We start from the raw sequence: 72,089 nt of genomic DNA on the forward strand, positions 1-72,089 counted from the left end.
TCGAGGTCTTTCCACTAGGACATACATTATTACATTGTAGTGTCTCAACATCCTTATAGGGGTATAATGATTGCCGATTTGGGCTGTGAGGAATTTTGGCTCTTGTCATTTACTTGCCTTGCCTGTAGTCTAATGAGGTGTGCAGTACAAATAACCTTATTGACACTGGTGATGGAGCTTGAGATGAGAGAAAACGCTACCTGTTATACTTACTTTTATGTTAACAGTTCAGTACTCTGCCAGCCATTCATATACCTTTAGTTATGCCATGCATGCACTGTCACATACATTTACAGTACTGTACCCCAAGTTTATGCAGTCACACTCCCATTTATTAAATGTGTCACGTGTTAACTCTTTGTTATAATTATTAATTGATAAATAGCAAATCCCCTGCACAACTATACATAGACCATTCCACAATGTTACAATTTTTAAATATTTACATAATATGGAGGCACAGTAGAAATGAGAAACTTCATCAAAAGTGATAACCATGCATTAACTTTACAACACATCCATCATATCATGTCTATTAGTACTCTTTTGATGAGGGGTTCACTACAACGCAATTGCCAGAAACTGAACACAGAGATTTGTGTTTTTATATATACACGGATGATGTGTGTTATGTCTGAATAATCTGTAAAATCATTGTTGACTTTATAATGGTTGAGTGTTTGTGATGTAAACATGATTAGTATACCATGTGGCTGCAGTGTAAATATGATCTCTAGAGTAAACCTTCTGTAAAGCCTTTATCAAGGGTTCAACTGTAGCCATAGCAGCCCAGAAATGAATTTGGTTTCAGTTAATAGTTGCATTCACGGGTAATCACTCAGTCAAGGTTAGCTCAGGCCTAGCAAGGCACGGAGTCTAACAGCCCCTGGTCTTCGCCAAGGACCTCCGCAAGGCGGGATTCAGGCGAGTTTAGCTGCTAGGAGACTGCAGGTCGCGGCCCCTGGTTCAACCCCTTGACGTGAGAGACAGATAGGAGAAGCGGTGCCAGAGACCAATTTAACAAAAGGCTGTACCTGAGAAAAGTCCTGGAGAAGAGATGAGACTGGACTGGCTAGGCAGGTACACAAATTAGAAGATTCCAAGAGCCTAGTTAACTGGAAGCTGGAGTCTGGTACACAGGTTCAAATGACAAACTTGCACAGAAAAAAATCCAAAGGAGTAGTCAGGAGGCAAGCCGAGTCTGGTACACATAAAGTTTAACAGCAAGGCAGAGAGGGACTAAAAGGCTAATGCAACAAGAAGGCACAGGAGTCAGGCAGCTAGATAACTTGTTGCTCTGACAGTGATCAAGCGTCAGAGCGTTCCTTATATACAGGGGGAAGAGGAGGTTTCAAATTTCCCGCCGCGCACCAGAAAGTGTCACAAGGCTGACAGGATGTAACACCAGAGCGTGAAGCAGGTAAGTTTACATACAGTACGCCCTCCTTTAGGAGTGAACTCTGGCCACCCTAAAAGGTTTGTCAGGAAATTTCTTATGTAAACGTTTAAGGAGGTTAGGTGCATGAATATCTCGGGCCGGAATCCAAGAGCATTCTTCTGGACCGTAGCCCTTCCAATCAACTAAGAACTGAAGGGTTCCTCTAGAGATACGAGAATTGAGGATCTCATTAACACCAAATTCCTGGTTCTGTACAGAAACAGCAGGAGTATCTTTCCTAAAGGAAGAGAACTTTTTAATATCCATAGGTTTTTAAGGTGGGAGGAAGGTCCAATCTAAAGGCTACAGGATTAATGAAATCCAAGATTTTGAATGGGCCAATAAACATGGTTGAAAATTTCCTAGAAGGAACTTGAAGTCGGAGGTTCCGGGTGGAGAGCCAAACTTTATCTCCCGGGTTAAGTAGAGGTGTAGGTTGTCTTCTCTTGTCAAAGGACTTCTTACTGGAAAGAGGCTTGAGTTAAATTTTATTTGATGTGAAACCATTGGGAGGAGAAATTTTGAAACAGAGAATCAACTGCTGGAACGCCAGAAGAAAGAAGGTTCCAGAATGGTGGACGTTTCGGACGAGTGCATAAAAAGGCGAGACAGAAGTGGATTCTTGAGATAAATTGATATGTGCGAATTCAGCCCAAGGTAATAAGTTGACCCAATTATCATGGGATAGTGAAATGTAACATCTTAGAAATTTCTCCAATTCCAGTTTGGTTCTTTCTGTAAGACCGTTGGTCTGAGGGTGGTAGGTGGAGGACAACTTTAACTTGATTCCACAGATATGGAAAATTGAACGTCCATAATTTAACCACAAACTGAGTACCGTGGTCAGAGATGACTTCATCTAGGCATCCATGTAATCGAAAGATCTCTTTTATGAAGAGTCAAGCCAGGGAAGGGGCAGATGGTAAGCCGTTTAAGGGTACGAAGTTGTCACGCGCCGTCCCTGTGTCTCTTTCTCCGCACAGGGACGGGCGCTCTCTTCCGCCAATAGACGGCCTAGGGTCACTTCCGGGTCCCGGCAGCCTCAGTATCTGGCGGTGGTATTCAGCGTCACCACCGCCGTAGGTAGTCCTGCCCCCTGGGTCCCCCTATATAAAGCAGACTCTGGCACATGATGAGTGCCAGAGTATTAGGTCATATCCTTGCTCCAGCGTTCCTGTTGCTACATATCTGTGACTCCAGTGTATTACCCGGCTTGTTCCTGACCATTCCTATTCTGTGCTCCCTGTGAATTAACCTCGGCTAGTGTGACCATTCTTCTGCGTTTTTAATACCTGACCCGGCTAGCTCCTGACTACAGACATTGGATTTCCCCTGTGGCATCTACTGATCTCTCGGTTCTGACCCGGCCTGCCTGACACCGCTTCCATCCTTGCTTCGCTGGTTGCTCCCTCTGAGGACCGCGACCTGCGTGTTCCCGCAGCTAAGACCATAGCGGGGGTTCCTGGTGAAGACCTGGAACACGTTAGACTCCGCGCCTCTTTGGTGAGTAGTGCCAAAACCAGTAAGAAATACTCCTGAATCGTGAAAGAAGTGAGCTGCATGAGAGAAGCGATCTATGATTACCCAGACCACTGAGTAGCCTTTGGATAGCGGAAGGTCTGTGATAAAATCCAGACCGTCCATGGAGCCACTTACCAATGGAACAGGAAGAGACTGTAGGAACCCATACGGGTTTCGTCTAGGGACTTTATTCTGAGCACAGACTTCAAAAAGGCACCAGCATGGCCTGCAAAATGAGAAGCGTGAGCCCATTTAAGAAGTTAACAACGAAGATGAGGAGATATGAAAGTTTTCCCTTTAGGTATCACTATAGCCGTGGGTGTAGTTGCCACAATACATTCGGGATCTAGAATAGGTTTTTCCATCTAGATCCGCAGAATCGAATGAACGAGAGAGTATCAGCTTATTTATTCTTAGATCCTGATCTGAAGGTGATACAGATATTAAAAATAAGAGAAGAACAGGGACCATCTCACTTGTCGAAGGTTCAAACAAGTAGCGGATTGTAAACATAAACGGTTTTTATGGTAAGTATAAATGGTTACTGGAAAAGAACGCCCTCACGCATCTCACCAGTTTAGTTCCGTGCTGTTCATTGGTTTCCCTTGGTTACCGCTATCTGCTGGTCAGTCTGGCATTCCTTTATCATCGGAAGCCATCTTGTCAAGTGGTCTGCGCATGCGCTACCCCGGTAACCTTTAAAACCTCTGATCCGCAGTGATTGGTTCATCTTCAGCCAGTTCCATTTATAAGGGCCCTCCTCCGTTTAATGGGTGTCAGATCATCAGGTCTCTACCTGATAGGAAGCATCTCCTCTGACTCATGTACTATTTTTTAAGTTGTACGAAAGCCTTAACTGCCTTGGGCGACCAAACTTTGGAATTAGCAGACCGTTAAGTGGTTATTGGCGCCACAAGAGAAGAATATCCTTGAATAAATTGTCGGTAAAAGTTTGCGAATCCTAAAAACAGCTGAGGTTGCTTTAAGACTGACTGCTTGAGGCCAAGCCACTATAGCCTTGAGTTTCTCTGTATCCATTGGAAACCTGGAACCTGAAACTATATAACCTAGAAATGGTAGGTGTTCACATTCAAAGACATATTTTTCTATATTGCAAAATAATTGGTTTTGCAGGAGTCGCTTTAGAACGGTAGATACATGTTCACGATGAGACTTTAAATCAGAGAAGATGAGGATATCGTCCATATATATTACCACAAAGCACTAAAGAATGTTCCGAATATTAAAGTAATTCTATCGTTTTCAAAATAAGCATTGCCCAAGCGATTGTAGTGTGTTTCCAACGCACAAAGTAATTTATTTTAGCAGATGCAAAGTTTAACAGTTCAATACATGATTATAATATAATACAGTACAGCCAATACCAAAAGATACATACATACCACGCTCGTATTGCGCTCGCTGTGCTCCCACGGGTACCAGTAGTTCACTCTAGAATACTGTGGTCAGAGAATGACTGAAAACCAGTAGGAGCACAGCTATATTATATACACTCAGTGTTACAGTGAGAACAATGGAGATGACGTGGCTTGCTTCTATAGGTCCAGACTTCAGGTGGGTCCAATGTAAACAGGTCATAGGCTAGTTCAAACAACCCCCTCTAAGGCTGAGGGTCAACATTCCAGATGATTCTCCCGCCCAGAAACCAGTTTAAGCTAGTCTATGTACACATTACAGTCAGTATAACTTTAAAGTATTTATACCCTGACATCACTAACTAGAGTATGCAATGTGCGATCTCTTCGGCGAATGAACCGGATAACTGCTGATGAATAGGGGATTAATATGATACCAGACATGACACCTTTCCTATAACCTGAACCTTAAATAACACTAAGGTATATTCATAATATATAAACTAATAATAAACTAGATACTATCTGCTCATAAATCACTGTATAACGGAACCAATATGAATATCAATTATATAAATAACTAAAAGTTGTAATGCGTGTGCGTGTATATTTTACCGTGCGATCGCAGTATGCCACTGAGTGCAATCCCACAACAAAACAATGTTAACCAATATACTTTCGTTCATCCAATTATACGACTTTGACACGAAAGATCTCATTCATAAAATGTTGGAACACTGCAGGTGCATTGCACAGACCAAAAGGCATCACAAGATATTTGAAGTGGTCGTCGTGAGTGTTGACTGCTGTCTTCCACTTATCCCCCTTTTTGATCCGAATTAAATTGTAAGCACCCTGAATGTCCAATTTAGTGAAGACAGATGCTCCCTTAATTTCGATTAAAAAGTTCAGATATTAGAGGCAAAGGGTATCTATTTTTGACGTTGATGGAATTAAGACCCCTATAATCAATGCAAGGACGGAGCCCTCCATCTTTTTTGTTAACTAAAAAGAATGCTTCCCCTGCAGGAAAAGTGCATTTCCTTATGAATCCTCGCTTTAAGTTGTCCTCAATATAGATAGACATGGCCTGTGATTTGGGTAAGGAGAGGGGATAGACGCGTCCACGAGGAGAAGACTTGTCAGATAGTAATTCTATTGCACAATCCTTAGGCCGATGTGGAGGTAACTTGGAGGCCTCTTGTTCACAAAAGACATCTGAGAAAGAGGCGTAGTGCACCGGAATATCCAGGGAAGGAGAGATGGGAGATAAGGAGTCTTTATTAGGAATTACCACCCTTTGTAGGAAGAACCCCAGGATAACACTTGAGTCTTTTACCAATCCAATACCGGAGAGTGAATTTTTAGCCCGGTAAAACCTAATATTAGTGGATTAATGGCCTGAGGGATAACCAAAAAGGAGATAGTCTCTGTGTGTAGAATTCCAATCCGAAGAGATGAGGGCACCTGTCACGGGCACTAGGAGTCTTTACCCAGGTATCACCGGATGATGGACTTACCAGAGCAGTATAGGTGGTAATATGGTACTCTGGTAGCAGGGTGATCACGGAACAGGAGACAGCAGATGGTAAGAGAATGCTCGTGGAAAGTCTATGACTAGCAGCACTGGTAATATATAGATAACTGTACACGAGGAACTGGATGGACAAGGAAACGTGAGGGTAGTCAGTGGTCTGCGGGTAGCAAGTTGTACCACTGCTATAGTGAGGAGGAATGTCCAGAAGTAACGAGGAGGTGATGAGAGTCAGCGGTCTGCATATAGCAAGTTGTACCGCTGTCTAGGTGAGGGAATGGAATCCAGGTGAAGGTATCCGGGAAGTCAGTGGTCTGCCTCTAGCAAGTTGTACCACTGAGATATATATGTGAGGAGGAGCACGGGGAGATAAATGCAATGCAGAATATACACGGGCACACTGAACTTGATCCCACGATGATATGCACATAAAAGTAATAACTGAGCAGCACTGCACAAATATACAAAGTCACAAGAACTATCCAGGCTAAAAGATAACACAGTCAAATGATGGCAATAGTCTCAGTGGATAGGAAACTCCAGAGGTGAACAACTCAGTCCAGCTAGATATGCAATACACCAGCACAGTCAATGAGAAGTATGCATACCGTGGTTCAGGAGAGCAGGCTGTCAGAAAGGAGTGCAGGGATACCTGAACGGCTGGAGGCCGGCAGGATACGAAGTCCCAGGAGGGTGGAAGCGGTAACCAAGTAGGTGCAGCGCACAGTAGGTAGACCAGCAAGGATATAAACAATACTCAGGAAGCAGTAGTATATAGAACTGGACACCCGGAGAGCACAGGAGAGTAGAGGCGGTCTAGCCGAGATGAAAGCAGCGAAGCGTTGATCCGATGCAGACAGGCGAGTTGACACAAGCGGGAACACTGTAGAAGCACGGAACAGCGGATCGGCTGGCTGCAGATACGAGGAGTACTGGAGGGTTGCGATGAGCAGGACACTGCAGATACACGGAGGCAGCGGATAGGAATCAGCTGGTGCAGTCACGATGAAACACGGGAGAGTGGAGGTGAGCAGGATATTGTAGATACACGGAGGCAGCGGATAGGAATCAGCTGGTGCAGTCACGATGAAACACGCGAGAGTTGAGATAAGCAGGATACTGTAGATACACGGAGGCAGCGGATAGGAATCAGCTGGTGTAGTCACGATGAAACACGGGAGAGTTGAGATAAGCAGGATACTGTAGATACACGGAGGCAGCGGATAGGAATCAGCTGGTGTAGTCACGATGAAACACAGGAGAGTTGAAGTGGACTGGAAACCGTAGAAGCCCAGAGGCAGCGGATAGGAATCAGCTGGTGCAGTACGGATGAAACACAGGAAAGTTGAAGTGGTCTGGAAACCACAAACGAACAACAGGAATCAGCAGGAGCTGAATACACGAGGAAACACAGGAACACCTTCAGATGCTCATGGGGAATGAGACTCCAAGATCAGGCCACGAGGTATAGAACACAGGTGCTTTAAATAGGGAGTGTTGCCTGATCAGCCAATTAACTAAAAGGAACATGTACTGAAGGATTGAAAGGGCTGCACATGCGCAGACCCTCAGGATGGTGGACGGCCACGGTTCCTAAATACACGAGAAGTAGCACTCACAGTCCGGTGAGTGACAGCACCGTACGATACTTAACCGAACTCCCCACAATCCTGCTACCGTCTATGGCTGTGATAGCAATGGGTTGAAGGAGGAGAACTGTGGATACTCATAGCTTAGCTGTCGTAATGGCAGAGATAAAATTCCCAGCTGCACCAGAATCAACAAGCACTGACAGAGAGACCTGGTGATCAGAATAAGGAAGATGAACTTCAATACAAAAACTTGAATCACATGGAGAAGTCCCAGTTATATCTAACCTAGCCTCTCCGGAGCCAGTTAGGCTTTCCCATTTCACAGGCACTTAGGACAATTGCTCAGGAGATGTCCGGACTCACCACAATAAAGGCATCGATTATTTTAGAAACATCTCTCTCCTCGGGTGAGAGTCGTGCACGTCCCAATTGCATAGGCTCTTCTACAGGGGTCACAGGAATTTGGAACCTAGGTGCCAAGCGTGGAATAGAGCGCCGGGAGATTTCCCTCTCTTGATTCCTCTACCTGAAACGCATGTCAATTTGGTTGTAAAGGGTGACCAGGACATCAAGTGTGGCAGGTAGTTCTTGACCAGCTTGTTATTCTTGTATTCGATCGGATAACCCCTACCAGAAGGAGGCAATAAGAGCTTCATTGTTCCATCGCAGCTCAGAGGTCAAGGTATGAAACTGGATGGAGTATTGACCCAGAGACAAAGGAGACCAGGGAATAAATGTATCAAGCTGCGGGTTTGAAAAGTGGAGATGTTGCCTATAGCAACCAATCAGATTCTAGCTATCATTTTGTAGAATGTACTAAATAAATTATAGCTAGAATCTGATTGGTTTTTCAAACCCGCCGGAAAACTCTCAGCTTGATACATTTACACCCAAAAGTTGCACTGGATATTCTGCCAGGTTCATCAAAAATTTTCTTGAATGTCTACAGGAATATGCTGTAATTTTCCAACAGGATCATTGAGCTCCCAGAGCAGGGAAGTCCATGCCAGAGCTTGTCCAGACAAAATAGAAATGATAAAGGCTACTTTTGTCTTCTCAGTAGGAAAATTTGCATACTGTAGTTCAAATTGTATAGCCTCGGGCAGGACTTGGGATCACCGTCAAACTTTGACGGATTGGGAATCCAGAAATGGGAAGTGATAGAAGGAGTAACCACAACACTTTTTGCTGAGGCAAGAGGTGGAGGGTTAACCTGAGCAGCAAGAGTGTTTTGTAAGGTATCCAAGCGTGTTGAGAGGCTCCTCAGAAATTGCCTTATTTTTGCCAAGAACCACCGCAAGGCGGGATGGGTTTAGCTGCCGGGAGACTGCAGGTTGCGGCCCCTGGTTCGGTCTTTTAACGTGAGAGACAGATAGGTAAAGCGGTACCGGAGACCAATATAACAAAAGTACCTGAGAAAAGTCCTGGAGAAAAGATGAGACTGGACTGGCTAGGCAGGTACACGAATCAGGAGATTCCAAGTGCGTAGTTAACTGGAAGCTGAGGTCTGGTACACAGGTTCAGATGACAAACTTGCACAGGGAAAAAATCCAAAGGAGTAGTCAGGAGGCGAGCCGAGTCTGGTACACAAAAGGTTATACAGCAAGGCAGTGAGGGACTACAAGGATAATGCAACAAGAAGGCACAGGAGTCAGGTAGGTAGATTACCTGTTGCTCTGACACTGAGCTAGCGTCAGAGCGTTTCTTATATGCAGGAGGAAGAGGAGGTTTCAAATTCCCTGCCGTGCACCAGGAAGTGCCGCGCGGGCGACACGACGGAACACCGGAGTGTGGAACAGGTGAGTTTCCTTACATTAAAATGGTTTATTACTGTTTATATAGTCAAGAAATCATTGTAAATGCTTAAAATTGACGTGAATCCCTGCTATTTAGGCCATCCAACAACCCCACCAATTACCTGATTCATCTCATCTCTGTGCTTAACAGTATGCAGAGGAGAGCGCTGGCAGAGACAACGGACTAAACTGGAACAGGGGTGCGTATTGTATGTGACAGCTAATTGGATTGGCCGCAGCCCCTGTCCAATCAGCTGACTTACACAGCATATACCCACAGAGGCATAAGTTTAAATCTCCCGACGAGACACAGTGCTCTGCTCTGCATGCTGACAGTGCTCCTGGTATAGGACCCAAGTGAAGGTAACAGTGGAGATATCGGTTTTAAGCTTTTTAAACAAACTGTGTGTATTATGAGTGTTTGCAGGTCCAACAATATTCTCACACACTATACTCTCTATGTGGCCTGTTGCAGTGATGATTAATGTATTGCATATCAGTTTTCAGATGGAACTTGATGAATCCCATCATCCGAAAGGAATATTTGAATGTCAGCTATGCAAATTATCTGTCCCGTATACTTACTTTGGCCAGAAGCCACCAAATATGAAATCTGTTATGTAAGTAAGATTGGCTAAACGGGGAGGAAGGGGTGAAACTCAATGCTCGAACATTGGACAGAGGAGGTGGTAATCATAGAATGACCTGAGGGAATTTTTTATATTAAGCTCTTGAGCACCTTTTATCTACATGATGTAGCTCATCTTTTCATATTACATTGAAAGGGAAATAAACTTAATTATTCATATGGTAAAAGGGTTTTCTGTCTTCTGCCGCAAGTTTTTAAAGATACTTCGATCTTTAAGGTGTGTGAGGTCAGGGCTGCATGTGACAGGGGCAGAGTCATGATGTTAGAAGGGGAATGGAGAGAAGTAGGAAGCCACAGACTAAGAGCTTACTAATAGAAGGAGCTGGCACCTCAACAGCACAGAGGTTTCTGTCAAACTGGTGCAGCTGAAATAATGTTAATATGCACAGCTTCTTCTTTCTAGCGCTCACCTGTGCTTTTTATCTATATATATTTATATCATTCGACAAATACACACCTACAGTATCCCAATGAAACTGCTTGAAAAAATGTTTGTTTTTAAACCACCAACGGAAGCTACAAAGAAAAAGCAATGTATTTATTAAAAGTTGAAGAACAAACAAATTACTCATTTGAAGGTGGAAAAACCTTTCATGGCTCACCCTTGCCAATTAAACTACTTGTGGTTTTTTTTTGTACTATTTTAAAATTGCTTGGACAGTTAAAAAAAAAAAAAGGTAGGAGAAGTGTCGGTATGGTATACCGCCGTATACACCCCCACTCCCATCATTGCTTCAGTGGCCACTTATGCGGTCCTCCAACCATAAAAAAGGCTGTACATTATGCTTAGTTGAAAAGTAGCCCCCAAAACGACCTTGGCATCCCAACTTCATTCATCCCAAAATGTCCCCAGATACCCCTCAAAAGTTTCACCACATGCCACTCTCACACACCAGATCCTCAGACCCCCTCTTACCATAAATTGTCCCAACATGCCCTCAGCTCCCACAAGTAGTCCGAAACGCCCCCATGTGACACTCTGATCTCCCCATATGTCTTACCTTTGCTGCCGAAGCTTGAAGAGGAAGGTGGGAGACCAGCGGGTTGTGCTATGACTTCCCTGCATTGTGCAGAGGAGGTTACGTGACACAGAAGCCAGCTGCTCCCGTTTAGTAGTATTCTCAGCTTTATAACAACGGTTAAGTGGCACCTAAAACACGAAGGGCCGATTGATATTTGAACGCAACTTGGGTTTAAAACAATACGGTTTGTATTTGTAAAAAGGCTTGTATGCACATACGCCCTTTTTCAAATACCAGCAGAACTCGAGACATATCAGTTTGAATGTGGGTATTAATGTCTTTTGTATGCTTGTTCATAGTCTCTTGGAGGAATGCTATATAATGATGGATCCCTTCACTCCCGACAAAGAAAAATTCCTGATTCTCGGCTCCCAGTGCAGTGTATGTAAGAAGGTGGTCTGTGTTGACACGGTAAAGAATCCATTTTATTTACACTTTTAGCTTTTCTTCCATATATTGTGTTATAGGGCACTGTAGATATAAAGCAAGAGAACATAAGCTTTTCTAAAGTTTACAAATGATCCACAGTCGTATATCTCTGTAATGTTTATACATTGTCAATATGTCATTATCATGTAGCAAGGAGTTAGGACATTAAGGACTATATGTCCTTTATATATAATTTGATGATACATTGTTAACATTAACATCGTACATAGTTATTCTCTACGGAAAGACCAACAAAAGGGTCAACAAGGTGTTGAAGGATCAGTCGTCCTTGTTCTTCATGTTTAAAGTTTAGTACCAACTTATGTATCCAAAACAAAAAGACAGTTGTCAGCGTTTATCCTTTACAGGTTTTGTTTCAAAATATATTGCCTTATTGTCATAGCAGCTGTCCATCAACCCTATTTAAGGCACATTTGGGTGTGGCTCACAAGCCAGTCCTTGGTAGATGTAAACCCCTATACCTAGGAGGTGAGTGCATCTAATTTTAACTGCATTTTAATGGTGTTTAAAGCATATAGGTCAGTGTAGGACCTGCTACCCTTGACGTGGGATGCAGGCTTAAATGTTTTGATCAAAATATGAACTAATACCTCATGTTTTCATTTTGCTAGACACACACATATATGCAGTGTAAAGGATAAGCGCTGACAACTATCTTTTTTTTGTTTTGTATACCTATACCGGCATTTATATTGCCAAACAGCTGGTACTATATATAATATGGGATATACCGGGCGCGGGCTTGTTTTCTTTCTGGTTTTAGCACCAACTTATTATGGTCCATAAACTAAAGGAAACTGTACAAGCCATTCACAGACAGATGTTTCTTTTGGTACACTCAGGGATCCCAGGAAACCTTTCCTCAAAGCTTCCTCTGTCCCGTTCCTTTTTAGGAATGCAGCCTCTTCTACTCCAAGCGATTTTGCCTGCCCTGTGTCACAAAAAACAAAGACGCATTTCCCGAGGAGATCCAACAAGACTTGGATAAGAGGAAGGCCAAGTCAACGTGAGACGGGTAAATGAAGGACTGGAAAAGGAGTGGTTGACACGGACACCCTAAGAGTAACACCGTGGTGTACATTTAAGAATTAATTTCTTGGCTGTAAGCTACCCAGTCACTAGTTCAAGACCTAAACCGTGATGGACATCTCTACATCCTGGAATATTCTACCCCGGCCAAGGAGTAGAATGTCGAGGTTACCGACGCGGTGTATGGACAATTTCACTTCCACATCTCAATGCTAAATTATTGGCTGCAGGCTTAGATGTTTGACATTTTTTTCATGCAATATGTGATATACGTTAATGATTCAGTAAGTTGTATACATTCTTATCTTATAGTTTCAAATCATTTTACAAATTTCTGCTATCAATCTACTTGGATTCCTGGGCAATGTCTCCGTTGACAGAGCGATGTAACCACCCTTACTACATGGTCTATGGTGTCTAGGCCTTGTTATCTCATGGATATATTTGTACTTTTTTTTTTTAAAGTAATTTGGCAATTAATACAATGTCCATCAAATACGTAACATATATACGTTGCATTTTCATTTTAAATTAGATTGCGCATTGGTTTTAAAAGTTACAGTTTATTATGAGTGCTTAAAACACATTGGGGCGTATTCAATTGTTCCTCCGGCCGCCGGAAAAACGAGCGCTCTAAAACCATTACCGTTTATACGGTAATTACTCGCTGAATTTCATCTCGCAGCTCAAATTCAGCGAGTAAACTACCGTATTAACGTTTTTTGCGCGCAATATTACCGTATAAACGGTAATAGTTTTAGAGCGCTCGTTTTTCCGGCGGCCGGGGGAACAATTGAATACGCCCCATTGTGTGACTTGGTGTGCTGAAATATATTGTATTTCAGTCGGAGAGAATATTTATTAATTGCCGTGGACACTTGTCCAAAATGCTGCTTGAGCAGCTATCGCGTCCTCTTCGTTTTAGGCACAGAAATTAATCGTTTCAATTTGGAGATTATACGCTGCATTTTAGACATGGAGTAAAAAAAACACCCGTGTGACATCATACTAAGGTTTATCCATTTAGCAGCAGGTAACAACATTGTTGTAACAAAGTGAAAAAAATAAAATAATTGTAGCCAAATTGTCACAGTGAGTATGGAAGAGTGAGGGGGGAAAAAAAACATTACTTAGTGAAGTCTTATTAAATAGATAACTGTTATGAATCCCAGTGTATTCAAGAAGAGCAACAGAAGTGTAAAGCAAAGTGTCTTTATTCAGGTAAATACACAAAGATTACTCAGATCCACTGATAAGAACAGGTTCCTAAGGTGACTGTATAGTAAAAATGGCAGGAACAGGCATTATAAGTTTTACCCCAGTCCAGAAGGCACACGGCTGTCCAGGAAAGCAGACAGAGTCCAGGGATAAAGCAGTGATCAGACAAACAAACCCAAATAGCCAGTCAGAGCTTAAGCAAATTAACGAGGTCCAGAAGTCTGTCCAAAAGGTCAGGGCAACAGGCAAAACAGCGTGGTCCAAGGTACAGGCAAATGATTCGGGGTCTCAGGCAAGCAGGCAAGGTCCAAGGTACAGGCAGGGGTCATACACATAAGTTCAGTCCAGCAGGTATATACCAGATAGCACAGGAGCAGGTTAGCAGCAGCCAGGAACAAACGGATGAACTGCACAGAGCACAGCTAGAGGCAGGTACTAAAAGCAGTGCGACAGGTGCAGTTCTAATCAGGCATAATGCAAGGAGATTAACTCCTTCAGGCAATTAGAAGAGTTCGGGAACAGAACAGCAGCACCTCTGGTGGTATGAGGCACTGCTGCTAGGTACAAACAACAGACAGAGTTGTAACAATAACAAAAAAAAAATGGGAAGCTATTTTCCCAGGCCTTGATCCTATTATTTATAGAAAAACTGGGTACATTTATCTTTTAAGTCTCTAATTCTTAAATGTGTTGTACGTTAAGATTACTCAGTGACAATGAATGAACAAGAATTAGTTACGTCTTGCGCTGGTTTGGACTCACAAGTAAAGAAGGGTTTGGTCTGGGCAGCATGTAATTTGTTATAGATACAGCCTCACTTATGGACATGTATTTGCCCAGAAGTCTATTCTCCATCTTGAAATTATATTGTACCCCTTAACTGTTTAGCAGAGGATAGCACATTGTTCAAGTGTAAAAGAATAGAGACCGATTCTGATGAATGTAACATTCTATTCTTTCAAAACAATAATGTGGTTAAGTATTTTCTCTATGCATGCTCTAAAAATAAATAATTCACTTTATATAAAAAAAAAAAAAAAAAAAGCCTTAATGGTTTTCATAATCCTATTAAAAGTAAAATAATATACCATAAAATAACTTGGCAGAGCAGACACAGGTTGCCAAAATAAATTTATTTTAAAATGTTAAGGCAAAACAGTACCTCGTAGTTACATGAAAATCATACAGAACAGATTGATCTAGCACCTAGAAAGCAAATCAAGAATTGACATCATTCACTCTTTAACCTTTAAGAGACATCGGTTCGGGGTTGTGAAATATTTTATATACAGGAACACAGGATTCTATATTGAATTCTTAGGGGCATATTCAATTCCGATCCCGATTCGCGGGATCGCGCCGGAACGGCCGCGAACGTAATCCGTGGTACCGCAATAACGTGGATTTTCGTTCGCAGCCCATAGGGCTGCGTACGAAAATCCACATTATTGCGATACCGTATTACCGGCAGTAGTGCGCATTTTCCGCGGGATCGGATCGGAATTGAATATGCCCCACAGTGCAAAACTTCCATGGCTAATATTCATTATTACAATATGTAAGTGTACCTATTGCCTACGATACAGTGGAGACACTCATTTTTGTGGGCTGAACCACCATTCATCGAATGCAGTGGAGGCCATTTATACAGGTAGTCTGCCCGGCGCACATCTAGGTGTATGCCTACCCTCCGCTCTCCGGAGACACCAGCCATACTAGAGGTGCCTCTAGGTGTGCGGAGAGGGAGAAGAATGTAAAGATGGGGACTGTGCAACAGTGTAACCGTCACATCAAAATTCCAACAAGTACTCAACCCCCTTTATTAAAATTAACTTTTTTTGTTCTTCTGCTAAAATACTGCTCAGCTTAGCCTCACAAGATTGGATAGAAGTGGAATCCCTCTAAATAAACCCCCTTTATCCCCAGTTTAATAATCTCACTCCACAAATGTATGTTTTTTTTGCACTTCTATAAAGTGCCCACTCTGTACTTCTTTAAAGAACTCCCCCTAACTCTTCCCACCAGCCGATAAAGACGCCTGTCCCTCTGCAAGCGATGTCCCCTTGCTCTATACACCTAGCAGCTTGGAGGAAATCTAGGCACATTACTAAATAGGATTTTGTGTTGCTCTTCGACCGTTATGCGCTTCTTAAATGACCACCCAAGTTCCCAAGTGAATGTCACTGGTTCGTAGTTATTTGATAACGTGAATGCTCATGAGTGTTGGCTTATAACACAAAGTGCCCACCACCACAGTGTCTAAGCTTCAGGTGCTCTCTGTGGAGTCGGCCATTTGTATACCTGCAAAACAGGTCCGCTGCCCATTATATAGTCACTTAAACATGCTCCAAACAAGATATCCCCAAGTAAATCACAGGTATACATCACCAGTCCATAGCAGAAATAAAAAAACATAAAAGGGTATCGTATCTATACAGTGAAACAACAACTGGCTAAAAGGTCAAGTTTGGGCAATTTGGTTTGTTAATGTTTCCTACCCCACAATATTTCTACCTTGTGAAAGTTTGCACAGTTGTTCTAAGGGGGCGACAAACTTCTGGGAAGGTATTGTGTCTTGGATGGATTAAGGTCTAGGACACTACATCTAGTTTTTGTAACTAACAAAAGTTGATAATAATGAGCATTGAAAAATCTTAATCTACTAAACGGACTTCGCTTCCAAAATGCATCCAGTGTCAGAGCACACAGTCTCAAAACATTATTACATATTGTTATCAGAGTCCATAAACAACACGAGAGGAAACCACAGTCCTTTTCAAGCCCGGTATTTGCAAAACTAAAGCGTTCTAATTAATGCCCTGACCCTCTTCCACCTGCAGGAAAGACACACACGTAACACACAATCACATACATATACCGTAATCTATTCTATAAAACTGGCATTAGGTAAATAGACACAATTCATGTGCAAGTAAAGAATTGTCATCAACCCTATTAAAAAAACAAAAACATCTTAGACCTATTTATGCTACTAAAGAAATTTTTAGTTGACAAATAGCAGATTCAGAATTAAAAATGATTTAGAACATTCTATCTTAAAAAAAAGGGGAAATGAAGACTATTCTTCTGATACTTTCTAAAAAGAAGCTTGTAATTAGTGTTAGTACATTTTGGATTATATATATATATATATATATATATATATATATATATATATATATATATATATATATATATATATATATATATAATAATTTTTAAAACAGAATTAACAGACTACTCCCGAGGTGGTTGAGTGCAATTATTTCTCTTATATGGGATATTTATCCAGAAATCACTTACGCAGAGAGTATCGAAAACTGGAGAAAACAAAGTACAAATGTCGTACACGTAGCAATGGCCACCAGCAACCCCTCTGAAAGTCACTGATGGACATTTACGAAGCTCACTCAATGCTCGTTTCAGGCTCATTGAGGGTTTACAATTGATCATGAGAGTGAAGAGACATCAGAAGATCCACCCGATAGGATAAGCACTCTGCACCCCTTTGTCTCATCTTCATAATCATGCTCCACAGAATGAAATCTCTTTCAGCTCTGCAAAACTAGGTGCCCGAGTGCCCCAACTGAATACTTTGTAGGGAAGACGCTCACTCCGCTAAACTCCTCTCCTCTGCCAAGCTTTACTCCTCCACAAATGTCTTGTTCCATGAGATCATGCGTCCTCAATGGACGTTTGGGCACACCACTGCAAACAGAGGTGCACGGCAGATCCAAAGATAGTTTTTCGCTTCCTAAATGAAGAGGGAAGCAACAGGGGCAAAAGGGGGTCCTTTTTTAATGACATTTATAATACTTTAGGCATGATATTTCAAAGTACAGAAAAGCTGAAAACAAAAAACCCCAACAAAACCAAGAATATCTACATAATAGATTAGATCTATGTAATTTACCGCAAAGCAAACAGGTGGCGACATAATCTTTGTACCTGTTCTTAACTTGGCCATATATGTGTAATGCGGATGTTGCCCAAACGGCTGGGACTAGAAGTAATTTGGACAAACTTAGATGGTGATGTTGCCTAAATTCAGGCTTTCATGGACCCAGCCACCAGATTAGACTGTACATCTAGCCACTGCCCATTCCCCTCAATTTTTGGGTCAGCCAAGGACCTAACAGACATTTAAGGTGATAAACTGACTAGAGAGCAATTACAATCCAACTGGATCAAATTTTGATTAGTCAGGATGGAGCCACAGAATGGTTGGCGGTTTGGGGACAAATGACCAAATTGGCATGTCTATTTAGGTAGCAAACGCCACTGGCTCCATTATGGCAATATAGAAGTTTGTATTTGGAATAGGAGATATTAATAGTGAACTTGTGTTCATGCACCCAAACTATCACACCATTTGCTTGCAACAACAATAATTCAGCAACACTTTATAACTAAATCTGAACTAAAAAATATAACATCTGCCCAAAAGGTTGTGTGCTTAATATATTAAGTTTGAAATATTCCTCTCTCAGAACAAAATAGCTCCTAATTCTTTTAGGACTCTGGAACTCTGCATTGTAAGGATTTGAAGTTCTTGACGTAACAGTGTGAAAACTGAAACGGCTACAATTTATGATACAGGTTCGAACCGTTAAATTATTCTCAAATGTACAGTACAATTCAATGGAAGACAAAGTGCCTCCACCCACCACCAAATCAAATTCACAACAAACTGGTTTACATTTTATAGTTCCAACCAATTTTAAAAACAATTATCTCGAAAACGGTTGTGGCTCTGACAGTAACGGAAAGGCCGACTTCCTTCTCTCTTATATTTGTTCAAAATATACATTTATCACCATCAGCCCCTAATGAGTGTATTAGAACATAGAATCCACATAGTACATAAAAGTAGCAATTCAATAAAGAGATAGGAAAGTTGACGGCAGTCTAGGAAGGTTTCTCTTTACCACTAAGAAGTAGAACAATATAGGTTTTTGAGATGGAAATATCTGATAAAGTCGCAGTGATCTAATGGTTGAGTCCACAATATCGACATCTGTCATTTTTAGGATTATCCCCCCCTCCAACTACTATAAGCAGCCTCCATATAATAAGCATTGCATATACAGTATACAGTAAAACTGCATATCACGTGTACAGTAATTCTTCTAAAACATGAGGTATATACAATTTACAAATAACCAAATTTATACTTTTTTGAACTTTTAAGTCAACTGAATATTTTACAAAACTTTCTGAAGCATACTGAGCTCTACTTTGCAAAATAATCAAGTTTCGGACCCTCAAAGCATACAATTCTGTCCCCTGCATAATAAGATGGCAAGGGAACAGGACTTTTGCCAAATGTTGTTGACAACCCTCAGTTATTCAGCTAAATCCCACACTGAATCCTGAATGCAGTGCATTCCTGAGAGCTTTGCCGGTCATTTCATTAGAAAAACTTTGCCTTGTAATTATTTGGTGGCAATGCCCTTCTTTACTTATATGGAACTTTAAAACTATGATATGATTTGTATAGTCATCCTTCCAAAGCACTAGTCCCTGTGCCTAAAATCACAGGGTAATAGTGTGCTTAAATACTGTTTTTTGCTCGCAGCTCACAGAAAGCCGGGTTATCTTTACTGTAATAACGGTAAGAGAGTTATCGTGGCGCTACTTCAGGGGGAATTGGAACTCCCCCCTAATGTATCATGACCCTATAAAGATGCAGCTTCTGTACAACCTCTGGTACATCTGAGAGGGGGGGGGGGGGGTAGATTCAATTCAATTGCCTCACGCGTCATATTTCTGCGTCTAATGCTGTCAGAGATGTACTGCTATGTGACTCGTGATGCTCATCACGACTGGAAATAGGGCTTGGTTTAGCTAAAATATGAGAGAAAGAGGGGGAGAGGGGAAGAGATGACGAGAGGGGGGAAAGAGAGAAGAGGCAGGAGGGAAAGAGAAGAAAGGGGGGAAGAGAGCGAGAGAGGAGAAGAGAGAAAGGAGGAAGAGAACGAGCGAGAAAGGGGGAAGAGAACGAGCGAGAAAGGGGGAAGAGAACGAGCGAGAAAGGGGGAAGAGAACGAGCGAGAAAGAGGGAAGAGAACGAGCGAGAAAGGGGGAAGAGAGCGAGAGAAAGGGGGAGGAGAGCGAGAGAAAGGGGGCGGAGAGCGAGAGAAGGGGGAGGAGAGCGAGAGAAAGGGGGAGGAGAGCGAGAGAAAAGGGGAAGAGAGAAAGGGGGAAGAGAGCGAGACGGGGACTAGAAAAAGCGCTATTTTCACTTAATTTCAGGATCTCTCTGCCAGCATTAGACGCGAATAAATGAGGCACAACACATTTCGCACTGAACTGTCTCTCCCCCTTGAAGTTACATCTGTAGGTCTATACATGGTATCAAAGCAGCATTTTCCACAAACATAATTTTCAACTAAGAAGCAGTTGCACCTACAACATAGAGTGTGATGTTTAAATCTCCTTTCGCTAGTTTTACAGGATGATGCTGGTTGCTAAACACTAGGAGGATGTGACCGACTTCGTCCTCCTCTATTTTTTCTTTAGAAAGCTCCTATCGTATAATGAAATCTGAGAAAGCCTAGATGAGCGTTGCCTTTCACATATCAGCTATAACCCAAAAAAAGTTAAAATACACTCCGATGTGAAATGCACAATTAGATCGTGCAACGGTTTAACGTCAAACTTGTTTGTTTGTTTTCTCCCCAACAAAGGAGGTTTTATGACTATTTTAAATGAACTGATAAAAAAAAAAAAAACAGGAAAAAAATAAAAATAAAATATCCCTGAGTGAAATAAATGCAATAACTAAACCACAAACAGTGCATGTTTCATGAATATATTCTCAATTCACCAGGACATGAGTTGCAATTATTAAATTGTATCTACTATTTCCTGAATATCAATATTACCCCTTTAACAAAGTCAGATAGTTAATTATTAAGATGCCACAATATTCTCTCCCAATGTTATAATAGCCCCAATTAAACTGATCTAATATTTAGATTTTTCCCAACACTGAAAACATACAATTGTGATTGTTGTCCCTCCCCCCATATTTCCATTAAAATTCCAAATAATTTTATCTACCGGATTAGGTAAATGATTCCGATTCATATATATATACAACAATGTCCACTAACCGGTAGTAAGGATCGCTCATTTGTGTGTCCTGTAGGCTTTGCAAAATAGTTTTTCTGTATTTTATATATCAAAGTACCTTACAAATATATATTTTTTTAAATCTATTTATGCAACATAAAACTTTATATAATATAGTTTTCTATTTCTTACTAGTGTTAGGAAGCCTCAAATTAACTTCAAACCTAGCTCCCATCGAGGGGGAGGTATATTGTGTGGAGCTTTAACCAAGTGTCCGAGCCTTTTGTTGGGTGTAATCCTTGGTTCTGTGGTCTGATCGAGTCAGTCATCATTACCCACGTGCCAAGTTGTATTTTTTTAAGTTTACTACATAGGAACATCCTCGTTGTAGAGACATTCATTCAAATCCAATTCAGTGTAACCTTCGCTATTCAAGTCAGTTGTTCCGAGATGTGATCGGCATAGTCAAAAGTGCCTTCACGAATCGAGGACGGCAGTGAGCTACCATAGTTATGTGAGTGATAGTTGGAAGCTACGATGATCCAACAGATGTGTACCTCTCCCAACTTGTACAAAGGGCACAGGAGTTTGATATAGGCACCCGTACGAAGCTTTAACAAGAGGTCGTGGGAGTTGTACTATGATTCCAAGGACTTCATCGCTCTCCTTGAGAGGGTAACCTGAGAAATACCTGAACGAGTCTATCTCGAAAATCTGTGAAATGGTTCTGAGAGCCGAGAAAAATTTGTTTCTTTAGCTCTTGTAAAAGGAACACATTTTTCTTCGTTTTTCTTTTTAAATACAGCAAGGAAGACAGTTGAACGTGTGTAGTGTGGAAGGTTCCTGGACAAAGTCTTTGTTACACACAACTTAAAACAGACGGAAATATTTGTGTTTTTTCACTGGCAAAGTAGAAGGCACAGATGCTTTAAAACAAACACGTCGTGGGGGAATATATACAGTATATATATCCTTATTCCCATCTAAAAACATGAATAAAATAGACCCTGAAAAAGTAGCTGCAATTCTTCAGTACATGTCCCTGTAGATCTCTTGTAGCAACGGATGGAGCGATGCGTCGGTTTCAGTCTTTTTAATCGTCTGCACAAGGAGCGCGTGTTCCGTCACCAGCTGCCGCAGGTCGGCCATTTTCTGTAAGAGCTTGGGGAAGAGGAAGCAGTCATCCGGGTGGTTGGACTGGAGGTGAAGCTTTAGAACGTGTACAATGTTCTCCTGCATTTTCTCGATGCTAAGTACATTCACCAGTCCGGGACGGTCTGTTAGAACACAACAGAATCGTGTTATTGTGGACAACACACCGTAAATGGATGGTTTTCATCACATGGTTAATATAAGCCAACTTTCTGGATACCACATATTTTAAAACAATTATGGGACACTAACCCTATTAACCTTGGTGGACTGCAGGTACCAGTAGTCCAACTTGTAGGAAATTAATTACTCGAAGTCAGCGATTTGCAAACAGCAAAAGTCCAAACTATATTAGTCAAAGCAATAGGCATTGGGGCACTAGCCATAGTATGAATGGTCTTGGAACCAAAAATGTAATGGTGGTGCATTGTCAGTATGGACTCTGCAAACGGACAGACTCAGCAATAAATATGCCGCAGTGTTGTGGTTATATTGACGGGAGAGGTGAATCAGCACGGTGGCTCAGTGGTTAGCACTTCTGCCTCACAGCACTGGGGTCATGAGTTCAATTCCCAACCATGGCCTTATCTGTGAGGATTTTATATGTTCTCCCTGTGTTTGCGTGGGTTTCCTCCGGGTGCTCCGGTTTCCTCCCACACTCCAAAAACATACTAGTAGGTTAATTGGCTGCTATCAAATTGACCCCTAGTCTGTCTGTGTCTGTGTATGTTAGGGAATTTAGACTGTAAGCTCCAATGGGGCAGGGACTGATGTGAGTGAGGTCTCTGTACAGCGCTGCGGAATCAGTGGCGCTATATAAATAGCTGATGATGATGATGACCACTGCCCTGGGGAATAGTGCTAGGAGATGAGACACGTCACTGGTAGCATGTTTATGAAGAATGTCGTACTTGAAATATATGTATCACAAGCAACAGTCCTAACGCTAGCAGCACAGAAAGGTCCAAATGGCCTAAGATATGGACTTTCAAGTTGTGTAAAAAAAATAAAAAAATTAAATGATGACATACTGATTTATAGATTTGACAAACGTGAGCTGTAAGCTTTACGATCTGTGCACGTGTTTATATGTCCCCCTAGCGCACGCGTAGGTGCACTCCGACATGACAGTTTTGAGATCCCTGAGACTCAAAATACACACGTTATTTGTGGCAGAATTATTAAGCGAACGTTTCTGATGGAAAATGAAGCCAAACTCTGGCTGAGGCCCACAGTGTACATGGAAGATGCACATGGCATCGTATCGCAAATATAGGACTAACTCCTGGTTATTGGCATCTCCTGAGTGCAGAATACAAATGGCCACATACATAATAATCAGAGAAAACTGCCCTAAATGCACCATTTCCACCCCTTGAGTTTAATTTAAATAATCTCGTTCCACAAAGCTCATTTTTGCATGTGGGTGCATAACAAGGGACGTCACCCGGGAAGGAACGTCCCCATCTACCAGGCTCCTCCTCTCAGAAGGTTTTGCACTCCTGCCAGTTTGGCCAACAAATCAATGCGAGGCTCTGTAACAGTCGCATTCAAAAAATACAGGCGCCAATATCAAAACCACTGGGGGAGACGCACGGTTCCCACTTCATTGTGTAGTCGCAACTTTTCTCTCACACCCGTACAATATATATTCATTTTCCAGTTTTAATAGGGCTCCATTTATCAATTATTTAGTACATTCTTCAAAATGACAGCTAGAATCTGATTGGTTGCTATAGGCAACATCTCCACTTTTCAAACCTGCCGGAAACTCACAGCTTGATACATTTACACCCAGAAGTGATCTGATGAGAGAATAACAACAAACAAAAAAAACAACAACAGAAGACTACCAATATACATGGAGACTCAAGTTAAATTGTTTAATTTCCCTTCTGATATCAGAATAAGACTCCAGGGGGCGCCCTTTCTCCTTCATCTGGACTTCATTTGGTCCAGGTAAGAGTTTAAACTTGTTAAAGTGGAAGGACCACGCCCTAGTGATCGGATTATTCCTAGCAAAGTACAGCAGCTGATGAAGAATTGTGACTGTCATTTACAAACTGCAAAATATGTTTTGGGGTTCTAATAACACAAACATGTGTCTAATTGTCCATCTCGTCCCCATAAAAGCCATCTGTGGGACTGTCGGGACAACAGATGCAAAGTTAGCAACAATTACCCCGCAGGAGGTGTGTTTTTGCACTTTGGTAAATGACCGTTTGGGGTATATTTATCAAACTTTCTAAAAAGTAAAAGTGGAGGTGTGTCATAATACATAAACGATAGCTAGAATATGATTGGTTACCGCTGTTTTACCTTCACATACCATTAAAACCTCAAAGGCCAAAAACAAAAATATCTAGCCATCTGAAAGCATGAAATCTTACCTCCGCAACAAATTAGGGCAGCGACAAACAGAGAGATGTCACTATCGTCCAGTTCTAAAGCGTTGAACTTCATGGCAAACTCAAATTTAGGTTCCATCATGTCCCCTATGGGCTTCCGCAGACTCTTTAAGAACTCCCGGGTGATGAAGCCGTTTCCATAAGCCACCAGCATCCCATCCTTGTTCATGACTGAAGCCAGCATGGCGAACATGGCTTCGTAGACGCCATACTTTAACAAAGTCACCTGATCATTGAGGTCCAGTTCGGTGAAACCCGGTATGGATTTAGCAAACTCCGTCAGTTCGGTTACGGTTTCCACCGAGGTGCACTGGCAGCAGTGGAAGATGCGAACCTCGGCCTCCTTGTTCTGTATACCGTTCGCCACCAGTTTGGCTACCAGTGTTTTTTCCGCCATACATAACGTTTCCATGTCATGTATAACAAATGGCTGCAAAACAAACAACAGGTGTAACACTGCTTCATAACACGTTTAGTTCATGATCATATCAGTCCTTCTGCTAAAATGATATTGATAAACCGACCACTACGACAAGCGCTGGGACTCTACAAGTCATAACGAGCACTTTAAGGACCATGAACAGGTCTTGAGGTCTATGAGAATGTTAAGCCTTCTGCAAAAACGCTGTTAGCCCCCGTTTTTTATTTGGGATTGGTGGTGGGGATTTCACCGTTTTGGGACAATGAACAAATCATAAATTCAGTCCAGTTATGTACATTCTCGGGCAGTGGTGGGTTAAGCTGAAATACTCGAGTACACACAAACTCTGAGGCACTTGTACTTTGTATATTGACTCTCTGTATTTATTAACTAGATACTGCAGAGAATTGCTACACTAGGACTTTTTACTTTAACTCTCTCGGAGCAGAGATGGGCCAACCCACTTACTAAAAATGACTGAGTAACACAAAGTTCCATGTAATTATCACGGTGGCTCAGTGGTTAGCACTTCTGTCTCACAGCACTGGAGTCATGAGTTCAGTTCCCGACCATGGCCTTATCTGTGTGGAGTTTGTATGTTCTCCCTGTGTTTGCGTGGGTTTCCTCCGGGTGCTCCGGTTTCCTCCTACACACTAAAAACATACTGGTAGGTTAATTGGCTGCCATTAAATTGCCCCTAGTCTCTCTCGGTCTGCGAGTGTGTATATTAGGGGATTTAGATTGTAAGCTCCAATGGGGCAGGGACTGATGTGAGTGAGTTCTCTGTAAGGCGCTGCGGAATTGGTGGCGCTATAGAAATAAATGAGGATAATGATGATCTAACCTGTAGACTGTGTATTAATCTCTGCACAATCAGAGCAAACTATTAAGGATAAAAATGAAAACATTTCACTTTTTCGATTTTTGTACTAATTAAATGTTATTGCCGTTAAGTTAAGTTACACCCATGTTGTAAAGCAGTCGAGAGAACTTAGGGCCCACTAAGCCTAAGTTTGAGTTATCCGGTTGGGATATTGAAACATAAGTATGGTTGTTAGTCTCAGGAACCAAACTAAACAGAAATGAAATATGTAGACAGTTAAGGGGGAAGAATTCCACACCGCAATCTTCATGAATAACACTGCAGAGAGCGGTCTCCATTTGAGAAGTTCCAGAAGCAGCAACCTGCACTCTGCTCTCTAAATATAAAATACAATATCAAACGTTGTGCGTCCAGTGAGGAGCGGTAAAAGTGACAGGTGTCTGTCTTACACGTTGTAGGGCTTGAAGACTATGCGTTTAATAAGTCAATCACAGACCGATGCACACAGCACAGACAGGGATAAAAGATGGAGCAGATTTATTTAGATTTCTAAATGGCAGGAAGCCAAAATGCTCAGATAACCGAACCAAGAAATGTTGTATCTCACTAAATGTTTATGTATCTGGTGGAGGGGAGTGCAGCGCTATTATCAGTATGGGAGGGGAGTGCAGCGTTACTATCAGTATGGGGGGGGGGGAGGCTGCGTTAGAGATGAACAGAGACACCTGTGTGCAAACAAGAGTGAGTTCAGAGACGGTCAGAGTGACCTTGACAGCAGCAAACTTCACCGTTCACAGGGGGAGACACTTACTGGATTACTTCCCTTCCCAGTGAGGATGGCTCTGGCTTTCAGTTTGTTCATATTAAAATTTTTCTGATAGGCCTCATAGATGAGTTTGGCCAGGGACAGAAGATCGGTCATCTGAGAATCCCTCACGTCCTGTTCACACGTTAGAATTTCAGCCGTCAGTTTTGCTTTCTCGGAACGTGGCATCCTCCCAAAGCGGATGGCTGGAGAGATACAAAGCAGGTAACGGCCCTGTGAATCATCATCATCATTTATTTATATAGCGCCACTACTTCCGCAGCGCCTGCCCCATCAGTCCCTGCCCTATTGGAGCTTACAGTCTAAATTCCCTAATATAGACACACACTCACACACAGACACAGACAGACAGGGGGAGACAGACAGCGAGGGAGAGACTAGGGTCAATTTTGATAGCTGACAATTAACCTACAAGTATGTTTTTGGAGTTTGGGAGGAAACCGGAGCACCTGGAGGAAACCAACGCAAATACAGGGAGAACATACAAACTCCACACAGATTAGGCCATGGTTGGGAATCGAACTCATGACCCCAGGGCTGTGAGGCAGAAGTGCTAACCACTAGGCCACTGTGCTGCCCAATGCTACATGACGGCGTCCGCAGCCGAGATACATCACGGCGCTTTATACAATGTCAGACAAAGGAGATACGTCTGATCTTGTACAACTAACTATCCACCCCCCCACTGCCACTCATACCCCCCACTCCCACTCATAGAGTTGTTATGGTCACCTACCGTTATGAGACATTCCCACACTAAGGCACTTTTCGAACCGACAATATTGGCACTTGTTTCGATTCTTTTTCTGTATTTTACAAAGCCGTTCACATCGGTCATATGCCAGTTTCAGTCGTATTGTTCTACGGAAAAACCCCTGAAAAACAGACAAACAAAAAATTGTGTCAGACATAACCAAGAATTACAAACATCTTCTGCAACAACGTATGAAAAGTTAACTGGGGTCATGAGTTCGATTCACAACCATGGCCTTATCTGTGTGGAGTTTGTATGTTCTCCCCGTGTTTGCGTGGGTTTCCTCCGGGTACTCCGGTTTCCTCCCACACACCAAAAACATACTGGTAGATTCACTGGCTGCTATTAAGTGTGTGTGTGTGTGTGTTAGGAAATTTAGACTAAGCTCCAATAGGGCAGGGACTGATGTGAATGAGTTCTCTGTTCAGCGCTGCGGAATTAGTGGCGCTATATAAATAAATGATGATGATGATGAAAGAGAAAAGTTGTAGCGTTATACAGATCAACTGATCTCTATGCAGCGCCACATATGACGTCAAGAAAAGACCACCCGGGGGGCATTGTTGCCATACCTCCCACCTGTCCTGATTTAGGCGGGACAGACCTGATTTGTCCCTTCATCCCGATCGAGACAGTTTTGTCCTGTGGTTGGAAAATTTTGGAATTACGCCTCAATATATATTTATTTATTTAGCAGCACAGTGGCTCAGTGGGTAGCAATTCTGCCTTACAGCACTGGGGTCATGAGTTCGATTCCCGACCATGGCCTTAGCTGTGTGGGGTTGTATGTTTTCCCGTGTTTGCGTGGGTTTCCTCCGGGTGCTCCGGTTTCCTCCCACACACCAAAAACATACTGGTAGATTCACTGGCTGCTATTAAGTGTGTGTGTGTGTGTGTGTGTGTGTGTTAGGAAATTTAGACTAAGCTCCAATGGGGCAGGGACTGATGTGAGTGAGTTCTCTGTACAGCGCTGCGGAAATAGTGGCGCTATATAAATAGCTGATGATGATTTATAGATATATGTTTTTTTTACATAAAGTAGCTTCTATCTTACTTTTATCCCTTTAAATAAAACACTGATGTGAAACTATTCTGTAGCTAGGGATGATATATCTGAAATTCCGGACCTGGGGATTTGTACCTGAATAGAAATAATAAAACACAAAGTGAAAAGGAAGAAGATTAGCGCTATATTAAGCGTGAACATTTACCTTGCAGCCTTCGCAGGCGTGAACGCCATAATGGAATCCTGACGCCTTATCTCCGCACACGCGACATTCAAGACTCAGTGATTTGCCGGCTTGTTCGTCCGTGCTCCCCGGTGCTGCGGGGCAGGTGATGGAGGACGGGCTCGATGCCGGTGACAGGGTGTCTACACAAAGCACACAAGGCCATAAGGTCACATTCCCACTAGTCATTGAGTACATATGTTATACAGTCAGCATCCTTAACCATGGACCTCCTCAATCTCCAATACCATCATCACCTTGTGCCATTCATAAACGAGGATTATAACAACCCCATACAAAGTTGCCCATACATATTGACCGTGGACTTGCCAAAAACACATCCCACTGTGTAGAGAATGGTTTTGTTTGGAAGAATTTGTTTAATATAAATTAATATAGGGCCCTAATGCCAGAAGAGTGATGACGAGGAAAACGCTGAGATTAATTATTTTTTTTTCTTCTCAACACTTCGAAAGACAGAACAACACCCGAATTCTGTGCCTCTAGCTGCGGACGACACCGGCACTCAGCTGTAACTGACTAAATAAAGTCACAATCCAGTGTCACAAAAAGATGACGAGTCAACAATGGAGGGAGGGGTTTGGGCAGCTAAATCCGTGGCTTGTACAACACAAAACATTAGTCTCCACGTCAAATGGTGAGTGTCCAAGATCTCTGCAAACTACTTGTGAGTAAACATGATCAAGCATGTTCTAATAATGCTCTTGCATGTCCCAAATTTCCTATCAAGGACAGGTATGGGATCTCGTACCTGTAAATTCACAAACCATTGACTACGGAAAAAACTGTGGATTTAACTCACAAATTGGGGGAGATCCTGGCTTTTCAGCCACTGTCTTAAGTGTATACAGCAAATTTTAGCCCAAGGTCCCCTACACCTGGACGTGGTTACAACTTGTTAAAAGTTGTAACCTTAAACTTGTCCTTGTTTACAACAGAGCATTAGAAGAGTGTTCTCCAAGCCTCTCAGCGGCAGAGTGTACTATGTACGTAATAAGCGCTCCCATAAAACTCCTTTATTGGATGGCTTGTCAACCTGTAAGGAAACAGGTCTGAAAGTGTGTGTGTGTACAGGTCTATTTGCTTACATTGGTTCAGTGGTTAGCACTTCTGCCTCACAGCGCTGGGGTCATGAGTTTGATTCCTGACCATGGCCTTATCTGTGTGGAGTTTGTATGTTCTCCCTGTGTTTGCGTGGGTTTCCTCCGGGTGCTCCGGTTTCCTCCCACACTCCAAAAACATACTGGTAGGTTAATTGGCTGCAATCAAAAATTGACCCTAGTCTCTGCCTCTCAGTCTGTCTTTGTGTGTGTGTGTGTGTGTGTGTGTGTATGTTAGGGAATTTACACTGTAAGCTCCAATGGGGCAGGGACTGCTGTGAGCGAGTTCTCTGTACAGCGCTGCGGAATTAGTGGTGCTATATAAATAGATGATGATGATTATTATTATTTTGGACTATGTGCGTTAATGCACGTTTACCACATAAGAATGTGAGCTAAAGTCCCCACGTTAACTCCCGAATGTACAAGGACTAAATCAGTTTTGTGCACTACACAAAAAAACGTAATTGTGGGTTACAAACCGCATTTCTGTAAGCAAAGGCTTTTTGAATGGCTGTTTCAATTTCATGAATTCTCTTCTGATATCTCATCCCACAATTCATTCTACAGGTCAAGTTTCTCCAACCAGCCAAACATAACCCTGTCATTATATATCTGGGATTCCCAGAATGTGGTGACATTACTGAAACACCCCCACGCCCTGTTCCTGGTTCCAGGTGGACTCTGTGAACCTGATCATCACATGATGGTGATGTGTCTCCGATTTACAGAATACAACAATGCTCCAAAAAGCAGGACAGGAAGTGAGTCACGATGATCATCAGTAGAGATTAGAGGGTTAGAGAAGTGTTGTTATATCAGAAAGCAAACAAACAGCACACAAAACGAGTGAACATATAATACTATTTCCCTCAGATTATCCAATACCTGTAAGGTTCTGTTAGCACATGTTCCCCTGTGTTATTGTGTTCTATTAACATTGAATTATTACAGCAGCAACCCCTCGAAAAAAATAAGGTGTGTTTTTTTTGTTTAAGTCATAGTGGCAGGCTTCAAGAACAAGAAGAAGAATATTGGCATTTATAATTTTTCCTTGGTTTATTTCCTCAGGCTGCCATTAATGATTTATAATTCTGCATTGTCAAGGACTACCATGGCAACCACAGTCCCATTGCACGACAGTGAGGCTTTGGAACGCTCTTCTGAGCTCTGTATAATGTAAAATCCGAGCCCTTCCCCCTCCTCCACATGACATGTGGAGAGCTGAGAGCTGAGAGTGTGTGTGTGACTGGCAGCTAAACTTTGCAACCCCCAGAGGGATTTTGAAAATCAGACAATGATTCAATTTAGGGCAACTAAACATGCATGCTTAAAAAAGTACTTAACTTGCTATTTAAAGAAAAAAAATAAAACTACGTGGTATTGTCGATTTAAATAATTCTTCAAGCACTGTTTAACTTGGTATGTAAGTAATTATATATATATATATATTTTTTTTTTTTTTTTAAAAAAAAGTCATCATTATAACATGGTTTTCTCTCTCCCTTGTAGACTACCAGTATAAGAAAATCAGTGATCATTTTAATTAGTGGTAGAATCTCTGGGGCAATGGAGGGAGGAGCAACAACAAAGGTAACCGCAGACTGTCACAACACAAGACACGCCTCCAACTAGTAATATAATTATCAATCACATTTTAATATAGTTCTTGCATGTCCCCTTTCATTGTCAAGCACTGGTAGAAAATCTCTTATCCAGAGACCTGTTCTCCAGAAAGTCCCAAAAAACAGAAAGGAGAAAAATAAATAAGAATTGTTGTTGCGATACAGTGATTTTATCATACAGACAGACTTGGCTCTACGAGTTTTTTCCTATAATCATTAAGAGGAGCTCTGCTAAGCAACTTATTAATTGTTTTTAGATGTATTTCGGTAGATTTTCAGCAAGGTGGTCCAAATTGAGGAAATACCACCTGACCTGGAGATCTCCAAGTCCGAAACATTCTAGATAACCCCGTTACCTGCCCTCCGCAAGCCGCAGCTCTGGACCACGCTCATTATTCAGGCAGCACTGAGGGCACTAAAGGCCATCCATAGCCTGCCCACAGGTCACGCAGCTCTATGGTACTGCATGACCTATGGGCAGGTGACAGGAGTATCACGCTCATTATTTAGGCAGCACTGAAGGCGATCCATAGCCTGCCCACAGGTCACGCAGCTCTATGGTACTGCATGACCTATGGGCAGGTGACAGGAGGACCACACCCACCTCTCTTGATATACATGGGGGAAAGGTTAGTTTGACATGGGATCAGCCAAAAGTGGACAACACATCTAAAAATGAATCGAATAACATTATTAATTAAAAACTGAGAGAGAATTTAATAACCCCTCGTACCAGAGGCACAAGCTCTGTGAGGGCTTGACAGCCCCTCTGGTTAAGCTGGGTTTTTTTTTTGTTAATCTCCCAAAAAGCAACCATTTTTTATTTCTTTTTTAAGAACAACTACATTCACAGATCAAATAAAAAATAAATAAATATTAGGATATGTAAGCACGTGTAAGCTTACACATCTATAAGCCCATTTTTAGTGGTGTATTGTTATAAACCAAAATTATTTGCCAACATCCAGTTGGGACAAGGTGATTTCACATATATAAAGACTGCCCAGCATTGAACCCATCCCCAGCATAATACATGACCGACCAGTTTCTTAATGTCTGGAACTTCTGGTCCGCGCATTAAGTCCAACCCCATACTAACGCCCCCCCCCCCCCCCCCCGGCTCCCCATGGGGCTATCTGAAAACATCTAACAAACACTCGCTGACCTCCTTTGTAGGTTCTTATTTAAGATACTATCTGTTCAACTATTTTAGGGTTCATCCACATAAATTATTGTAGCTGTATTTAGTTTTGTGATTTCTAACGCCAGTCCTCCCCTTTTACTGTATTCTTTGAAATCTGAATAAAAATATATAAACAACAACATAAAAGCTCAGCTTTTAAGCGTTAACTTTGAATAAACTTTGACCAGGAAGCAGGAAAAAACATAAATAAAAAGAAGTAATACCACATGGAAAGGATTGGCGAGAGAGGAACGGGACAATGAGTAAGGATGGGACCGCACTGAGCAGGAACAAAGAGCAACGAAATGTCATCTACAGCATTTAGCTGTAGGACACAAACTACGGGAAATTTGAGGTTGCGAGTTAATCTGTAATGAGGAGCTAAGGAGCCGTGGGATCCTCTCAGTGGTGGTCTTTCGTGGGAAGACTGTGTATGTCTTCTCCACCATGTCCAATGCACACCTCACAATTGAGAATATTGATACCCCTACATACCCCCCTTCCTCCCTCACCTGTTAGATCTGTGCAGACTGAGCCATTGGAGCCAGGGCTGTTTCCAAAATATTGGTACTCGGCCGCACTAAGCGAACCATCATCATCGATACCCTGGGAGAGGTCTTGGATGTCCCCAATGCCCTGGAGGAACTCCCCAGACAGCGGGCTCCCAAAGTCATCGTCCTCCAAGGGAGTTACGGAGCAGAGCTCTCCATCGGTGTCTACCATGATGGCGGACATAGCAAACTGTGCCTGAGACCATTACACTGCGGAGAAAAACAATTATATTTAGAAACATCAAGCAGATACCAAATATAAATGCTCTTTGCCGTGTATAAATACTTCTATTATTTATGCGTAAAGTATTATTCTGAAATGTAATGGACGTGTGCAGTACCATCTTGCTGCCAGTAGGTGAAGTGTGAGGTTATAAGCACACATATTTGTAGTAGTTAAGTAGTCAGTATATGGTATGCTATAGGAAGTTTGGAGATCTGCAGACTTTGAGCAGCGCCACCTACAGGATCCTGGTAGACGGGATTCCAAGTCAGGTGGTCCCACAACTAAAGAACGGGCCACCTCCTGGTTGATGTAAATGTACTAGGATAGTCTTCATTTAAATGTAATAAAAGTGTAACTTCCCCAGTAAATAAAAAAAAGTTCACAAGACTCACTGGAAGGGGATAATCTGTAAAATCCTCTATCCACAGTTGTGTTTATAACCCTTGACGAGTCCTTGGCATAGTCCAGAAACATTTCTGCAATATCTAAGCCGGAACATTCTACTCTCTACGGTCCGTTCTATTGTCCCGGCTATTAGTGACAGAGCAATGACAGGACATGTCACATGATACTCCACATACATATCATAGCCGTGTAAACAGGAAGGCTGGCAGATAACACAGCCTCAAGGTCATATACCTTGTAACACCAGACCAGCATGTCTACAAATGGCTCCTCGCTTGTAGCTACTACCACGTGTCTTGAGAGACTCTAACGGCTAAGGAAGCCCCCGTATCTCAGCTGGCCTCTCCAGAGGCCGCCTCATTGTGTGTTTAGAAATATTCACACACTCACTGCGTGAAGCAGCACTACCACATTCCAACAATGTAAAATTGTGCATAAAAAAAAATGACATGTTTACTTAAAGCTCGTTGCATTTGTCCTCCGAGTTACATGCAATAGACCAATGTTATCTATTACACCTACTTTGCTTACATCATTGATTAGATGCACTCTCTATCAGAGAAAGCTGGAGGTTTGTCAATCATCATCATCATCTATTTATATAGCGCCACTAATTCCGCAGCGCTGTACAGAGAACTCATTCACATCAGTCCCTGCCCCATTGGAACTTACAGTATAAATTCCTACACACACACACACACACACACACACACACACACACACACACACACACACACACACACACACACACACACACACACACACACACACACACACACACACACACACACACACACACACACACACACACACACACACACACACACACACACACACACACACACACACACACACACACACTATGGTCAATTTGTTAGCAGCAAGTTAACCTACCAGTATGTTTTTGGAGTGTGGGAGGAAACCGGAGCACCCGGAGGGAACCCACGCAAACACGGGGAGAACATACTAACTCCTCACAGATAAGGCCATGGTTGGGAATTGAACTCATGACCACAGTGCTGTAAGGCAGAAGTTTTAACCACTGAGCCACCGTGCTGCAGAAATGCTAGGTAGATGATGGGGGAAGGGGGGAGCGACAGTTAGTGAGACTCTCCATTTTCCTCTACAATTAGGGTATATTCAGGTACCTTAGATATACCATCAGAGAGTGTATCTAACCAAAGATGCAAAATTAGGTAGGTAGGTACTCAAACTGGCAAAATAAAATCGATATTAATATCAACCAGCTGTATCTGGAAATGTTAAATTGTGACTTTATTTTGCAACAACTTTTAATATTATGTTAAAAAAAAGAACACCCCTTTGTAACTCCTTTCTGCCAGATAATAAGATGATTTGCAAATCATTATCATTATATTTTACCCCCTAGTTCATTCACCACAACTTATAGTGTCAGACAGGTTACATGTTTTAAACAATTAACCCTTAATACTGCAGAGAGGTCAGTATAAGCCTCATTTCATACAGCTATAACCATCATTTGTAAATTCACATCATCAACCAGGGTTAAAAAGATCGTTAAAAGGGAGATCACTAGTCAAATAGCATTTTTATAGCATAAAATGACAATATCTTTCAACTGAGTTTTCCCACTTGCAACTATTTTAATTTAGCGGCTCGTCTATGTCCTCTTATGCTACGTTTGCTGAATAGATCGATTTACTTTTCCATGTTTTTCACCAAGGCATTTATATCATCCATGCAGTTGTTTATTGTTGTTGTTGCCCTGATGACGAAACATAGATCAACCACACTGCCAGTGCTGGCTACCACTGTGTCCGCAGAGCAGTTCTGTGTCATATCCAAGGACAACTGCCTGTCTGATATAATGGGTTTGGTGAAGAACATGGGGGAAAAAAAGCAGTAGGTTTGGTAAAGGTTTCATGAGAGCACAAACCAATATATGAAAGTTGCCCTATCTGTGTGGGATTTAGGGAGTTTAAGGAATTTAGACTGTAAGCGCCAATGGGACAGGGACTGAAGTGAATGGCAAATATTCTCTGTACAGCGCTGTGTAATATGGTAACTCTATAAAAATAAGCGATAATCATAATAATAATAATAATTGCAATGAGCCCTATACTTTCTGGTTGAACAGACTGACAGGATTTTCGATCAAAATAAGTAAGGATTGGATTTAGGACAGAACCATAGACTGCAGCCCACATAACATACTGAAGTCAGGACAATCTAGTCCTAACGGACCAGATTGATCAACCGCGTCTGGCCAAAGGCAACGTGTTCGGGTAGGCCTGAACCCCATGTATATTTAGGGAAAGTCAAACCCACTCACAATCGCCATACCGTACATATCCACCCTCTTTGCTTGTGTCTAGACTATGCTCATTAATTTTTCTTCAAAACTAATCTTATTTCTAAATTATTTTAAGAACCGATAACTCGTGACCCACCCACATATACTTATTAGAACTTGTGCTTATTTCAGTTAATTTAATCCTGCTAATGACTGGGCAATCCTGTAATTCTTCTTGTACTATTATGTCATTTATACTTGATGCTGATTGTGAACACAAGATACGAGCGTCTACCACAGCGCAAATCAAAACCTGCATTGTGGTAGTTTAAACATATATTGAACAGATATAAATTAACATACGTGTATATCGACCTGATGAGGGCAACCCTATGCCCACAGAACAGTGTATATAGTACGGATATGAAATCATTATACAACCAGTCTGTTTTTCACATTACATTTACAAACAGGATGTTGGGAGTCTCCATACAATGTCTTCCCCAATAACATTAAGCCCTATATCAATGATTTTAAGCTCTAACCAGCTCCTGACTCAATATAACCCCTTCATGACCAGAATGAATGTCACAGTTACAAAGATATTTAATAGTTTACTGTGATGAAATTTATTGTTTTTCAGGTTTTTTATTTTCTTTTACTCCCAATTTTTTTTTTTTTTTATATAAAAACTATTTCGAAAATTGGCAAATATATATGTAAATGTTTTGCATAAGACATTGGTTTTGGGGGTACGGCTCTTCCTATTCCTGGGTACAAAATTGGCCAATTGGAGGGCACCGTACAAAGCCTCTCAGAGTGTAAAATGACTAATAACAAATAGCAATAGGTCCAACTTGTATTTAAAGTTTCAGGGGCCCTTTAACAGTCAGTGACCAGAGTCTAGATCTAGACTTGTAAATGAAAATCATCTTACCATCCTTTATTCTGGTAATGATGGAAAACTTGGAGGTACCAACATCCCGGTCAAAGACACCCAATCCCTGGATAAGGCATTTTTCTCATTGGACAATTATTCCTCTGCAAAGAAGGAAAAAGTAAAAGAATATTTACCAAAGCCCCCCAAAAATTCAATAAAAATTCAATAAATCACATTTGACAGCAGAGATCTCAGGTTTGTGAGACAGCTAACACAGTGCAGGAAGATGAGGCTGTCACACTGATTTGCTCTCTCTTTTCAGAGCGATTAGCAGTGGCTAATGGATTAATGATTACTGATCTGCGTGGAATCATTAACCAGATCGCACGTAGAGAGAACGACCTGCTTAATACAGGATAACACAGCAGCTATTGCTGTGCACTCTGCAACCCGGGACAGTGTGTGACTTCCATGTAATATTACTGGGGGGAAGGAACAGAACTGGAGATTTGCACAAAGCACAGAAGATGCATTAATCACCGTCACACTCATCGTCACATCGTTATTTATGATGAATAACAAAACCTATGTCCACTAAGCTCAACCATAATCATCATCATCCCGGGCAGTTGATCCAGTGATCCTTAATAATAAAGAATCCAACAATCTTATCCTGTTCCCCTCCCAAAAAAAGTGCCAGTCCAAATCCACAGACGGGGGTCAGGGCGTTTCATGATATGGCAGCATGACGGGGCATTTTCTGTGCTGCTAGGAAGTTACGGTATATACCTATTATAGATCCGGGATAAACGTTGGAGGGCCAAATAACACAGAGGTGCGGGGTGAGGTACAAACATACGAAAAATGTGTATGTGTGATATGGTGCACGTGGTACGACTTCACTTGTGTAGTATGGAGGAAAAGGACAAACCTGTTATAGTGTGTGTGGTATAAATGTACAGATACCTGACACATACAGTCTCATGTCTACATATACATCCCCGTCCCCTTACATGTTACCTGTGTGGAGTTTGTATGTTCTCGCCGTGTTTGAGTGGGTTTCCTCCCACACTCCAAAGAACACATAGGTTAATTGACTGCTGACCAAATGAACGTGTGCATGTGTGTGTGTATGTATGTATATATGTATGTATATGTGTGTGCATGCGTGTGTATATGTATGTATGTATGTATGTATGTATGTATGTATGTATATATATGTGTGTGCATGCGTGTGTATGTGCATGCGTGTGTATGTATATGTGTTAGGGATTTAAACTATAAGCTCCAATAGTGCAGGAACCGATGTAAATGAAAAATATTCTCTGTACAGCGATGCAGAATTGTTGGCGCTATATAAATAAATGATGATTATGATGATACCAACCTCATGAGAACCCCATACAGTCCCACATCCCTTATAAGAGGATCATACCCTCCATAGTCCTATGCCCACCCGATAACACCCTGAACTCAAATGGCAGTCTCACGACCAGTGCCCACCATTACAGTCCTGTCTTCAGCATAGTGGCCTCATGCCCACTAGTACTATGCCCACCTGTCCTATTCCCAGCAGCCCAATGCCCACCATTAAATACAAATGTACCTGTGTGTGCCGATTACCAGTCACATGCCCTCTGTGTCCTGTGCAGTCCTATGCCCAGAATTTCCACCGCATGCCCACCAAATACTGCCCTATACCAGGACGATGCCCAGCGTCTCATACTCACCAGACCCAGGCCTCCTTTACCTCATCCCTGCGTTCCCCGCACCTCCTGTCCTGCCCTCGGTGTCAGTTCACGTTCACACAAAAACTCCTGATAAATACGTATTATTTACCAGAGGTTTAATGTGTTCTCTAAATAAAAACATAAGCAGAGGTTTCCCTCCCGTCTGCCGCTCACTACACATCGCTCATCTCAACAGGCATAAACTTTAATGTCCTCCAATCCCGTTATAAATCGCTCAGATGCTGACTGAGCTACTTGTAAAGAATTTACACTAATCCACATCCCATTTGTTCCCAATGCAAAACAGATGCTAACAATTTGCCATCAAATCCATACCAGGTTCTCCCCTGCAGTTCAGCACAAATAAAACGATACTAAACAACTACTAACCTTGTCACAACACGTTACCACATACATCAGCTAAATGGTTTGTTTTTTTTGTTTTTTTTCTCTCCGTTCAGGGAAAATATACCTCATTCATAAGGTCATGTTAGCCCGGACTCATGACTTCAGGAACGTGCTTGTGGGCCCACACGTAACAGAAGTCAGAAAAATGACCTAACTAGCATCCTACCTTACATTTATACACAAAACAGGCATACCACACTATTAAAAAACAAAAAAAGGGCATTATTATCTTCATGTTATTTATATAGCACCACTAATTCCGCAGCACTGTACAGAGAACTCACATCAGTCTCTGCCTCATTGGAGCTTACAGTCTAAATTCCCTAACACACACACACACACACACACACACACACACACACACACACACACACACACACACACACACACACACACACACACAGACAGACAGAGAGAGAGAGACTAGGGTCAATTTAATAGCAGCCAATTAGCCTACTGGTACGTTTTTGGAGCGTTGGAGGAAACCAGAGCACCTGGAGGAAACCCACGCAAACACGAGAACATACAAACTCCACACAGATAAGGCTACACAGATAAGCACGGTGGCTCAGTGGTTAGCACTTCTGCCTCACAGCACTGGGGTCATGAGTTTAATTCCCGACCATGGCCTTATCTGTGCAGAGTTTGTATGTTCTCCCTGTGTTTGCGTGGGTTTCCTCCGGGTGCTCCGGTTTCCTCCCAAACTTCAAAAACATACTAGTAGGTTAATTGGCTGCTATCAAAATTGACCCTAGTCTCTCTCTCTGTATGTGTGTCTATATTAGGGAATTTAGACTGTAAGCCCCAATGGGGCAGGGACTGATGTGAGTGAGTTCTCTGTACAGTGCTGTGGAATCAGTGGCGCTATATAAATAAATAATGATGATTAACATGCCATGTACTGGCAGGAGCATGCTCACTGTGCTTCTGTGATGCTTTCTGTGACATCTCCTTTTAGGGAATCTGCCAGCTTTCTGTCACTGGCTCTGATGGTCACACAAGATTGGCCTCACAGGTATTTCAGCTCACAGCAACAGCTAATTTAAATAATGCCTAAGGCACTTTAGCAGGCAGTACTACACAGACACAAAGGGACACCATTTTATAACCAATTTTTTTCAACAAAGGTACGTTTGTTAATATTTGTACACGGCAATTAGGTTTTTTCTCAGGCTACACTTTAAACCTGTAATCCCACATAGTTTCTTTCCCCTTAAAACAGCAAGCTAGGAACTTTTTAAGCGTGAATCTGTCATTTGTCTTCCTCCTACAAACCATTGCCTCCTTTTTAAAATCTCTCTATGGCTTCCAGTCACGCACAGGCTCACTGTTCTCAGCGTGTCAAGTGAAGGCAGAGGGAGGCAGAAGGAGGGGAGAATTTTACATTACACAGAGCTCAGAGGGGCGTTCCAAAGCCTCTCTGCTCACTAAAACACATGCCATGTGACTGTGGTTGCCATGGTATTTCAAGACGGTGCAGAATTATAAATCATGAATAGCAGCCTGCAGAAACAAAGCAAGGATAGTGGCAAACACCAGCATTCATCTTATTGCCCGCCACAGAGATGTTAAAAAAAAACAAAAAAACACAACACACCTCACTTTTTCATGGGACTGACGTTTTGACACCTCTATAATTTACATTATGCATGCTTTTGTTTTTTCTGAAGTAACACTGGGCTCATCTTTTTCTTTTTTTTGGCTGCAACTTAAAAGGATTTCACATTTTCAACAGTACATTTTTGCTCTGCAACAAAGTATAAATAACTTGAGGTTTCAAGTTAATTTGTGACAGCTGAAAACTAGTTATTGTGCTGCCAGGTTCTAAGGTCTCCCTTTCACCCTATGACATCCTCCTTATGAATGGTTAACCCATCGGTAAACATCTTCTACACACCGACATCACGCTTCACTGCCAACTACATAACAGCGGAAGTTTGTAAAATACATATTAAACACCGCGTCCCATTTTATTGGACGTAGACTAGTAGAAAATTATTTAATTACAAAGCTGTATTTTTTATTTTTTTATTTACCGGTAGGAAAAATGCAGTGTACTCAGTGGTCAAAGTGTAACTGTAGTAGTGGTGGTATGGAAATTTAGAAGAGGCGAAAAATGTAATGGGAATGTTATTGAGTTAAACTTAATACGTTTTACAATGATGGCAGCAGGAGAAGTGGCGGTATGGCGTGCCTCAATATACACCCCCAATTCGACCACTGAGTGTACTCTTGAGAGGGGCAGGGGTAGGGTTTAGGACAGTGGGTAAGGTGAAAAGAAGGAGGGGAATAAAAAAATAAAAAAGGGGTCTTAGATAAAGGGCAAGGGGACAGGGACCACGAGAGAAATAAAAAAAATAAAAGAGGTGGTGCACCTGGTAAAAACAGAACTGAGGAGGGGTGTAAGGGGAAGCTGGGAGATATAATCCATGGGTCCGAGGTCAGGTTAACGCAAACAAAATTGCTTATAATGCCTGAAAACAAGACTCGCTCTTTCCTAGAAATGCAGGTTCTTATCTAACACACAACCGGTGACCACTGACATCGATTTCAGAATAGTGAATTCCAGCCTGGTGATAAGACTAGAGGCATCGCTCGTACGATCACCATTAGGTCAGACCGTTCAGGAGCACACGCCTCTAACCGGCAGCCTTTGCCATTAAATATAATGATTATTCGGTTATACCCTTAACCTCCATATTTTGTACATTGATTTTTATAAGCCGCCTGTGTCCAGGATGTGACTGATGTACATGAAGTGGTTTAGGGGTATATTTACTAAACTGCGGGTTTGAAAAAAGTGGAGACGTTGCCTATAGCAGCCAATCAGATTCTAGCTGTCATTTTGTAGAATGCACTAAATAAATGATAACTAGAATCTGATTGGCTGCTATAGGCAACATCTCCACTTTTTCAAACCTGCAGTTTAGTAAATATATCCCTTAGTCAGTGGCTAAAAGAGCATATACCACGTAAAATGCACCATTTCCCCACACCTGACACTTTTCTTTTTTTTTAAGCGAGCTTGTCGCCAGAAAAAGTTACTTCACCAATGTGTGCCACAGACTTAGTTGAGCGCGCCTTTATTGTACGTTATTAAAACAAAATTAAAACCACATAGTATGGGCAGCACGGTGGCTCAGTGGTTAGCACTTCTGCCTCACAGCGCTGGAGTCATGAGTTCAATTCCTGACCATGGCCTTATCTGTATGGAGTTTGTATGTTCTCCCCGTGTTTGCATGGGTTTCCTCCGGGTGCTCCGGTTTCCTCCCACACTCCAAAAACATACTAGTAAGTTAATTGGCTGCTATCAAAATTGACCCTAGTCTGTCTGTGTGCATATATTAGGGTATTTAGACTGTAAGCCCCAATGGGGCAGGGACAGATGTGAATGAGTTCTCTGTACAGCGCTGCGGAATCAGTGGCGCTATATAAATAAATGGTGATGATGATGATGATAGTGGAATTTATTGTGAACAGAATGGTTTGCAGAACAAAAGAAGTATTTATTACTTCTTGTACCATAAAGGTGGATACTAAGCGTGAGGGCCATTGGGGAAAATTAAATCAGTGCGTTGTAGCCCTGCGGTCGTGCAGTAGATTTTGACAAGAGAACTGTCTTTGCGGAGTTTGTATGCTTTCCCCATGTTCATGTGGGATAACTACGGGTGCTCCTGCCACATATCCTATGTCAATTGGTCCCTAATTAAATTGTTTCTGTGCCTGTGGTAGAGAAAATAGATTGGAAGCGCCATTGATGGGGAGGTACCGAAGAATAACATTCTCCGATTCCGCTGCACTGCAGACGATATCGCTGCTTGATAAATAAAACTCCTCTGGGATTATTGCAGTAAGTTTGAAAAATAAAGGTGCTCTGGCTTCCTTAAGAGGGGTGTGAAAATAGGATAATCGCCCCGGTCTCGCCTCGTGATTCAGCTAGGGATTGCACGGGTAAGTCACACCTTGTGTGTTCAAAGACACAGAACAGAATTGCAATGGAAAATATATGGTTACTATGGTTACGATAAAGGGGATTCATTTTTTTTTACTTTTTTTTTAAAATATATATCACACTCTCTATGGCAGCATTTGCAAGAGAGTAAAATAATTGTGCGCAGGCTGAGGGGAGGGGTCGGGAGGAGTTGGGCAAAGCCAGACTTTCCTAGTACAGAACAGAGTAGATTATGGGCAATTCTGCTTCACAAAAGGACTTTAATTTTGCTCCAGTTTACCGTTAGTAGCCTCAATGTCGCATTTTATAATTTTAACAAGACCCATTTTGCGTTTCCATGTTGTACTTTGGTGGAGAGGCGCAGTTCTGTAAGCAAAAGCATAACACGCACACATGTGACACGTAATAAAAAGTCCCAAGTTTTGTTTAATGAAAGAGGCGGGACTGAAGGGATAATAGACTGACTTTTCGCATAGTTTCCCGCCTCTCCGAACACCTAGACGCACTCCTATTTTGCTGAGGCGTTTTCCATGAGCGCTTCAGCCAGGCGCACTGGTTCGTAACCATGGTACACATCGAGTGTGCTCTGTAATAGAGGCAGCCATTTTGTGGTCCTCATTTAATTATAGGGTACCATAGCTAGAAAATCATCTTGATAAACATTTTACAGATATATCAAAACGTGAATAGGGTGTACTGATTGGAATTGCAGCCTAACAATCCACTAGATAATTGACAGGATGGATGTTGGTTCATCCCACAAAATGGCCGCCCTCATGTTGTGTATGTGATGACTACACATAACAAAGCAGTTTAATGACTTACATATAATGACAAAAATACAGCTCAGGTTACAAGCCTTTTTTTTTTTGTTTCCAAGAACAACACATATCTAACTTCTGGTACAATGACATTCCCTTCAGGTGGAAAGATAATGGAAGTTTCCACCCGATAACCGACAGACGTGAAAACACAAGCTTTCTGCAACAGATAACTACACACGTCACTTAACTAGAAAGTTAACAAAGTAATGCGACAATAAATTCATATGCTGTATTATTATACATACACATCATCATCACCAATTACTTATGCAGCGCAATCAATACCGCAGCGATGTACAGAGAATATTTGTCATTCACATCATCGGGAATTGAACTCATGATCCCCAGCGCTGTGAAGCAGAAATGATAACCACTGAGCCACCGCACACTCTTCAATAACTATGTTAAGTGGATAGATTATATATATATATATATATGATATAGATATATATAGATATATATAGATATATATAGATATAGTCACAGATTGTGCTTCTCTGTGCTTTGCATTGACAGACAGTCACTGCTTTCGGCACTGATGGGCCAGGAACAGAGTTCTGGGTGGCAGCCAGGTGCCGCCATCTCTACCCTGTAACATCTCCGATCCATCCTCTATTTTTCCTGGCTCCCATCACTCAGACATTGTTAGGTTGCTATAAACCAGCAGACATAGCAACTATCCCAATTACATGTCCCAGAATGCCTTCCGTGTCCTCGGCTTGGACCGGACAGTCATTATTTGCAGCACAGTGAAACGTGACTGGCCTCTGAAGCTCCAACTATAACACAGGGAAAATGTAAAAAATGTTCGTTCAAACCACACAAAATATCTATGAACTAGAGAATCTGAAAGGCTATCATCTTCATCATCATTTATTTATATAGCGCCACTGATTCCGTCAGCTCTGTACAGAGAACTCACATCAGTCCCTGCCTCACTGGAGCTTATAGTCTAAATTCCCTAACATACACACAGACACACACACACACACACACACACACACACACACACAGAGGGAGAGATTAGGGTCAATTTGATAGCAGCAAATTAACCTACCAGTATGTTTTTGGAGTGTGGGAGGAAACCGGAGCACCCAGAGGAAACCCACGCAAACACGGGGAGAACATACAAACTCCACACAGATAAGGCCATGGTTGGGAATGGAACGCATGACCCCAGCGCTGTGAGGCAGAAGTGCTAACCACCGTGCTGTTTAAACTATACTTTTTCTACCTCACAGTTAGGAAAGAGGAGAAAGACTGCCCTCACTTTGGAGTCTGAGGGGCCTGCCTCTAATTTAGGAGGCTTCCGGACATCCTGAGAGTACGTAACTATGATTTATACTCTTCTTAATTCTGATGTCTCCTTTAAAAAAACCTGCTACATTATCCTAAATTCTGAGGACCTTGTGATGACCAGACCACGTTTTAGTGGCTGTATTTGCCGGTCTCTAAGAGGAATCAGGGCTTGTTCTGTTGTTTTGGAGCAGTTTCGTCTTTCTACCCCCACAAAAGATCACCTGCTTTGTTAGTCAAGGAAGGAAACGGGCTAAGACAAAACAAAAACAACGTAACCTTGTTTAACCCCATAGAGATAAAGGGTCCTGAAGAGCCGGGTGCTTTGTACTTCCGTATTTTTACCTCAGGAGAAAACACAAATCTTAAAGATTTAAATAATGGGATGTATTATAGTGGTTGAACTATGTAAAAAAGTCTTGATCTGTGCTCGAAAATGACAAAATTAATCCCTAATTAAGAGTGTGCACATTCTGTTCCTGAAATTATCAGACCATGTTCTTATTTTTGGGGTTTTTGTAAGTGCACCTGTCACATACACATAGTGATCCATGAGAAGACTCCATATCCCACCTCACTTGTAACACGCAGTTCAATCACCTCCGCTGTTCGCATCGATGAGCTATATGGGGACTGCGGTCAGCCCCAATTTAACCACCAGCCTTAAAAAAACTAACCCCATCTTCAGATGACGTCAACCTACGTTTTTAATGGAGTCCTGTGGACTCCATCGCCCCCGAAGTGACTCTGTGTGCAGCAGCGCGGGCCCGTCGCAATGCGCATGTGCGAGCTCAGCCGCGCACCGGCTGTAGCCAGGAGGGTCAGATCACAGTATACACGAAGGTAAGATTATTATTTGTAGTAAAGCACATTTAACCCTTCCAGCATAATAGAGTCCCATCTTGATATATGTCTGTCCAAACCAGAGGTGGAAGATGCTCAATCAATTTATTGGTTCATAGCAGGTGCTTGAAGGGGTCGGGTTATCCTAAAAGGAACAAACACAGAGTAAAATCCCCCAGCACACTGCTATAGCCAGCAAAGGAGCTGCTATTTCTATTTGTACAAATGCTGAAATCTCAGTTACACACATTTGCAAATGTATAGTATGCCACCCGCCACGTCACGGCGCTTCTGCCAATAGGGTGGTCCTAACTCTAGCAGTGAGAGTCACTATTTTTGAGCTAAAATTTGACCAGATCCCGGAGGGTGGTGGGTCCACAGGGCAGGTGATTCGCATAGTCGTGGCCCTGCCCCCGCTGGGCGAGGCCTTGACAAACACCAACCGTGGCATCAGGACCAGGCGGGCGAAGCATGATATTGCAAATCTCGCCATCCAGGCTCTGCCCTCTTTACCATAGGGCGGTCGCTCTATTGGACATCCCGGGAGACCAGGCATGTATGAAATATAATAAAAAAAGAGCCGTCCACCGTCAGATAACTTTAGTAAAAGTAGCAGGAAAGCGTTTACAAACAAATAAATGAAATACATTGCCTCTCCTGGGTATATGACACACAGCTCTGCACTCCTCCCCTGACTAGACCTGAGTGACAGCAGACGCACATTCAGCAATACCTTAGGGGCAGCACGGAGGCTCAGTGGTTAGCACTTCTGCCTCACAGCACTGGGGTTATGAGTTCAATTCCCGACCATGGCCTTATCTGTGTGGAGTTTGTATGCTCTCCCTGTGTTTGCGTGGGTTTCCCCCCACACTCCAAAAATATACTGGTAGGTTAATTGGCTACAATCAAAATTGACCCTAGTCACTCTCTGTCTGTCTGTCTGTCTGTGTCTATGTGTGTGTGTATATTAGGGAATTTAGACTGTAAGCTCCAATGGGGCAGGGACTGATGTGAGTGAGTTCTCTGTACATCGCTGCGGAATTAGTGGCGCTATATAAATAAATGGTGATGATGATGATACCTGGAGGGCGCTGATGGTTCCCCAACCTGTCACCCTCAGCCTGGAAAGGGCCAGTGTGAAACTGGTGATAGTTCCCTGTAATCACAAAATCTTTATAGACTGTAATAAAACAAGTGACCGTAATCGCCCCATAAGAGCTCACAGCGCTATCCCGGATACAGAACAGAAGTGCGACCCAAACAAAACCGGCCCCTTCTTGAACAGGGCCAGAGACAACAAGACAGGACACTCACAGAGTGGGGTAAAGTCCATTCTCTGATCTACCAGCCCGAGGGGGAGGGGGGCTTTATTACAATACAATACAGACTGTGACCAGACTTTATAGCTAGAAAGTAATACTCCTGGAGTGGCTCTTGCTTCACTTTAATGGAATTCTAAAACAAAACAAAAACTCACAGACACCTATGAGCACTCTTCTTTTAGACCACACCGGCTACAGGCAAGGACACGATAGTTGCCTCATTATGCTTCTAGGAAACAAGACATCATAGGGGGGATTCAATGAGCCGCGAAAGGTCTCACAGACGTTCCGGAGACACTGCGTGCCGGAGATTTCCTTAAAATCTCCGCTCATTTGTTCTCACACCTCTGTGGGGACATGTGCCATGGTTTTGGCCCCACGGCCACGTGCAGGGTTCTGGCTGACAGATTGTCACTGTTTTTGCCTATGTACGCGTGCCACACTGCTGCCAATTGAATCCCCCTTTAGTGTGAACAGGGATGCAAAAAGTTACTTTTTGTTAAAGAACAAAGAAAAAGTCTCCATATCGTACGTTGCTGCTAAACGGGCAGCTTATTTGGTGATCCAAGTTAGTGACTATGGGGTGGACTCTCACAAAAATATGGTATTGAACACTATGGAACTTTGAGTGATTTTTAAATGCACAACCAATCAATGGGGTAGTTCTAGAATGACATTAAGAGGGAAGACCGTGTATGATTTGTAGTGTAATTAGGGTTTATATAGTCACATGAACTGTTATATTAATAGCAACGAACACAGATACCATCAATTTCGATTTGAGGGAACTATGCCCTAGGCCCAACTACCAAGACCTTTGGTAGGTATGTCCTGGTCACATCTGTGATCGCCTGCCGCTGGTAAGCGCGGCAATGCAGAAGTATTGTTAGGGGAGTGTGGTTGGCCTAAGGTCTAGCCAACCTGTGGCTCTCCAGCTGTTGTGAAACTACAAGTCCCAGCATGCTCTGTCAGCTATCATCTGGCAAAGCATGCTGGGGCTTGTAGTTTCACAAGCAACAAACAGCAACTGCATCGCAGTCAGATCCAATAACCAAGATCTATTCCATCATGGCCACACCAGGCTCCTCTAGTGGGGGCTTCCAAGTCCAACCAATCAGATTCTAGTTATCATTTATTTAGTACATTCTACAAAATGACAGCTAGAATCTGATTGGTTGCTATAGGCAGCATCTTCCCTTTTTCAAACTCGCAGCTTAATAAATTTACCCCGAGGAGTCCAGGAAATACATTTACAGTCACAAAGGTTATCCAGGATGAAATAACTCTGTCACTAGTCACAGTGACTGGCTAAATCTATGGAGAGAGTGGCAAGCATCAGACCCAATTCTGACTATTGGGAAAATCTGTCCTTTGGGTCAGCTAAACAATCTAAATAATTTCCAGGAATCAGACTCCGAACAAGTAAATAATATTTACCAGTTCTATTCGCATTCAGTCATTGCTTTAATAGAAAATTTTATTTCCTGAGGCAAAAAACAAACAAACGTGTCCTTAAAATATGGTTTATGCCACATTAAGTATGACAGTGACTCGTGAGATCTGATAAATAGGCAGCAATAGCCAACAATTAAATTAATTTACCACACATACAGTTTAAATAACAACTATTACAAGAATGAAAAGTAAAAACAAAACACCGAAGCTCTGTTATAAAGTAAAATATTATCTCCCTGTCTGTTACAGACAGATAAAGATCATCCCACATCTTTGGGACGATAATAGGGACTGAACCAGGTCAAGAAGCTGAGGTTGCAGTTAATTGAGCTGCTGACATCGCTGGGCTGCTGTGTATGAAGCCACACAATGTGTTTCTTCAGAACAAGCCTGTGAGTCACTTTCTGCTGAGTTAGATAGTGAAGGAATTCTCACCTCACACGACTACAGAGGGTAAACGAGTGCATGATCATTGTATGTATATTATATGGACAAAAGTATTTGGCCACATCTGTTAATTATTCATTGAAGTGTTTCAATCAGACCCGTTGCCAGAGGTGTATAAAATCCAGCACCTAGCTATGCAGTCTCCATTTACACACATTTGTGATACAAATGGGTCATTCTGAAGAGCTCAGTGGCTTCAGGCGTGGTACTGTGATATGATGCCACCTTTGCAATAGGATGGTTCATGAAATTTCATCTCTGCTGTATATTCCACGGTCAACTGTGATATTATTAGAAAGTGGAAGCATTTAGGAACAAACAGCAACTCAGCCACGAAGCGGAAGACTGAGTAAGATCACAGAGCGGGGTCAAAGACTGCTAAGGAGCACGGTCCAAAAAAGTCACATGTAAAAGTCGTAATTCCATAGCTGAAGAATTCGAACTTCCACTGGCATTAATGTAAGCACAAAAACTGTGCGGCGGGAGCTTAATGGAATGGGTTTCCGTGGCCGAGCAGCTGCAAGCAAGCCTCACATCACCAAGACCAATGCCAAGCTTTGGATGGAGTGGTGTAAAGCACACCGACACTGGACTGTGGAGCAGTGGAAACGTGTTCTGTGGAGTGACGAATCACACTCCTGTCTGACTGCATTATGCCAACTCTAAAGTTTGGTGGAGGAGGGATAATGGCATGAGGCTGTTTGTCTAGTTTGGGCTAGGCTCCTTATCTCCAGTGAAGGGCAATCTTAATGCTTCAGCATACCAAGTCATTTTGGACAATGCTATGCTTCCAACTTTGTGGCAACAGTTTGGGGAAGGCCCTTTTGTATTCCAACAAGACTGTGCCCCAGTGCAGAAAGCAAGGACTACAAAGACATGGTTTGACGAGTTCGGTGTGGAAGAACTTGACTGGCCGGCACAGAGCCCTAACCTCAAACACCTTTGAGATGAACTGGAATGGAGATTATGATCCAGGCCTTCTCGTCCAACATCAGGGCCTGACCTCATAAATGCTCTACACAATGAATGGGCACAAAATTCCCACAGAAACACTCCAACATCCTGTGGAGCCTTCCAAGAAGAGTGGAAGCTGTTATCACTGTAAAAGGGGACCAACTCCATATTAAAGTATATGTATTCGAATACAATGTCATTACCGTCCCTGTTGGTGTGGTGGTTAAGCGCCCGAATACTTTTGTCCATATACTGTATATTATTCAGGAGGAGCTGGGCCGCTATGTACAGAAGTTGGGCGCAAACACGCACTTCAGCAGCTCATCTGGGTGCTTACAAACGTTTCTTCCTCTAAGCCTCAGACAATCCCCCGATCTAAACCATCGAAGATCGAATCTGATCCATCAGGATAGAAAATGAAGCTGGAGAAAAATCCATTAGCGCGTTGGTGGAACTAACATTTGACCAACCCGAAAATTGCTCACAGACCCGATCATTGGCAGAGAATGCTGGGACTTGTAGTTCCTAAACATCAGGACAGAGGTTGCCTATTTATGTCAATGGATATATATTATAATGTCATAAACAAACAACACACAAAATATACCCAAGGAAGGACAATAACACTGACGCAGTAATAACGCTGTAAGACACGTACTCACAATCCCTTTCTGAGTGATGTATTGTCGCACACACACAATCTGCATTCACTGTAACAGACGTAGGTTTCATGTCTGGATTCGCCCCTCACCCCCCTCACATCCACAACAAGCTGCAGTGTTACAGGGGCTTTTTCAAGTACAAGGGTTAAGAGTGTATGGTGGGGGGATGTGTACCCAGGAGGGGCTGTCTGCACAGATGGGAGTCCCGATACCTTATTCCTGACTTCTGCATATTTACTGTTGAAGGTTTGTGTCCAGTAAGACCTGACTTGGGTCAGCGTGGGGGGAATGTGAATGATCTATACATGTAGACACTGCAGCAAGGTGACATCATACACACACTGAAATCTCTGTCATTTTCCACCACAAAGTTATTGTTAAAACAAATTTTTAAGGGACACAATATTGATCCTTGAATATTATTTGCCAGACATGTCCATTACGCGTATGGGAGCACAGTGGTCTGATTCTAGCCTGATATTAGGGGATGTAATTACTGGTGCGCACTAGATTTAAAGGTTGATTGGCTTAAAGAGCGGAGCCAATCAGAGAGCAGCAATGATTATGGTATCACCCACTAATTTACAGGACGTTTCCTAACTGTGGGTTAGACTCTATGGTAGACAAGGGTTTAATGCAATTATATGACATCATATCACACATATTAACCCTGCAGACGGGATTTAACAGCATTAGTGATCAGTGCTGGCATGAAAGAGTTAATAGCATTCCTGCAACAGTGCTGGCTGGGCAGGGGTTAACTGCATTAAAGATTACTGGATAATGGTGAATAATATTATAGTATCACTGCTGGCCGTGCAGGGGTTACCAGGGTATCACTGCTGGCCGTGCAGGGGTTACCAGGGTATCACTGCTGGCCGTGCAGGGGTTACCAGGGTATCACTGCTGGCCGTGCAGGGGTTACTAGGGTATCACTGCTGGCCGTGCAGGGGTTACTAGGATATCACTGCTGGCCGTGCAGGGGTTACTAGGGTATCACGGCTGCAGGGGTTACTAGGGTATCACGGCTGCAGGGGTTAATAGTATATTATTGCAAGCTGGAATCGTAGGGGATAATAATATCAGTGCTGGCTGTGTAGTGGTTAATAGTATTGGTATATCAGTGCTGGCAGTGTAGGGGTTAATAGTATTGGTATATCAGTGCTGGCTGTGTAGGGGTTAATAGTATTGGTATTTGAGCGCTGGTTGTGGAGGGGTTAATAGTATTGGTATATCAGTGCTGGCTGTGTAGGGGTTAATAGTATTGATATATCAGTGTTGGCTGCCTAGGGCAGAGATGTCCAAGTTCAGTCCTCTAGAGCTACCAACAGGTCATGTTTGCAGGATTTCTGTCTGTAGGAACAGGTGGTATAATTACTGACTCAGCCAAATAGATTAACTCACCTGCACATGATTAAAGAAATCCTGAAAACATGACCTGCTGGTAGATCTAGAGGACTGAACTTGGACATCTCTGGTTTAGGGGTCAATGGTACTGGTACATCAGTGCATGCCGGATATGTAGGGATTAACAGTATTGGTATATCAGTGCATGCTGGCTGGGTAGGGGGGTAATAGTGTCAGTACAGGGCAATAGTGTCAGTACAGGCTGGGTACAGGGTAATAGTGTCAGTACAGGCTGGGTAGGGGGGTAATAGTATCAGTGCATGCTGGCTGGGTAGGGGGGTAATAGTGTCAGTGCAGGCTGGATACAGGGTAATAGTGTCAGTACAGGCTGGGTACAGGGTAATAGTGTCAGTACAGGCTGGGTAGGGGGGTAATAGTATCAGTGCATGCTGGCTGGGTAGGGGGGTAATAGTGTCAGTGCAGGCTGGATACAGGGTAATAGTGTCAGTGCTGGCTGGGTACAGGGTAATAGTACCTGCGCTTGCTGGGTAAAGGGGGTAATAGCGCCAGTGCAGGCTGTGTAGAGGGTAATAGTGTCAGTGCTGGCTGGGTACAGGGTAATAGTACCTGTGCTTGCTGGGTAAAGGGGGTAATAGTACCAGTGCATGGCTGGGTAGGGGGATAACTGTCAATGCAGGCTAGGTAGGGGTAATCGTATCAGTGCAGGCTGGGTAGGGGGGTAACTGTGTCAGTGCAGGCTGGGTAGGGGGGTAACTGTGTCAGTGCAGGCTGGGTAGGGGGGTAACTGTGTAAGTGCAGGCTGGGTAGAGGGGTAATAGTATCAGGCTGGGTAGAGGGGTATTAGTACTAGTACAGGCTGGGTAGGGGGGTAATAGTGTCAGTACAGGCTTGGTACAGGGTAATAGTGTCAGTACTGAGGCTGGGTACAGGGTAATAGTGTCAGTACTGAGGCTGGGTAGGGGGGTAATAGTGTCAGTACTGAGGCTGGGTAGGGGGGTAATAGTGTCAGTACTGAGGCTGGGTAGGGGGGTAATAGTGTCAGTACTGAGGCTGGGTAGGGGGGTAATAGTGTCAGTACTGAGGCTGGGTAGGGGGGTAATAGTGTCAGTACTGAGGCTGGGTAGGGGGGTAATAGTGTCAGTACTGAGGCTGGGTAGGGGGGTAATAGTGTCAGTACAGGCTGGGTAGGGGGGTAATAGTGTCAGTACAGGCTGGGTAGGGGGGTAATAGTGTCAGTACAGGCTGGGTAGGGGGGTAATAGTGTCAGTACAGGCTGGGTAGGGGGGTAATAGTGTCAGTACAGGCTGGGTAGGGGGGTAATAGTGTCAGTACAGGCTGGGTAGGGGGGTAATAGTGTCAGTGCAGGCTAGGTAGGGGTAATCGTATCAGTGCAGGCTGGGTAGGGGGGTAACTGTGTCAGTGCAGGCTGGGTAGGGGGGTAACTGTGTCAGTGCAGGCTGGGTAGGGGGGTAACTGTGTAAGTGCAGGCTGGGTAGAGGGGTAATAGTATCAGGCTGGGTAGAGGGGTATTAGTACTAGTACAGGCTGGGTAGGGGGGTAATAGTGTCAGTACAGGCTTGGTACAGGGTAATAGTGTCAGTACTGAGGCTGGGTACAGGGTAATAGTGTCAGTACTGAGGCTGGGTAGGGGGGTAATAGTGTCAGTACTGAGGCTGGGTAGGGGGGTAATAGTGTCAGTACTGAGGCTGGGTAGGGGGGTAATAGTGTCAGTACTGAGGCTGGGTAGGGGGGTAATAGTGTCAGTACTGAGGCTGGGTAGGGGGGTAATAGTGTCAGTACTGAGGCTGGGTAGGGGGGTAATAGTGTCAGTACAGGCTGGGTAGGGGGGTAATAGTGTCAGTACAGGCTGGGTAGGGGGGTAATAGTGTCAGTACAGGCTGGGTAGGGGGGTAATAGTGTCAGTACAGGCTGGGTAGGGGGGTAATAGTGTCAGTACAGGCTGGGTAGGGGGGTAATAGTGTCAGTACAGGCTGGGTAGGGGGGTAATAGTGTCAGTACAGGCTGGGTAGGGGGGTAATAGTGTCAGTGCAGGCTGGGTAGGGGGGTAATAGCGTCAGTGCAGGCTGGGTAGGGGGGTAATAGTGTCAGTGCAGGCTGGGTAGGGGGGTAATAGTGTCCGTGCAGGCTGGGTAGCGGGGTAATAGTGTCAGTGCAGGCTGGGTAGAGGGGTAATAGTGTCAGTGCAGGCTGGGTAGAGGGGTAATAGTGTCAGTGCAGGCTGGGTAGAGGGGTAATAGTACTAGTGCAGGCTGGGTAGGGGGGTAATAGTGTCAGTGCAGGCTGGGTAGAGGGGTAATAGTACTAGTGCAGGCTGGGTAGAGGGGTAATAGTGTCAGTGCAGGCTGGGTAGAGGGATAATAGTACTAGTGCAGGCTGGGTAGGGGGGTAATAGTGTCAGTGCAGGCTGGGTAGAGGGGTAATAGTGTCAGTACAGTCAGGGTAGAGGGGTAATAGTTCTAGTGCAGGCTGGGTAGGGGGGTAATAGTGTCAGTGCAGGCTTGGTAGAGGGGTAATAGTGTCAGTGCAGGCTGGGTAGAGGGGTAATAGTACTAGTGCAGGCTGGGTAGGGGGGTAATAGTGTCAGTGCAGGCTGGGTAGAGGGGTAATAGTACTAGTGCAGGCTGGGTAGGGGGGTAATAGTGTCAGTGCAGGCTGGGTAGAGGGGTAATAGTACTAGTGCAGGCTGGGTAGAGGGGTAATAGTGTCAGTGCAGGCTGGGTAGAGGGATAATAGTACTAGTGCAGGCTGGGTAGGGGGGTAATAGTGTCAGTGCAGGCTGGGTAGAGGGGTAATAGTGTCAGTACAGTCAGGGTAGAGGGGTAATAGTACTAGTGCAGGCTGGGTAGGGGGGTAATAGTGTCAGTGCAGGCTGGGTAGAGGGGTAATAGTACTAGTACAGTCAGGGTAGAGGGGTAGTAGTACTAGTGCAGGCTGGGTAGGGGGGTAATAGTGTCAGTACAGTCAGGGTAGGAGGTAATAGTACTAGTGCAGGCTGGGTAGGGGGGTAATAGTGTCAGTGCAGGCTGGGTAGAGGGGTAATAGTACTAGTGCAGGCTGGGTAGAGGGGTAATAGTGTCAGTGCAGGCTGGGTAGAGGGGTAATAGTACTAGTGCAGGCTGGGTAGGGGGGTAATAGTGTCAGTACAGTCAGGGTAGGAGGTAATAGCTGCTCCCTATACCCTCCCATGTGGGGCACAGGCTGGACCTAGCTGCCCCCTGTATCTCGCACTGACCTGGCTCCCGGTGTCCGGGTCGGAGCTGCCGCTGCTCCCGGCTCGTCCTTGTTGTTCTGTCCTGTGACAGCGGCGGATGTGACGCCCGAGGGAAGAGGCCGAGTCCTGTCCTGTCCTGTCCCCCTCACACACCTCCCGGCCCGGCCCCGGTCATTGGCTGCTCCTGGGGAGGAGGTGACAGCGCCCTGGTGATCCGGCGGCTATAATACTGGTACATAGTGTATAATACTGGTACATAGTATACACCTAACACACTACACTGTGTATAATACTGGTACATAGTGTATAATACTGGTACATAGTGTATACACCTAACACACTACACTGTGTATAATACTGGTACATAGTGTATAATACTGGTACATAGTGTATAATACTGGTACATAGTGTATAATACTGGTACATAGTGTATACACCTAACACACTACACTGTGTATAATACTGGTACATAGTGTATAATACTGACATAGTGTATAATACTGACATAGTGTATACACCTAACATACTACACTGGGTATAATACTGACATACTGTATACACCTAACACACTACACTGTGTATAATACTGGTACACTGTATACACCTAACACACTACACTGTGTATAATACTGACATACTGTATACACCTAACACACTACACTGTGTATAATACTGGTACATAGTGTATAATACTGACATACTGTATACACCTAACACACTACACTGTGTATAATACTGGTACATAGTGTATAATACTGGTACATAGTGTATAATACTGACATACTGTATACACCTAACACACTACACTGGGTATAATACTGACATACTGTATACACCTAACACACTACACTGTGTATAATACTGGTACATAGTGTATAATACTGGTACATAGTGTATAATACTGACATACTGTATACACCTAACACACTACACTGGGTATAATACTGACATACTGTATACACCTAACACACTACACTGTGTATAATACTGGTACATAGTGTATAATACTGGTACATAGTGTATAATACTGACATACTGTATACACCTAACACACTACACTGGGTATAATACTGACATACTGTATACACCTAACACACTACACTGTGTATAATACTGACATACTGTATACACCTAACACACTACACTGTATATAATACTGGTACATAGTGTATAATACTGACATAGTGTATAATACTGACATACTGTATACACCTAACACACTACACTGTGTATAATACTGACATACTGTATACACCTAACACACTACACTGTGTATAATACTGACATAGTGTATAATACTGACATACTGTATACACCTAACACACTACACTGGGTATAATACTGACATACTGTATACACCTAACACACTACACTGGGTATAATACTGACATACTGTATACACCTAACACACTACACTGTGTATAATACTGGTACATAGTGTATAATACTGGTACATAGTGTATAATACTGACATACTGTATACACCTAACACACTACACTGGGTATAATACTGACATACTGTATACACCTAACACACTACACTGTGTATAATACTGACATACTGTATACACCTAACACACTACACTGTATATAATACTGGTACATAGTGTATAATACTGACATAGTGTATAATACTGACATACTGTATACACCTAACACACTACACTGGGTATAATACTGACATACTGTATACACATAACACACTACACTGTGTATAATACTGACATACTGTATACACCTAACACACTACACTGGGTATAATACTGACATACTGTATACACCTAACACACTACACTGTGTATAATACTGGTACATAGTGTATAATACTGGTACATAGTGTATAATACTGACATACTGTATACACCTAACACACTACACTGGGTATAATACTGACATACTGTATACACCTAACACACTACACTGTGTATAATACTGGTACATAGTGTATAATACTGACATACTGTATACACCTAACACACTACACTGGGTATAATACTGACATACTGTATACACCTAACACACTACACTGTGTATAATACTGACATACTGTATACACCTAACACACTACACTGTATATAATACTGGTACATAGTGTATAATACTGACATAGTGTATAATACTGACATACTGTATACACCTAACACACTACACTGTGTATAATACTGACATACTGTATACACCTAACACACTACACTGTGTATAATACTGACATAGTGTATAATACTGACATACTGTATACACCTAACACACTACACTGGGTATAATACTGACATACTGTATACACCTAACACACTACACTGGGTATAATACTGACATACTGTATACACCTAACACACTACACTGTGTATAATACTGGTACATAGTGTATAATACTGGTACATAGTGTATAATACTGACATACTGTATACACCTAACACACTACACTGGGTATAATACTGACATACTGTATACACCTAACACACTACACTGTGTATAATACTGACATACTGTATACACCTAACACACTACACTGTATATAATACTGGTACATAGTGTATAATACTGACATAGTGTATAATACTGACATACTGTATACACCTAACACACTACACTGGGTATAATACTGACATACTGTATACACCTAACACACTACACTGTGTATAATACTGACATACTGTATACACCTAACACACTACACTGTATATAATACTGGTACATAGTGTATAATACTGACATAGTGTATAATACTGACATACTGTATACACCTAACACACTACACTGTGTATAATACTGACATACTGTATACACCTAACACACTACACTGTGTATAATACTGACATACTGTATACACCTAACACACTACACTGTGTATAATACTGGTACATAGTGTATAATACTGACATAGTGTATAATACTGACATACTGTATACACCTAACACACTACACTGTGTATAATACTGACATACTGTATACACCTAACACACTACACTGGGTATAATACTGACATACTGTATACACCTAACACACTACACTGGGTATAATACTGACACACTGTATACACCTAACAAACTACACTGGGTATAATACTGACATACTGTATACACCTAACACACTACACTGGGTATAATACTGACATACTGTATACACATAACACACTACACTGTGTATAATACTGACATACTGTATACACCTAACACACTACACTGGGTATAATACTGACATACTGTATACACCTAACACACTACACTGGGTATAATACTGACATACTGTATACACCTAACACACTACACTGTGTATAATACTGGTACATAGTGTATAATACTGACATAGTGTATAATACTGACATACTGTATACACCTAACACACTACACTGTGTATAATACTGACATACTGTATACACCTAACACACTACACTGTGTATAATACTGACATACTGTATACACCTAACACACTACACTGGGTATAATACTGGTACACTGTATACACCTAACACAGTACACTGTGTATAATACAGGTACAGTGTATACAGATAACACACACTGACACAATGGGTATAATACAGGTACAGTGTATACAGATAACACACACTGACACACTGGGTATAATACTGGTACAGTGTATACAGATAACACACACTGACACACTGGGTATAATACAGGTACAGTGTATACAGATAACACACACTGGGTATAATACAGGTACAGTGTATACAGATAGCACACGCTGGGTATAATACAGGTACAGTGTATACAGATAACACACACTGACACACTGGGTATAATACAGGTACAGTGTATACAGATAACACACACTGACACACTGGGTATAATACAGGTACAGTGTATACAGATAACACACACTGACACACTGGGTATAATACAGGTACAGTGTATACAGATAACATACACTGACACACTGGGTATAATACAGGTACAGTGTATACAGATAACATACACTGACACACTGGGTATAATACAGGTACAGTGTATACAGATAACATACACTGACACACTGGGTATAATACAGGTACAGTGTATACAGATAACACACACTGACACACTGGGTATAATACTGGTACAATGTATACAAATAACACACACTGACACACTGGGTATAATACAGGTACAGTATATAAAGATAACACACACTGACACACTGGGTATAATACCGGTACAGTGTATACAGATAACACACACTAACACACTGGGTATAATACTGGTACAGTGTATACAGATAACACACACTGACACACTGGGTATAATACAGGTACAGTGTATACAGATAACACACACTGGGTATAATACAGGTACAGTGTATACAGATAGCACACACTGAAACACTGGGTATAATACAGGTACAGTGTATACAGATAACACACACTGACACAATGGGTATAATACAGGTACATTGTATACAGATAACATACACTGACACACTGGGTATAATACAGGTACAGTGTATACAGATAACATACACTGACACACTGGGTATAATACAGGTACAGTGTATACAGATAACACACACTGACACACTGGGTATAATACTGGTACAATGTATACAAATAACACACACTGACACACTGGGTATAATACAGGTACAGTGTATAAAGATAACACACACTGACACACTGGGTATAATACTGGTACAGTGTATACAGATAACACACACTGACACACTGGGTATAATACAGGTACAGTGTATACAGATAACACACACTGACACACTGGGTATAATACAGGTACAGTGTATACAGATAACACACACTGGGTATAATACAGGTACAGTGTATACAGATAGCACACACTGACACACTGGGTATAATACAGGTACAGTGTATACAGATAACACACACTGGGTATAATACAGGTACAGTGTATACAGATAGCACACACTGACAAACTGGGTATAATACAGGTACAGTGTATACAGATAACACACGCTGACACACTGGGTATAATACAGGTACAGCGTATACAGATAACACACGCTGACACACTGGGTATAATACAGGTACAGTGTATACAGATAACACACACTGACACACTGGGTATAATACAGGTACAGTGTATACAGATAACACACACTGACACACTGGGTATAATACTGGTACAGTGTATACAAATAACACACACTGACACACTGGGTATAATACAGGTACAGTGTATAAAGATAACACACACTGACACACTGGGTATAATACCGGTACAGTGTATACAGATAACACAAGCTGGGTATAATACAGGTACAGTGTATACAGATAACACACACTGACACACTGGGTATAATACAGGTACAGTGTATACAGATAACACACACTGACACACTGGGTATAATACAGGTACAGTGTATACAGATAACACACACTGACACACTGGGTATAATACTGGTACAGTGTGTACAGATAACACACACTGACATACTGGGTATAATACTGATATACTGTGTATACTTGGTATAATACTGACATACTGTGTATACTGGGTATAATGCTGACATACTGGGTATAATACTGACATACTGGGTATAATGCTGACATACTGGGCATAATACTGGGTATAATACTGACATACTAGGTATAATACTGACATAATGGGTATAATACTGACATACTGGGTATAATACTGGCATACTGGATATAATACTGACATCAGAGTTGGATTAAGGCTTCGGGGGGCCCGGGGCACTTAAGACAGGGGGGCCCCTAAGATCTAAAATTAAGGGCATAGTGACACATCCTGCATTACATCACCTACAGCCCACAGTATGACACTTACAGCTCTCTCAGAGGGCTCGCTTAGGTTGTCTGCATAAGAAAAATCATTGCTTCCACAAACTAAAATACTGTACATTAAAACAATCATCAAAACACCACTTTAAAATGGTGTTTTAAAAATACCACACATTAAAACTAGCAATGATATCACACATTAAAAATACCATTGATAACGTACACTAAAACTAGCAATGATAACGCACGCTAAAACTAGCAATGATACCGCAAATTAAAATACCATGCATCATTGGGCATGGCCAGGCCACCCTCCTACAGACAAAAAACCCTGCATTGTTGTGTACACCATTGAACGGTCACCAAAAATTGTGATTGTCCCACTAGAATAACAATATTTCACAGACTTTGCTGCTCTCTCCTACCTGTTCTTCTCACTTTCACCACCTGTGCTGCAGGTTTCTTTAGTTGCTGCTTGTCTGAATCCTGGAATGTTAGGGGCCCTATTTGGAAAAAAAAAATGGGTACATTTAGAAAATTACAGCCACCCCAGCGTTAAATCAGTACCACCCATGATTAATAATTAGGCCTTCCTCCAGTCCCAACATTAAAATAATAGTATTCACATTTATTAAATAAACCTATTTCCCTCCCTATAAACAGCCCCAGCAATAAATTAATAGTATTTACATTTCAGAAATATACCTATTTCCCGCAACCGTCACTACCATTAAATAATTCATAGGCACATTTAATAAAGGGACCTCATTCTTCCCAAACTCACCCCCACATTCAGTAGCGCCCAAACCACCCCATCTTAAATTAATTAATTGTCCCCACTATTGTGCCTCTCTCCGCCCCCCTTTTTCCTCATGCTGTGTCTCTCCCCCTTTTTCCTTACTGTGCCTCTCTTCTCCCCCTTTTTTCCTTACTGTGCCTCTCTTCTCCCCCTTTTTTCCTTACTGTGCCTCTCTTCTCCCCCTTTTTCCTTACTGTGCCTCTCTTCTCCCCCTTTTTCCTTACTGTGCCTCTCTTCTCCCCCTTTTTCCTTACTGTGCCTTTCGTCTCCCCCTTTTTCCTCCATACTGTGCCTTTCTTCTCCCCCTTTTTCCTCCATACTGTGCCTCTCTTCTCCCCCTTTTTCCTCCATACTGTGCCTCTCTTCTCCCCCTTTTTCCTTACTGTGCCTTTCTTCTCCCCCTTTTTTCCTTACTGTGCCTCTCTTCTCCCCCTTTTTTCCTTACTGTGCCTTTCTTCTCCCCCTTTTTTTTTTTTTACTTACCTTTCTTTTAGCTTCTTTCTTCTCTTCTGTCTTATTGTTTCTTTCCTGGTCCTCTCCATGCTGCTCCTCACTGAATGACAGGCGTGCCTTGATGACGTCACGCCTGTCATTCAGTGTTAACAGTGCAGAGAGGGAGGAGGAGGGACGCCAGTGCCGCGGTGAGGTGAGTATATCTTTTTTTTTTTTTTTCTTTCTTTTACTGCCCTGCTCCCCCCACCAACGAAGGGAGCCCCGAACACGCCAGCCCGCAAAGCCCCCCCTCCCCGCAGGCGCCGCCACCGGGGGGGGCCGCCATTAAAAAAAAAAAAAAAAGAATAAAAAAAAAACATCAGAGGTTAGGAGCGCGGCGGCGGGGGGCCCTCGGAGAGAGGGGGGCCCGGGGCACGTGCCCCCTGTGCCCCCCCCTTAATCCGGCTATGACTGACATACTGGGTATAATACTGAGTATACTGGGTATAATAATTTAGACTGTAAGCCCCAATGGGGCAGGGACTGATGTGAGTGAGTTCTCTGTACAGCGCTGCGGAATTAGTGGCGTAATATAAATAAATGATGATGATGATAAAACTGACATATTGGGTATAATACTGATATACTGTGTATACTGGTTATAATGCTGGCATACTTGGTATAATACTGACATACTGGGTATAATACTGGTATACTGGGTATACTACTGACAAACTGGGTATAATACTGACATACTGGGTATAATACTGACATACTGGGTATAATACTGGGTATAATACTGACATACTGGGTATAATACTTAAATACTGGGTATAATACTGATATACTGTGTATACTGGGTATAATACTGACATACTGGGTATAATACTGACATACTGGGTATAATACTGACATACTGGGTATAATACTCGGTATAATACTGACATACTGGGTATAATACTCGGTATAATACTGACATACTGGGTATAATACTTAAATACTGGGTATAATACTGATATACTGTGTATACTGGGTATAATACTGATATACTGTGTATACTGGGTATAATACTGACATACTGGGTGTAATACTGGTATACTGGGTATAATACTGGGTATACTGTGTATAATACTGACATACTGGGTATAATACTGGGTATAATACTGACATACTGGGTATAATACTTACATACTGGGTATAATACTGATATTCTGTGTATTCTGGGTATAATACTGACATACTGGGTATAATACTGACATACTGGATATAATACTGACATACTGGGTTTAATACTGGTATACTGTATATAATACTGACATACTGGGTTTAATACTGGTATACTGTATATAATACTGACATACTGTGTATAATACTGACATACTGTGTATAATACTGACACACTGGGTATAATACTGACATACTGGGTATAATTCTGATATACTGTGTATAATACTACCATACTGGGTATAATACTGTTATACTGGGTATAATGCTTACATACTGGGTATAATACTGACATACTGGGTATAATAATGGTATACTGGGTATAATGCTGACATACTGGGTATACTGGGTATAATACTGACATACTGGGTATAATACTTACATACTGGGTATAATACTGGTATACGGGGTATAATACTGACACACTGGGTATACTGGGTATAATGGTGACATACTGGGTATAATACTCACATACTGGGTATAATGCTTACATACTGGGTGTAATGCTGTTATACTGGGTGTAATGCTGTTATACTGGGTGTAATGCTGACATACTGGGTATAATGTTGACATACTGGGTATAATGTTGACATACTGGGTATAATGTTGACATACTGGGTATAATGTTGACATACTGGGTATAATGTTGACATACTGGGTATAATACTGACATACTGGGTGTAATGCTGTTATACTGGGTGTAATGCTGTTATACTGGGTGTAATGCTGTTATACTGGGTGTAATGCTGACATACTGGGTATAATGTTGACATACTGGGTATAATACTGACATACTGGGTATAATGCTTACATACTGGGTGTAATGCTGTTATACTGGGTGTAATGCTGACATACTGGGTATAATGTTGACATACTGGGTATAATGTTGACATACTGGGTATAATACTGACATACTGGGTATAATACTGACCTACTGGGTATAATAGTGGTATACTGGGTATAATAGTGGTATACTGGGTATAATAGTGGTATACTGTATATAATAGTGGTATACTGGGTATAATACTGGTATACTGTGTATAATACTGACATACTGGGTATAATACTGGTATACGGTGTATATTGTGTATAATACTGACATACTGGGTATAATGCTTACATACTGGGTGTAATGCTGTTATACTGGGTGTAATGCTGTTATACTGGGTGTAATGCTGACATACTGGGTATAATGTTGACATACTGGGTATAATGTTGACATACTGGGTATAATACTGACATACTGGGTATAATACTGACATACTGGGTATAATAGTGGTATACTGGGTATAATAGTGGTATACTGGGTATAATAGTGGTATACTGTATATAATAGTGGTATACTGGGTATAATACTGGTATACTGTGTATAATACTGACATACTGGGTATAATACTGGTATACGGTGTATATTGTGTATAATACTGACATACTGTGTATAATACTGGTATACGGTGTATATTGTGTATAATACTGACATACTGGGTATAATACTGCACATTGGTCCTGATTCAGCGTTAGACGTACATCTGTTCGTATCTTTACGTTCTTCACACCGCACTTGCTCAGAAAGTGAACATACGCAACTGCGGCTATTTTTTTTAGCACTTCCAACTCCTTACGCCTGTGGAGGTTGGACGGGGAGGGAACGCAGACAATGTACAGTGAGGGTGTGTTCCAGCAATTACGTTTAGATTCAGACAGGGACATAGTGACAGATTCGGCTGACAGACCGGTTTTATGTGTAGGTGGTCAGGGCAGGTGTAAGTAGCGGATGATGATGATGACAATGGACACCCGAACTAGCGAACCGCTTATAAATAGAGGATTGCAAATGAGTTGCAGATATTATTGGGAATTTAGTAGTCGCTCGGCCATAGATGTTGTAACAAAGATAAAAAAATATTTATTTTTGTATGCATTTGTGTGTTCTTTTAATATCTTTTATCACCAAGGGGGACGGGGGCAGGCAGAAAGTTCCAAGGCCTGGACCACTCTGGTATGGCCCAGCCACTTTGGTAGCTATGGAAGGGGCCCCAGTAAGAATATATAAATGTGTTTTTCTTTCAGGTCCATTGACACCTGTGGCGAAATAATGATAACTAGCCTGTTTCTCGTTTCTCACAAAATATTGTCATTAATGTGAAGCCGGGTGGGTTATGGGTAAAGATCAGGTGGTGTCCAGGATGCAGCTGAGGGGACTGGAGCTGCATTCATTCTCCCCCCTCCATCCTCTACAGGAAGCATGGAACAGCTGGGGCCCTGTGACATCACAAACTTAGTGTAAAGGGTTAATTTTAGGAGGGGCTGACTGCTACCCTATCTTTGGAGATGGGGAAGCCAATTAGTATCCATTGTTCTCCATAGGACTAGTCCAGACGTCTTGTCTGCGTCGCAGCAGGGGGCTTCTGTGGAATCACAGCTCATCTCCACTCCTCCCTCCAACCCCCTGATCCAGGACCTACCAATGTTTACAGAGCGAGAGACCCAGGGGTTTGCCGAGGGAGGGTAAAAACTTGACCCTAGATATGAGCCACTCCAGGGGGGAAGGTGATGTTCATTCTGGAACTGGAAGCTGCAGGGTGGCTGGTTTTTAGAGTTGCCTTTCTCTACCAGTGAAATACATTGGCAGATCCACAGGTTGTCAAGTCAGAACATACAGGTGACTGTAAGTCCTTAAGTTAGTGGGGTAAGGGACAGATGATGTGGTAAACCTGCCTGGCATTTATTTACTGTGTGTACATAATATTCTAGTGTTATTTTTATTACAATAAATGTTTTACTTTCTAACTGCATTTGCCTGACTGACTATAAGAATCCTAGAAGGTACTGGGTAGACTTCCCTGGCATAGTGAGGCACCTGCGGGTGGCCAGCCACCGTGAAGTGGGTAGCATTGGGCCAGAAAACCTGGTATCTTCACAACACCTCACAAGTGGACAGTGTGTGTTTATTAGGTACATACAACTTCCTTACATACTGGCAAGCACAATATATGTTTTTTAAAATACGGAAGAAACCAATGACGACTATTTATTTAAATGGTGCAATGTGTAGGAAGATACTGTAACCTCCAACCACCAATCAGATGGTTGCTCTGATTTTCAAACCTGCACTTGACAGAATAATGCAAAATGTTGAAGTGGTTTCAGTGAATCTTGGGGCTAATTGTTTACCAGTGATATATCTCAATGTTTAGTCATTTTGACAACCCAGACGGAACATATTCTCACCAGAAAGGTTCATATGAATGCCACCCTGGTCTTATTATGGAATAGAGTTGTATATGTAAAAATAATCCTACGTCAAACAGACTAATCCATGCTTAGGATGGGTCACATAAGGTGATCTGTCAGGGTAAATTAATATCTGCCAGAACAGATAGATTATCTGACCTGTGTTTATTCTATGTCAGAGCAAATAACGAGCTTCTGCAGATTATCCCACATACTCATTGTGGCTTATTGAATAGAATGTTGTAATGTTCTGTAACCCACGGCAACCAGATGCTAGCTGTCATATGTCCATGTGGACTAGATTGCAGTCTTTGGTTATCCAGGGTTCCATGATCCAAAACTAGGATTATTATATTGTGTGGGTGACTGTCTTCCTGGGATGACTGTGTTTTGGGTTAGTCTGGAGTACCCTTTGCCCGCTTATTTTTCTCTAACCTTCAACTGAGGTCCCAAAAGTAATATATAAACTTCCCCCTCATATTATATATCTTTGTCCCTTGTAATCACTTTAAGGGGGGGAGGCTATTTATGAAACTAGCACTTATCACCTAATGTGGTAATGCTCAATTAATTAGCACTGTGATTTAACATTATATTATTGCTGTGTCAGCTGAGCGATCCACGGCAAATACTATCCCCGAGCCGTAAGTGTTAGTTATGTCGCCGGAGCCTCGTTCTGCTCCACTGTTAGTATCAAAAAAATCTCTTTAACAGCAAAAAGCTTTTATATATTAAAATATACAGTGGTTATAAAAAGGGTTCACGCCCTTATTGAAATTGCAGGTGCCATGACAGAGATTATTGCATAGACTGTAAGCTTGCAGGACCCTCTTACCTCTCTGTTTGTATTACCCAGCATTGTTTTATTACTGTTTGTTCCAGATTGCAAAGCGCTACGGAATCTGCTGGCGCTAAATAAATAAATGTTGATGATTCCACCGTTAATGTGACCTTGCAAAACCCTACGATACCCTGTTGCTCTTGCAATTGGTGTTAAAGAAAGAAAGAAAGAAAAGAAAACAGAGTCCGCCCGTCCGCCCCCCTCCAAAAATCACCAACATCTCCAATCTAGCCCTATTGCTGCTTTCGGCAAAATCAGGGGGACAATAAGCATGGGGCTGGATTCCCTAGGGGGATTGGTCCTGTAAAACAATGCTGATAGCACTAAGGCTATTCTCACATCCCCGGGTGAAATAATAACTTTATTAGAAATAAAAACTCCCACTCACCTCTCTCTTTGACCCTCTTTATTTCCTTACCGAAGTCTTGGATGGCACTGTTGGATCCTCCATGGCACAATCTCAATCTTCAGAAAACAAAAAGCCCTTAACAGACGACGCAAGATGAGCTCCTTAAAGTGCTCCCGCCACAACTGGCAATAACCGGGGATTTCCCATGCTCTGAGCTCCAGGAAGCTTTAAGTTTATCATACGGAAAAGTGCGACGCAATTTACAGCTGTGCTTTAGGTGCTTACGTCCAACTCTGCATAAGTTTCACAATGTGAAGAGACTGACATCAGTGAGCTCTGGCACTATGGTATTATACAATGATGACCCGGGTCACTACCTGGCGGAGCCTAACAACTTGATTCAGTGGTTGGTGAAGGTGACTCCTGGGAATCTCTGGCTTTATTTAATGTTGCTCGGCCGTAGTGTGTGGGTTGGTGGGTTATTTCTATCTCATGAAGTGGTGAACAAGATTTTATGGAGTGTTTACTAGTAATTATTATTGAATTTTGCTTATTTACTTTTCTGAATAATGGATATCACACTGGGACAAGCTGCCTAATGCTGGAACTTTGTAAGTATTTGGGGGAGGTGGATGTGCTGCAAGGTTTTTAAATTATTTATTATATCTTTAAATAATGCAAAATGCGTTGTGGCTGCATTCACTCTGAATGCATCTGGAAATGCGCTTCTCAGCTGAAGTCAGACGCAAAACAGGTCCCGTTAGCAGGAGAGCCTACCTCCCAACATTTTATAGAAAAAAACAAAATCAGGACACAAACCATTCCCCTAACTCCCCTCCCCCCCCCCCCACACACACACCCACACCATGCCCAGTTCCACCCATACTATCACAAGGCCACACCACTTTCATGGTCCATGAATTGACACAGTCCCACCAAAATGTGGGCTGTTAGGGGGTATGCTAGAGGACGAGACCCAATCTCTACCATTTTTCTGAAATTTCAAGTAATTTTGGGGAGTGGGAATAGCCGTAAATTACAAGGCAATTGTCACGGGCACTAGGAGTTCTGCCCAGGATTCACCAGTTGACTATGCTTACCAGAGGGGCGGAGTTTGCACAGCGGTCCTCTGGCAGCAGGGTGAATAGTGGAACGTATATAACAGCAGATGGAGAGAGGATGCCAATGGAATTGATGATAGTCAGTGACTTGCAGCTATACTGGTAGATGAGTCAGCGACTTGCAGCTATACTGGTAGATAAGTCAGCGACTTGCAGCTATAGTGGAAGGCAGGTTTCAACCACGGAGAGCCGGGTGGACGTGAGCAGGTGAAGGAAGGTAATGGGAGAGTCAGTGGTCTGCGCTCAGCAAGTTGTACCACTGCTGTGATGAGAAGACTTGTCCAGGTGCAGGTAGGTAGTGGGGAAGTCAGTGGTCTGCGTTCAGCAAGTTGTACCACTGCTGTGATGAGAAGACTTGTCCAGGTGCAGGTAGGTAGAGGAGGCGTCAGTGGTCTGCGGACAGCAAGTTGTACCACTGCGAGGAGGTGAGGACTTGTCCAGGTGAGGATAAGTGGAGGAATGAATAGAGTCAATAATTGTATGAATGCAATGAGAGCACAGAGGAACTTGCTCCAAACAGATATGCAGCGTTATAGCTAATAGTCTATAGCGGGTATGGATACCGCTGTTGAGTAGGGAAGCTTGTCCTAAGCGGATATGCAAGGTAACAGTTTAAAGTCAATAGCAAGTAAGCATACCACTAATGAGTAGAGAAGCTTGTCCACGAGGATATGCAGGCACAGCAGGAGCGCTGAATGGCTGAAGCGGGTATGGGAACCGCAGGTGAGCAGAGCAGGTAATCCAACAGACAGCTGAGGACACGAGCAGGATACAAGAGTCAGTAGCGGGTATGAGAACCGCTGATGAGCGGAGCAGGTAATCCAGCAGACAGCTGAGGACACGAGCAGGATACAGAAGTCAGTATCGGGTATGAGATCCATCGATGAGTAGAGCAGATAATCAGCAGAAAGCTGAAGACACGAGCAGGACACGGAAGTCAGTATCGGGTATGAGATCCATCGATGAGTAGAGCAGATAATCAGCAGGAAGCTGAAGACACGAGCAGGACACAGGAGTCAGTAGCGGGTATGGGAACCACCGATGAGTAGAGCAGGTAATCAGCAGGAAAATGAAAACACGAGCAGGACACAGGAGACACCTTCAGAGACTCACAGGGAATGAGACTCAAGATCAGGCCATGATGTAGTGAGCACAGGTGCCTTAAATAGGGAGAGGTGCCTGATCCTCCAATTAGATTAAAAGCAAAGGTCATAAGAGTTCTTGGGTACTGCGCATGCGCAGTCCATCAAGATGGCGGACGGCCGCGGCTCAGGACAGACGCCGGCAGGAAGGCTAGAGAACCACGCACCAGCGCAGAGGCACTCGCGGTCCGGTGAGTGACAGCAATGCTCCCTCTCTCCCCCATTATAACATTACAATAATTTCTTTAATATTAAATCTCGTCGCTGCACCGCCAGTGGTGTCAAGGGGAGGGGAACAAGGATCGATGGGGCTCTCATGTATATTGGGGACAGATGGGCCCATTCACAACACCATCTTAGCTCAATGGCTCCATCATCAGCTCCATGCATCCAGTCCCTTGTCTTGCTTCCTCCTCCTTGGGAACATTGCCCGAACCTGCCCCTTGACTACTGTAACATTCTCTATTGGACCTTTCCTTTACCTGTCTATAAGCCTCCAATGCGTTCTAAATGCCGTAGAGTGACTCTCTCGCCGCTCCACATCCGCTGTATCACTCTGGAAATCCGCCTACAGAATTCAGTTCAAGCTACTCCCCAACTCTCCTCTTCACACATCTCTGACCTCGTCATGAGATACTCTCCCTAATAGATCCATTTCTGACCTAGGTCTCGCCTCCTCTCAGATCAAGACTTCTTTTGTATTACTCCCCACCGATCGAACTCCTTACCCATCTCTCAAAATCCACCTGGTCACGATAGCCTATCCTACCCCCACCTGATACTATTCCCTCTGGTTGCTGTACCAGCTACAGTCTCATCTCCCACTAGTTCCTAGTTCTCAGCATTGCCTTCTCCCGTTAAACTGTAAGCTCTCAGGGCGCTCTCTACCCTCTACCCCACGTCTGTACTTCCCTCATCAGTCTTGTATGTGTGATTTGTATGTTGTAAGATTTGTTGTACCAACTGCACACGGCTGCAGAATTTTGTAGCACTTCACATAATAATCAGAGTGACTACACGACCAGTAGCCCCTTTCTGGTCCATGCACTCACTCAGCCATCCTAGTGTGCCCACGCACCCACGGCTTTTACCATGGCCTCCGGCGTTCAGCACAGAAGCCTGCACATTCTAGGTTGAACCCCGAGAAGTGACGGCATTGGTGCCCGGCTGCATCGGAGTCCAGGTTCCTCTTGGCGGCCCTGTGCCCAGTCCTGCTAAACCAGGAATACTAATACACCTACCCCATATTTCAGTGCTAAAGCCTGCACCCCACCCACCTGTCTCTGCAAACCGCTCCTCCCCAAATGCAGCTATGTTCCACTACACACCTATGTACCCCAGTGGGAAATTGCACAAGTTGTGAAGTATGGAGGGTCCAAAGTGGCAATTCTGCAGTGGAGCAGGGGGTTTGCACTTTGTAAATAACCTCCTATGACTTTTACACCACCCTGTTCATTATTTACATACACCCCCCCCCCCTTAAAATATTGTTCATTTATGCTGTAAATAAGTCATTCAAGAAAGAGTAATTGTCCTTATTTCATCTGTTACTTTGCATCTATGTCACACAGGCATTTGAGACTACTGCAGATTTGGGCCAGGAAACTCCGCTGTGCTAAGTGATGAAGCACTTTCTTTAGAAGAACGAGTACTGTCTATTTTCCAGGCTTCTGGGCGAGGAGAGGGAATAAAACATTAAATGGGGTTCTTTTAAATTAGAAAAAAGTCCGTCTGGACGTAACTTAAAGGATTTAAGCAATTCCAATTTCAAATGTAAAAGCCACAGCTACGTGAGTCAGATTTGGTGGTGTAACAAATGCTTCTGTACAACTGGGTGTGACCAGACACGTTTATTCCCATGTAATGGAAGAGGGATGTTTACTCTCCGTAACTGAGGCTTTCCTGCATTGTCAGGTGCATGTAAGGTGAGAGAGACCTCCGCTCTATAAACACACTTGTACTGCGCATGATCCGTTTACTTCACATTAATATTAGATGATGAACATAGAGCTCAGCCTCTGACTCAAAACAATTCCTAGACTACTCTACTTCACCCAAAGTGCCCCATCTTGTCTCTGACTTCAATTACAACAAAACGTTCATATTTTTTGCCTAAAAAGCAGAACAGGCCTCGATATACGGCAGAGTCCTGTGGCCGCTGTCAGT

General features: G+C 42.7%; 2 protein-coding genes across 7 annotated transcripts; one reads left to right on the top strand and one right to left on the bottom strand.

Annotated features, from left to right (window-relative positions):
• Positions 1-1,732: 1,732 nt before the first annotated feature.
• Positions 1,733-12,912, top strand: CDPF1 (cysteine rich DPF motif domain containing 1). 2 transcript variants are annotated; one of them, XM_075210334.1, is made up of 5 exons: positions 1,733-2,095; positions 9,758-9,877; positions 11,228-11,339; positions 11,726-11,846; positions 12,272-12,912. In XM_075210334.1, exons 1-5 carry the CDS (start codon positions 2,076-2,078, stop codon positions 12,364-12,366), a joined length of 468 nt encoding a protein of 155 aa, XP_075066435.1. In that variant the 5' UTR covers positions 1,733-2,075; the 3' UTR covers positions 12,367-12,912. The 2 variants fall into 2 exon arrangements, with proteins under 2 accessions (XP_075066435.1, XP_075066436.1); XM_075210335.1 differs by lacking the exon at positions 11,726-11,846 and having other exon boundaries at positions 2,022-2,095.
• Positions 12,913-17,613: 4,701 nt separating this feature from the next.
• Positions 17,614-55,196, bottom strand: PPARA (peroxisome proliferator activated receptor alpha). Of its 5 annotated transcripts, XM_075210338.1 has the most exons (9): positions 55,096-55,196; positions 36,639-36,742; positions 35,111-35,267; positions 32,757-33,005; positions 28,298-28,458; positions 27,069-27,207; positions 26,318-26,517; positions 24,245-24,692; positions 17,614-21,979 (listed from the first exon to the last, which is right to left on the bottom strand). In XM_075210338.1, the coding sequence occupies exons 4-9, from the start codon at positions 32,977-32,979 to the stop codon at positions 21,732-21,734; spliced, it is 1,419 nt and encodes a 472-aa protein (XP_075066439.1). In that variant the 5' UTR covers positions 32,980-33,005; positions 35,111-35,267; positions 36,639-36,742; positions 55,096-55,196; the 3' UTR covers positions 17,614-21,731. The 5 variants fall into 5 exon arrangements, with proteins under 5 accessions (XP_075066439.1, XP_075066437.1, XP_075066438.1 ...); XM_075210336.1 differs by lacking the exon at positions 35,111-35,267; XM_075210337.1 differs by lacking the exons at positions 35,111-35,267; positions 55,096-55,196 and adding an exon at positions 38,312-38,665.
• Positions 55,197-72,089: the final 16,893 nt, after the last annotated feature.

Source organism: Mixophyes fleayi, chromosome 4, assembly GCF_038048845.1.
Source record: "Mixophyes fleayi isolate aMixFle1 chromosome 4, aMixFle1.hap1, whole genome shotgun sequence".
Classification (NCBI taxonomy): Eukaryota; Metazoa; Chordata; class Amphibia; order Anura; family Limnodynastidae; genus Mixophyes; species Mixophyes fleayi.

Coding starts and splice junctions, on each gene's coding strand:
- CDPF1 (XM_075210334.1), top strand. CDS start 2,076: ATGTGCGAATTCAGCCCAAG. Junction 2,096..9,757: donor ATGTGCGAATTCAGCCCAAG/GTAATAAGTTGA, acceptor ATTGCATATCAG/TTTTCAGATGGAACTTGATG. Junction 11,847..12,271: donor TAAACCCCTATACCTAGGAG/GTGAGTGCATCT, acceptor GTTCCTTTTTAG/GAATGCAGCCTCTTCTACTC.
- PPARA (XM_075210336.1), bottom strand. CDS start 32,979: ATGTCCGCCATCATGGTAGACACCGATGGAGAGCTCTGCTCCGTAACT. Junction 28,459..32,756: donor AGTCTGCACAGATCTAACAG/GTGAGGGAGGAA, acceptor TGCTTTGTGTAG/ACACCCTGTCACCGGCATCG. Junction 26,518..27,068: donor TGTGGGAATGTCTCATAACG/GTAGGTGACCAT, acceptor GTATCTCTCCAG/CCATCCGCTTTGGGAGGATG.